This window comes from Anomaloglossus baeobatrachus, chromosome 9 (assembly GCF_048569485.1).
Source record: "Anomaloglossus baeobatrachus isolate aAnoBae1 chromosome 9, aAnoBae1.hap1, whole genome shotgun sequence".
Taxonomy (NCBI): Eukaryota; Metazoa; Chordata; class Amphibia; order Anura; family Aromobatidae; genus Anomaloglossus; species Anomaloglossus baeobatrachus.
The window spans coordinates 225,335,722-225,407,810 of NC_134361.1; the positions used below are offsets into that span (position 1 = coordinate 225,335,722).

General features: G+C 47.4%; 1 protein-coding gene and 1 pseudogene across 1 annotated transcript; both read left to right on the forward strand.

The window, feature by feature from the left end:
* The first annotated feature begins 2,531 nt into the window (after positions 1 to 2,531).
* On the forward strand, positions 2,532 to 38,028 carry LOC142251917 (uncharacterized; annotated as a pseudogene).
* A 29,923-nt stretch (positions 38,029 to 67,951) lies between these two features.
* Positions 67,952 to 69,208, forward strand: LOC142251918 (glycosyltransferase family 92 protein F13G3.3-like). Its single transcript, XM_075324967.1, has one exon. It carries the CDS (start codon positions 67,952 to 67,954, stop codon positions 69,206 to 69,208), a length of 1,257 nt encoding a protein of 418 aa, XP_075181082.1.
* The last annotated feature ends 2,881 nt before the right edge of the window (positions 69,209 to 72,089 follow it).

Genomic DNA, 72,089 nt, shown 5'->3' on the forward strand with positions numbered 1-72,089 from the left:
CATGGTATATCCTTTATAAGGTCAATGAGATGGGCTGAATCCCTAAGGTGGCTATTTAAACTAGAGACATGTGGTTGCATGATTTGGTCAATATAATTTGCTAAATTAGCCGTCAGGGAATCTATACCAGATATTATGGGCCTCCCCGGGGGATTTACCAGACTTTTATGGATTTTGGGAAGGTGGTAGAAAAATGCCATACTGGGGTCCTTTACTTGTAGAAATCTCTTTTCAGATGAGTTTAAAATATTTAGATCCACTGCTTTTTGTATCAAGATCTTATAGGCTGAAATAGCTGATTCATAGCAATTTTTATCTACTGTCTCATAGTACAAGGGATCAGATAATATTCTGGACGCCTCTTTAAGGTAATCAGTTCTATTTTGGATTACAATCCCCCCCCCTTTGTCAGCCGCCCGTATGACTATATCAGGATTTTTCTTGAGATCATTCAGGGCTGTTCTTTCAGCATTTGAGAGGTTATATTTGAGTTTCCTTCTACTGTTCGTTACCTCCTTTAGATCTGCTAATATTAAATCGCTGAAGGTTTTGATAAAATGCCCCTTACTTTCTGTGGGATAAAATCTGGATTTTGGTTTAACCATAGTGTGACAAAAGGGGTCTGGTTCTTCTAGAGGGGCGGGGGTAGCATCCCCTTTCAATAAAAAGTGCCTCTTTAGGGTGAGCTTTCTTATATAGCTCTGTACGTCCAGAAATATATCAAAATCCTTGGATTTATAGGATGGGCAAAATGAAAGACCTTTATTAAGTACCCTTAATTCTCCTTCGTTTAAAACATAATCCGAAAAGTTAAAAATATTAGTGGTGGACCTATTGATACCAGATTCATTGGTTAGGCAACCCTTTTTTCTTTTTTGTTTGTGCCTGTGCCCTGCTCGGACTCCTCTATTGTATTTTTTCGCTTTTTGGTGGATCTTGGTATCAGAAAATCCGTAATTGTCCCCCCTCTCTGGCTCTTGGCTGGGGGCAAAAAGGGTACCAAAGGTGTTACTTTATTGGAATTATCTATGGTTATTTTGTCGTTACCCATAGGCCTGTCAGGTGCAGCGACCGTATCCTGTACTGCACTCTGTACTGCAATCTGTGCTGTAGGAAGGGGAATGTAGTCGTCATGGGTGGACAGGTCCAGTAGATCAATGAAATCTTGGTCTTGTGTGATATCCTTTTCTCCTAATGTATCATTTAAACCAGGTGACAATAATGCCCTTTCATTCCTGATTTTTTCTATTTGTAACCTGATCTTGGCAAGGTGTTCCCTAGTCTCCTCAAGAGTTTTAGGGCCAGAGGGGTCAGTACGGCTCCTAGAGGTGGAGGGAGGGGTGGTCCCTTTGGTGCAAGATGGTCTGTCTATGTTGGATTGCAGGAAGACCTCATCCACCAAAAGGTCAATCTTGTCTGGGGGTCTATTGATACCATTAGTATCGGTTGTTTTTATGGTGTTTTTTGTGGTTACAGGGATAGTATCATTGGTTTTTAGATTTTTGTCATTATTATTCTGCTTATGAAACCTGCTATTAACAAAGCTCCTTTTACTGCTGTGATTATTATTAGTTGAGCTGTGTCTCCTAAAGCTCATTTTTCTAACAGGGAGATCTCCTGCGGGGGGGGCTACATTTGCCCGAGTTTTCTCTTGCCTGTCCCTTTGGAGCTTTCTAGATTTTCTAATGATTGTATCGTGTTCTAATTGCAGCAGACGTGTATTTATACTAGAATTTAAATTCCTATACTCAGGATGTAGCATATAGAGAGTAAGTTTACTATACAAATCAGAAATTTTTGCAGCAGATGCTACAGCAATGCTGGATCTTTTCTCATGAAGGCATAACAACATACCTTGCATGCAGTTCATAAAGAGTCCATCCCATTTAGCCGTGAAGGTAGGGTCCTGTGGAAACGGAGAACTGCGATGGATTTGCAGCCCCCTAGGGCAGAGTTTTTCTTCCATGTAAATGGACAAAAACCTTGCATCAAGACTATAGTGCAGTTCCTCTTTCAAAAGGTCCTCAAGAGAGTGAAAGAGTTTCTTCATATTGGAGGTTTCCTCCTCTGTGAAGGATAATCCTGCATCCATAACGGTGTCCTCAACGAAATCCTCTGGAGATCCGACCGTTTGTAGTATGAGCCTTTCTCTGGAGGATAGGCGGTTTTCAAAGTAATCCATGATGTCTGCGTACAATGTAGTCAAGGACCCTCTGCAGCCGGTTTTCCCACAAAGAAGGATGAGGTCAGAGAGCCAAATCCTGGTGTCCAGAGACCTTGTAAAACTGTAAAGGGGAAAAAAGCGCAATAGGGTCTTACCCGGTATGAGGGTGGACAAACAAGACAAAGAAGCACTCACCTGGTGAGGTTGTGCCAGTCACAACCCCTTATGATAGCCTGTGAGTGCCCGGTGGTTTAGCTGCAGCCCCGGGAGAGGAATTTTGTATCACACAGGTAGAAGAAAAGACCGGGTTTATGCCGCGCTGAAAACCGGCTGCAGAGGGTCCTTGACTACATTGTACGCAGACATCATGGATTACTTTGAAAACCGCCTATCCTCCAGAGAAAGGCTCATACTACAAACGGTCGGATCTCCAGAGGATTTCGTTGAGGACACCGTTATGGATGCAGGATTATCCTTCACAGAGGAGGAAACCTCCAATATGAAGAAACTCTTTCACTCTCTTGAGGACCTTTTGAAAGAGGAACTGCACTATAGTCTTGATGCAAGGTTTTTGTCCATTTACATGGAAGAAAAACTCTGCCCTAGGGGGCTGCAAATCCATCGCAGTTCTCCGTTTCCACAGGACCCTACCTTCACGGCTAAATGGGATGGACTCTTTATGAACTGCATGCAAGGTATGTTGTTATGCCTTCATGAGAAAAGATCCAGCATTGCTGTAGCATCTGCTGCAAAAATTTCTGATTTGTATAGTAAACTTACTCTCTATATGCTACATCCTGAGTATAGGAATTTAAATTCTAGTATAAATACACGTCTGCTGCAATTAGAACACGATACAATCATTAGAAAATCTAGAAAGCTCCAAAGGGACAGGCAAGAGAAAACTCGGGCAAATGTAGCCCCCCCCGCAGGAGATCTCCCTGTTAGAAAAATGAGCTTTAGGAGACACAGCTCAACTAATAATAATCACAGCAGTAAAAGGAGCTTTGTTAATAGCAGGTTTCATAAGCAGAATAATAATGACAAAAATCTAAAAACCAATGATACTATCCCTGTAACCACAAAAAACACCATAAAAACAACCGATACTAATGGTATCAAAAAAATTGTTTAAAAGAACAGAGAGTCCTCAGTGGTTGATACCTTTTAATGGCTAACTGAAAAGATGGTAATAATTGCAAGCTTTCGAGACTACTCAGGTCTCTTCATCAGGCATGGTATAACACAAAATCTGAAGAGTCACGTATTTATACACAACAGGACTTAGAATAGTGCAGTAAAAAAAAAAAAAAAAAAAAAGAACAAGTTATATGAAACAGAACTATCTCTATGGCAGGGGGACAAGCTGTTCTAGCCATAAATACTGCTGCAGTTCAGTGTGAAAGTTTTATTGTCCTTTGATAAGGGTCTGGTCCGGGCTGTGACACGCTCGGATGGTCAGAGGAGCACATCTTTTAACTGATGTAAAAAGACATGAATCCATGAGACACATTCATTCCTTCTCTGAATGTGTCAAAGGTCATCATAAGTTTGTACTCCCGTAGTCTCCTATCTCTCTGGGACTTGAAGTTTCCTTTCAATACCAGCAATTTCATGTCCATGATGCTGTGGTCTGGGTTACAGAAATGTTCGGCCACAGGTAGATCCATCCTTTTTTCTCTAATTGTGTGGCGCCACACAATTAGAGAAAAAAGGATGGATCTACCTGTGGCCAAACATTTTTGTAACCCAGACCACAGCATCATGGACATGAAATTGCTGGTATTGAAAGGAAACTTCAAGTCCCAGAGAGATAGGAGACTACGGGAGTACAAACTTATGATGACCTTTGACACATTCAGAGAAGGAATGAATGTGTCTCATGGATTCATGTCTTTTTACATCAGTTAAAAGATGTGCTCCTCTGACCATCCGAGCATGTCACAGCCCTGGACCAGACCCTTATCAAAGGACAATAAAACTTTCACACTGAACTGCAGCAGTATTTATGGCTAGAACAGCTTGTCCCCCTGCCATAGAGATAGTTCTGTTTCATATAACTTGTTCTTTTTTTTTTTTTTTTTTTTTACTGCACTATTCTAAGTCCTGTTGTGTATAAATACGTGACTCTTCAGATTTTGTGTTATACCATGCCTGATGAAGAGACCTGAGTAGTCTCGAAAGCTTGCAATTATTACCATCTTTTCAGTTAGCCATTAAAAGGTATCAACCACTGAGGACTCTCTGTTCTTTTAAACAATTTTTTTATCTCTACTGGCTAACACGGTACAAAGATATATTTTACTTGTATCATAATGGTATCAATAGACCCCCAGACAAGATTGACCTTTTGGTGGATGAGGTCTTCCTGCAATCCAACATAGACAGACCATCTTGCACCAAAGGGACCACCCCTCCCTCCACCTCTAGGAGCCGTACTGACCCCTCTGGCCCTAAAACTCTTGAGGAGACTAGGGAACACCTTGCCAAGATCAGGTTACAAATAGAAAAAATCAGGAATGAAAGGGTATTATTGTCACCTGGTTTAAATGATACATTAGGAGAAAAGGATATCACACAAGACCAAGATTTCATTGATCTACTGGACCTGTCCACCCATGACGACTACATTCCCCTTCCTACAGCACAGATTGCAGTACAGAGTGCAGTACAGGATACGGTCGCTGCACCTGACAGGCCTATGGGTAACGACAAAATAACCATAGATAATTCCAATAAAGTAACACCTTTGGTACCCTTTTTGCCCCCAGCCAAGAGCCAGAGAGGGGGGACAATTACAGATTTTCTGATACCAAGATCCACCAAAAAGCGAAAAAATACAATAGAGGAGTCCGAGCAGGGCACAGGCACAAACAAAAAAGAAAAAAGGGTTGCCTAACCAATGAATCTGGTATCAATAGGTCCACCACTAATATTTTTAACTTTTCGGATTATGTTTTAAACGAAGGAGAATTAAGGGTACTTAATAAAGGTCTTTCATTTTGCCCATCCTATAAATCCAAGGATTTTGATATATTTCTGGACGTACAGAGCTATATAAGAAAGCTCACCCTAAAGAGGCACTTTTTATTGAAAGGGGATGCTACCCCCGCCCCTATAGAAGAACCAGACCCCTTTTGTCACACTATGGTTAAACCAAAATCCAGATTTTATCCCACAGAAAGTAAGGGGCATTTTATCAAAACCTTCAGCGATTTAATATTAGCAGATCTAAAGGAGGTAACGAACAGTAGAAGGAAACTCAAATATAACCTCTCAAATGCTGAAAGAACAGCCCTGAATGATCTCAAGAAAAATCCTGATATAGTCATACGGGCGGCTGACAAAGGGGGGGGGATTGTAATCCAAAATAGAACTGATTACCTTAAAGAGGCGTCCAGAATATTATCTGATCCCTTGTACTATGAGACAGTAGATAAAAATTGCTATGAATCAGCTATTTCAGCCTATAAGATCTTGATACAAAAAGCAGTGGATCTAAATATTTTAAACTCATCTGAAAAGAGATTTCTACAAGTAAAGGACCCCAGTATGGCATTTTTCTACCACCTTCCCAAAATCCATAAAAGTCTGGTAAATCCCCCGGGGAGGCCCATAATATCTGGTATAGATTCCCTGACGGCTAATTTAGCAAATTATATTGACCAAATCATGCAACCACATGTCTCTAGTTTAAATAGCCACCTTAGGGATTCAGCCCATCTCATTGACCTTATAAAGGATATACCATGGAAGGATTCCTACACATTTCTTACTATTGATGTAGCATCCCTGTATTCTAATATTCACCATCACCTAGGACTTTTTTGTTTCTCATATTTTCTTGAGAACGACAGCAGAATCCCACAACCCCAAAAAGATTTTTTAGTGGAGGGAATGAGCTTCATTCTCAATAATAATTTTTTCACTTTTGATGGCAAACTGTATCACCAGTGCCTTGGCACAGCCATGGGCTCGAAAGCAGCTTGTTCATACGCAAATTTATTTATGGGGTCTTTGAATTATTACACATCGAAAATGGGATTTTTGATAGCAGCATCATAGTCTACAAAAGATTTATAGATGATCTGTTCATCATCTGGGACAGTAAACATAATAATTTAGAATCCTTCCTCAGCACCCTAAATAATAATGATTGGGGCTTGCAATTTGCCCCCACTGTGCATGAAAAGGAGACACACTTCCTGGACCTCACCATATTTCATCAAGACCACAAAATTCTTACAAAAACTTTCTTTAAGAAAGTAGATGCGAACAGTTACATTCACAATCACAGTGAACACTATGCTAAGTGGTTGCACAACATCCCCATAAATCAGTATAAACGGATTAGAAGGAATTGTACCTTAGATGCTGATTTTAAAGAACAGGTTGGGATTTTGAGGGATCGCTTCATTGAGAAGGACTTCCCCAGGTCTTTGATGAAAAAAGCTTACCTAGAAACAGCCAAGTTGAAACAAACAGACATGCTGAAACCCAAAAAGACCGCATCTATCTCGGGTACAAGAGGGATTTTTAATGCTGCTGGAAAGGGCGATTTTTCTGCTAACTTTATCACTACTTACAGCAGTGACAATGTAACCATTAGAAATATTTTTTCCAGACACTGGGGGATATTACTAAGTGACCCCATTCTTAGAAATATGTTACCTGCTCGCCCAGGGGTTACCTTTAGAAGGGCGCCGACCATCAAGAATATTATAGCTCCCAGCAGGTTAAAAGCACCTCTGCTGATGAAAAAAATAGCTACCATAATTGGCTCCTATAGATGCGGTCTCAAAAATTGTCTCTGTTGTAAAAGTATTTGCCACAAAAGGACCACTTTCTGCTCTCAGGGGGGCTCAGAAAATTTCCCCATCAGAAGTCGTTTAACATGCCAGTCGGACTTTGTTATATATTTAGTAGACTGTGTGTGCGGAAAACAATATGTAGGAAGGACGAGTCAGGCCCTCCACAATAGGCTAAATTCACATAGGCACAATGTGAAGATAGGCTATATGCTCCACGGACTCTCTAAGCATTGCGCTCTGAAACACAATAAGGGGATGGTTTTTAATATTACACCAATAGAGCAGATAGCCCCAAATGCCCCCAATAGAATGGAAACCCTGAGCAGAAAGGAGACCTTTTGGATCAACAAACTAAATACATTAAAACCCTTTGGTCTAAATGAGGTCACTGACTTGTTTTATTAATTCGCTTTTTATCCCCTATCAGTTATGAAGTACCCTTTTATCTGGTTTTATATAGTGGCTTGGCCGTTGTTTTTATATCTAGTGCTAACAAACTTTTTACCCATTTATTCTGTTTTATTGTATGTACTTTTATATTGACACTGTCCTATATATATCTACAATAAGTATAGTCTTATTGTTTTACCATTTATTATTTATTTCTATTGCGTTTCTGTATTAGTCCCCTATGTTCCTCCATCTCTCGTTAATACTCTTACTCTTCATGCAAATGACTGCTACATGCATTTGGTAAACTTTTTTTTTTTTTTTTTTGCTGTCTCTCTGCACTCTTTGCACTCATTGCCGCTAGATTGACAAAACCTCCCTGTCTGCTTGTCTAGCGCAAGCGCATTGTATCTGGCTTGCACTGTAGTGAACTCTGGTGTCACCCCTCGTTTCCTTGAACTTGTATCACCTCTATTGTGCAAGTGCCCTAGTTTTTTTTTTTTTTTTTTTTTTTTTCCACTCACTCACTTATTACCGGAGCATGTCTCCTTTTCAAAAATAGAATGCATACTAAGCATTAGAAAGTAAAAATCCCTGGACGTCATTTTTATATAAATGTCTCCAACCCCCTCTTTTTTAGTGGTTTCCTCACTGAGCCCGCTCTTTTTGTCATTGTCGGACATTATAAACATTTTTAATCAAAATAATTTTCAATCGCAGTGCCCTTGCAGTTCCTCATTCTTTATAGTTTTATTTATAAATAAATAAATTTAAAAAGATTTTTTTCACGTCCCTCTGGATATTCACTCACGATCGCTGTATCCCCATATATAGTTCAATATATATATATATACTTTTTTACACATTGTTTTGATTTTTCACTCTAAATCTCTGTATCCCCATGTAGAGTAGAGGACTAAACACTAATAAATTCACCTATACTTCATAGGTTCGCACACCATCTTGAACACATCCCTCACATTTCTTCCCCCCCTGACTTTATTAAATAACACGAGGAACAAGTGTTTTCATGTCTTTATTCATTCATTTATTTATTTATTTTTTATTTCTCCAGTACTCCCTTTGTTGGAATTATCCATGTTTCTTGGGATCATGCTCTATCAGACACTTTTTTCTGTTATTCACGATCGTTCCATCTCCCCCTTTTTTTTTTTTTTTTTTTCTTTTTTTTTTTTCTTCTTCTTCTTCTCCCTTTTTTTTTTTTTTTTTTTTTTTTTTTTTTACCATGTGGCTCTGAGTCATCAGCTCTGAGTCATACAGGCAGTCCTTAATGCATACATGGCTGTTTGCTCCTTATATATAGGTCCAAGCGGCCTTGCTGTAATATGATTTCTTTTCCTGAGGAAGGAGACGGATGTCTCTGAAACGCGTAGGAACTATCCAATAAAAAGGAAATCTTTTAATTTACACGCATCAGTGGTTTTCAGCGCGGCATAAACCCGGTCTTTTCTTCTACCTGTGTTATCCCAGTCCTAACCTGTTTGTCCTCCTCTCTTGTTTGCAGTTGGGCTTCCCGGCATCTGACCCATATCCACATTCCTGGCCCCGACCTCCGTCTCTCCCTTCGACTGTATCTGTGACTTCTCGGCTTCTGACACTCGCCTATCACCTGACCACGATTTGTCTATCCCTGTGCTATTGACGAGACCTCCTGCTGCTGACCTGGTGTTCTGACTACTCTATTGCCCTCTGGTGGTGGACCTGCTAACTGCACTCTGAAGTTACATTGCTTGTAACTTCAGCTTCTTCTAGTGTACCGTGACAGGTTGCCTGTAGTGAACAACCCCTTTAAAGGGTATTATATATTTATGTCATATCCATGCATATTACATAATGGATAGTACATGCAGATCTCACCAATGGGACTCTTATTATCTCTAGAATTAGATACTGTTGCATTGCTTGGAGTATCCATGAATGGGAATTCTAGCCATCTCTTGGCTGTCATGGCCCCATTGGGGAGATCCGAATCTACTATACATTTTTGGCAAATCCTGTGGATGATGCACAATGTGGCTGGCGGTCCTACTCTGCATTTACTCAAAGCCAAAAAGGAAAAAACATACAGATGTTAAAGGGAATTTTACAAAATTAGAAAAAAATCTGTTTTCCTGCAAAATAAAGTGTCCTCAAGGTTATATGTGGTGCTTCCTCCCAACTCCATTGATCTGAATAGGGTGAGGTGCAGCACCATGTACTCAACATGAGGACAGGGGGGCGCTGTTTATGGAAGAACAACAACATGGTTTTCCTGAATAACTTCTATGTGTGGGCTTTTGAACAAGAAATCACTTAAAAAATAAACAAATAGATAAATTCCAAAATTACTTAAAAAACAAATATATATATATGTATATGTATATCTATATATTTATTTAATGTATTTCTTTATGACCATATTCCCATAACGTTTTCAAAATAAAAACAAAACAATTCTGAGGGTCGATATGATCACAACAATATAAAATGTATTTAGTTTTTTTATGTATTGTCACTTTTGCACAAGAAATTACTTAAAAAAAAAAATAAATAAATTGCAAGGATCATAACAATATAAACATTATTTCATTTTTTTTGTTTTGTCACTTTTGCACAAGAAATTACTTAAAACAGTAATGAATTAAAAAATTGTGTTATATAGTCATAATATATTTTTCGAACAAGAAATTACTTAAAAAATAAATAATTTAATAAAAACAAAATTCTGAGGGTCGATATGATGATCACAACAATATAAAATGTATTTATTTTTATGTTTTGTCACTTTTACACAAATTACTTAAAAAATAAATAAATTTTAAAATTTAAAATTCCGAAGGTCGATATGATCACAACAATATAAACTGTATATATTTATTTATTTTTATGTTTAGTCACTTTTACACAAATTACTTAAAAAATAAATACATTTTAAAAATTCTGAAGGTCGATATGATCACAATATAAACTGTATATATTTATTTATTTTTATGTTTAGTCAGTTTTGCACAAGAAATTGCTTAAATAAATATATAATATTTTTTTTTATATATATATACCATATATGTGGTATATACAGTACAAACCAAAAGTTTGGACACACCTTATTCAAAGAGTCTTCTTTATTTTCATGACTCTGAAAATTGTAGATTCACATTGAAGACATCAAAACTATGAATTAACCCATGTGAAGTGAAATACTTAACAAAAAAGTGTGAAACAACTGAAAATATGTCTTATATTCTAGGTTCTTCAAAAGTAGCCACCTTTTGCTTTGATTACTGCTTTGCACACTCTTGGCGTTCTCTTGATGAGCTTCAAGAGGTAGTCACCGGAAATGGTTCTCACTTCACAGGTGTGCCCTGTCAGGTTTAATAAGTGGGATTTCTTGCCTTATAAATGGGGTTGGGACCATCAGTCGTGTTGTGCAGACGTCTTGTGGATACACAGCTGATAGTCCTACTGAATAGACTGTTAGAATTTGTATTATGGCAAGAAAAAAGCAGCTAAGTAAAGAAAAACGAGTGGCCATCATTACTTTAAGAAATGAAGGTCAGTCAGTCCGAAAAATTGGAAAAACTTTGAAAGTGTCCCCAAGTGCAGTGGCAAAAAACATCAAACGCTACAAAAAAACTGGATCACATGAGGACCTCCCCATGAAAAGGAAGACAAAGAGTCACCTCTGCTGCGGAGGATAAGTTTATCCGAGTCACCAACCTCAGAAATCGCAGGTTAACAGCAACTCAGATTAGAGACCAGGTCAATGCCACACAGAGTTCTATCAGCAGACACATCTCTAGAACAACTGTTAAGAGGAGACTTTGTGCAGCAGCCTTCATGGTAAAATAGCTGCTGGGAAACCACTGCTAAGGACAGGCAACAAGCAGAAGAGACTTGTTTTGGCTAAAGAACACAAGGAATGGACATTAGACCAGTGGAAATCTGTGCTTTGCTCTGATGAGTCCAAATTTGAGATCTTTGGATCCAACCACCGTGTCTTTGTGCGACGCAGAAAAAGTGAACGGATGGACTCTACATGGCTGGTTCCCACCGTGAGGCATGGAGGAGGAGGGGTGATGGTGTGGGGGTGCTTTGCTGGTGACACTGTTGGGGATTTGTTCAAAATCGAAGGCATACTGAACCAGCATGGCTACCACAGCATATTGCAGCGGCATGCTATTCCATCCGGTTTGCGTTTAGTTGGACCATCATTTATTTTTCAACAGGACAATGACCCCAAACACACCGCCAGACTGTGTAAGGGCTATGTGACTAAGAAGGAGAGTGATGGGGTGCTATTCCAGATAACCTGGTCTCCACAGTCACCAGACCTGAACCCAATCGAGATGGTTTGGGGTGAGCTGGACTGCAGAGTGAAAGCAAAAGGGCCAACAAGTGCTAAGCATCTCTGGCAACTCCTTCAAGACTGTTGGAAGACCATTTCCGGTGACTATCTCTTGAAGCTCATCAAGAGAATGCCAAGAGTGTGCAAAGCAGTAATCAAAGCAAAAGATGGCTACTTTGAAGAACCTAGAATATAAGACATATTTTCAGTTGTTTCACACTTTAAGTATTTCATTCCACATGTGTTAATTTATAGTTTTGATGCCTTCAATGTGAATCTACAATTTTCAGAGTCATGAAAATAAAGAAAACTCTTTGAATGAGAAGGTGTGTCCAAACATTTGGTCTGTACTGTATATATATTTTTGCAGGATCCGTTTTTTTTAACACTGGAGTCTATGGAAAACGTATCCGTTACCTGATTGTTATTTAGCCATTCGTTTTTCTTGCATTTGTACAGGATCTACTGTTTTTGTACTGTATCTGTTTCAAATGGAAGATAAATTGCGATCAGGTAAGGCGCCGCTCACATCAGCGGAATTTTGCCGCAGGGCCGGATCCGTTGCAGATGCGCTCCAGCTCAATTCACCTCCAATGGAATCGCGACAAGATGCGGCCACATGCGGCCGCGTGTGACGCACGCAACCGCATGTGACCGCATTCCGCCGTGACTCCATTGGAAATGAACCGAACCGAAACGCAACTGCAACGGATCTGGCCTAACGGATCTGTTTCCATTTGCATTTCGTGAATTGCGCATAAAGTGAAATCGACTCTTCAGGGATCATTTCAATAGGGGCTAAGTCCCTTATATCACTGTATAAGTAGTTTAAATTGAGTTTTGGGGGGGTAACAGGGGGGGTCACACTCTTTAAATTACTTATAGATCTGTGACTGATCCCTGCTAACCAAACCCTTGTTCTCTACACTGTTCCCGTTTGCTTTTTTGTTTGATGTTTGGGCAAAACGTCTATTTTTTTCTCAGATATTTTACTAAAATAATAAAGGACATGGCCAGCCTTTGATTGACAGCAGGGAGGGTGCGGCCAGTCAGATGAGTGACAGGGGTCGGGGCGGCAGTCAGCTGTGAGGAGACGACGTCATGAGGTAAAGCGGCCATGACAGGAGAAATTACACAAAACTGTAGCAATTCTGGGGTAAAAAGTGTCAGGAAACGAGAGGGGGAGATAAGGAACCACAAGACGGGACCCCAACGTCCACAAATATATATAAATATTTCAGTCAGTGAGTGATAGGAATGGAGTCATCTGCGAGGAGACGTCGTGAGGTAAAGCCAGTGCGTCCATGACAGTAAAGGTGACACAAAACGTGAGCGATTCTGAGGTAAAAAGTGTCAGAAAATGAGAGAGGGAGATAAGGAATCACAAGACGGAACCCCAACGTCCACAAATATAAAAATATTTCAGCCAGTGAGTGATAGGAATGGAGTCCGCTGTCAGGAGACGTCGTCATGAAGTAAAGCCAGTGCGGCCATGACGGTAGAGGTAACACAAAACTCCAGCGATCCTGAGGTAAAAAGTGTCAGGAAATGAGAGGGAGATAAGGAACTGCAAGACCAGACCCCAACGTCCACAAATATATAAATATTTCAGCCAGTGAGTGATAGGAATGGAGTCAGGTATGTGGAGACGATGTTTTGAGGTATAGCCGAAGCGTCGTGGCCATGACAGGAGAAGTGACACCAAACTGGAGCGATTCTGAGGTAAAAAATGTCAGGAAACTAGAGGGGGAGATAAGGAACCGCAAGACAGGACCCTAACATCCACAAATATATAGTGACCCAACCAAGCAGGTATACAAATATACTGTCTACGATCTATTGCAGATATACAATGTATACATGCAGGCACAAATACTATATATAAATGCAGGCACATGGACTATATATACATGCAGATACATAGACTATATATACATGCAGATACATAGACTATATATACATGCAGGCACATAGACTATATATACATGCAGATACATGGACTATATATACATGCAGATACATAGACTATATATACATGCAGGCACATAGGCTATATATACATGCAGATACATAGACTATATATACATGCAGGCACATAGGCTATATATACATGCAGATACATAGACTATATATACATGCAGATACATAGACTATATATACATGCAGGCACATAGACTATATATACATGCAGATACATGGACTATATATACATGCAGATACATAGACTATATATACATGCAGGCACAAATACTATATATAAATGCAGGCACATGGACTATATATACATGCAGGCACATAGGCTATATATACATGCAGGCACATAGACTATATATACATGCAGATACATAGACTATATATACATGCAGATACATGGACTATATATACATGCAGATACATAGACTATATATACATGCAGGCACATAGGCTATATATACATGCAGATACATAGACTATATATACATGCAGATACATAGACTATATATACATGCAGGCACATAGACTATATATACATGCAGATACATGGACTATATATACATGCAGATACATAGACTATATATACATGCAGGCACAAATACTATATATAAATGCAGGCACATGGACTATATATACATGCAGGCACATAGGCTATATATACATGCAGGCACATAGACTATATATACATGCAGATACATAGACTATATATACATGCAGGCACATAGACTATATATACATGCAGGCACATAGACTATATATACATGCAGGCACATAGACTATATATACATGCAGGCACATAGACTATAAATACATGCAGGCACATAGACTATATATACATGCAGGCACATAGACTATATATACATGCAGGCACATAGACTATATATACATGCAGACACATAGACTATATATACATGCAGGCACATAGACTATATATACATGCAGACACATAGACTATATATACATGCAGACACATAGACTATATATACATGCAGACACATAGACTATATATACATGCAGGCACATAGACTATATATACATGCAGGCACATAGACTATATATACATGCAGGCACATAGACTATATATACATGCAGACACATAGACTATATATACATGCAGGCACATAGACTATATATACATGCAGGCACATAGACTATATATACATGCAGGCACATAGGCTATATATACATGCAGGCACATAGACTATATATACATGCAGATACATAGACTATATATACATGCAGGCACATAGACTATATATACATGCAGGCACATAGACTATATATACATGCAGGCACATAGACTATATATACATGCAGGCACATAGACTATATACATGCAGGCACATAGACTATATATACATGCAGGCACATAGACTATATATACATGCAGACACATAGACTATATATACATGCAGGCACATAGACTATATATACATGCAGACACATAGACTATATATACATGCAGGCACATAGACTATATATACATGCAGGCACATAGACTATATATACATGCAGGCACATGGACTATATATACATGCAGGCACATGGACTATATATACATGCAGGCACATGGACTATATATACATGCAGGCACATAGACTATATATACATGCAGACACATAGACTATATATACATGCAGATACATAGACTATATATACATGCAGGCACATAGACTATATATACATGCAGACACATAGACTATATATACATGCAGATACATAGACTATATATAGATGCAGATAAATAGACTATATATACATGCAGGCACATGGACTATATAGATGCAGATACATAGACTATATATACATGCAGACACATAGACTATATATACATGCAGGCACATGGACTATATATACATGCAGGCACATAGACTATATATACATGCAGGCACATAGACTATATATACATGCAGGCACATAGACTATATATACATGCAGACACATAGACTATATATACATGCAGGCACATAGACTATATATACATGCAGACACATAGACTATATATACATGCAGGCACATAGACTATATATACATGCAGGCACATAGACTATATATACATGCAGGCACATGGACTATATATACATGCAGGCACATGGACTATATATACATGCAGGCACATGGACTATATATACATGCAGGCACATAGACTATATATACATGCAGACACATAGACTATATATACATGCAGACACATAGACTATATATACATGCAGATACATAGACTATATATACATGCAGATACATAGACTATATATACATGCAGGTACATGGACTATATAGATGCAGATACATAGACTATATATACATGCAGACACATAGACTATATATACATGCAGGCACATGGACTATATATACATGCAGGCACATGGACTATATATACATGCAGATACATAGACTATATATACATGCAGGCACATAGACTATATATACATGCAGACACATAGACTATATATACATGCAGACACATAGACTATATATACATGCAGATACATAGACTATATATACATGCAGATACATAGACTATATATACATGCAGGTACATAGACTATATATACATGCAGGCACATAGACTATATATACATGCAGACACTTAGACTATATATACATGCAGACACATAGACTATATATACATGCAGATACATAGACTATATATACATGCAGATACATAGACTATATATACATGCAGACACATAGACTATATATGCATGTAGACACATAGACTATATATACATGCAGATACATAGACTATATATACATGCAGATACATAGACTATATATACATGCAGGCACATAGACTATATTTACATGCAGGCACATGGACTATATATACATGCAGATACATGGACTATATATACATGCAGGCACATAGACTATATATACATGCAGACACATAGACTATATATACATGCAGATACATAGACTATATATACATGCAGGCACATGGACTATATACATGCAGGCACATGGACTATATATACATGCAGGCACATGGACTATATATACATGCAGATACATAGACTATATATACATGCAGGCACATGGACTATATATACATGCAGATACATGGACTATATATACATGCAGGCACATGGACTATATATACATGCAGGCACATAGACTATATATACATGCAGATACATAGACTATATATACATGCAGGCACATAGACTATATATACATGCAGGCACATAGACTATATATACATGCAGATACATAGACTATATATACATGCAGACACATAGACTATATATACATGCAGGCACATGGACTATATATACATGCAGATACATAGACTATATATACATGCAGACACATAGACTATATATACATGCAGGCACATGGACTATATATACATGCAGATACATAGACTATATATACATGCAGACACATAGACTATATATACATGCAGATACATGGACTATATATACATGCAGATACATAGACTATATATACATGCAGACACATAGACTATATATACATGCAGATACATGGACTATATATACATGCAGGCACATGGACTATATATACATGCAGGCACATAGACTATATATACATGCAGGCACATGGACTATATATACATGCAGGCACATAGACTATATATACATGCAGACACATAGACTATATATACATGCAGATACATAGACTATATATACATGCAGGCACATGGACTATATATACATGCAGATACATAGACTATATATACATGCAGGCACATGGACTATATATACATGCAGGCACATAGACTATATATACATGCAGATACATGGACTATATATACATGCAGATACATAGACTATATATACATGCAGACACATAGACTATATATACATGCAGATACATGGACTATATATACATGCAGGCACATGGACTATATATACATGCAGGCACATAGACTATATATACATGCAGATACATAGACTATATATACATGCAGGCACATGGACTATATATACATGCAGATACATAGACTATATATACATGCAGGCACATGGACTATATATACATGCAGGCACATAGACTATATATACATGCAGATACATAGACTATATATACATGCAGACACATAGACTATATATACATGCAGACACATGGACTATATATACATGCAGGCACATAGACTATATATACATGCAGACACATAGACTATATATACATGCAGATACATAGACTATATATACATGCAGGCACATGGACTATATATACATGCAGGCACATAGACTATATATACATGCAGATACATAGACTATATATACATGCAGACACATAGACTATATATACATGCAGACACATGGACTATATATACATGCAGGCACATAGACTATATATACATGCAGACACATAGACTATATATACATTCAGATACATAGACTATATATACATGCAGGCACATGGACTATATATACATGCAGATACATAGACTATATATACATGCAGGCACATGGACTATATATACATGCAGGCACATAGACTATATATACATGCAGATACATAGACTATATATACATGCAGGCACATGGACTATATACATGCAGGCACATGGACTATATATACATGCAGATACATAGACTATATATACATGCAGGCACATGGACTATATACATGCAGGCACATGGACTATATATACATGCAGATACATAGACTATATATACATGCAGACACATAGACTATATATACATGCAGACACATGGACTATATATACATGCAGGCACATAGACTATATATACATGCAGACACATAGACTATATATACATGCAGACACATGGACTATATATACATGCAGGCACATAGACTATATATATATGCAGACACATAGACTATATATACATGCAGATACATAGACTATATATACATGCAGGCACATGGACTATATACATGCAGGCACATGGACTATATATACATGCAGATACATAGACTATATATACATGAAGGCACATAGACTATATATAGATGCAGGCACATGGACTACATATACATGCAGGCACATGGACTACATATACATGCAGGCACGTGGACTATATACATGCAGGCACATGGACTATATATACATGCAGGCACGTGGACTATATACATGCAGGCACATGGACTATATATACATGCAGACACATAGACTATATATACATGCAGGCACATGGACTATATACATGCAGGCACATGGACTATATATACATGCAGATACATAGACTATATATACATGCAGGCACATGGACTATATATACATGCAGGCACATAGACTATATATACATGCAGGCACATGGACTATATATACATGCAGATACATAGACTACATATACATGCAGACACATAGACTATATATACATGCAGGCACATGGACTATATACATGAAGGCACATGGACTATATATACATGCAGATACACAGACTGTATATACATGAAGGCACATGGACTATATATACATGAAGGCACATAGACTATATATACATGCAGGCACATAGACTATATATGTCACGCTCCCCGGGTCCTCGGCTCCCCTCCCCGGGTCCTCTGCCCCGCTCCCCGGGTCCTCAGCCCCGCTCCCCGGCTCACCTGCCACGCTCCCCGCTCTCCAGCCTCCGGTGCCCGTCCTTCCCAGGTTCCCTGGCCTCCGATCCCGGCGTCTGACGGCTTCCCAGGCCCTGGCCGGCTCCCCTGCGTCCTCCCCTCAGCTTCCTTCCCTGGCTTCTGGCACCCGGGCGGCGCGCATGCGCATTAGGGCGCGCGCGCGGTCACTGACCCTTTCTTAAAGGGCCAGCGTCCATTAACAGGAAATGAAGCTAAACAGGTACAGGGTATATAAGGGTTTATTGTCCAAGGGGGCGGGGCCTGATCTTCGTGTTTTCCAAGCTAGGAGTCAGGTCTCCTTGTGTCTCCTTGCCATACTCACGTATCTCTCTTCTAGAGCTGATCCTGCCTCGGCATCCGGTCCTGCTGAATCCCGAACCCCGCACGCTGTCCGTCTGCCATCTGACAGTCCGTACCATCTCGGATCCCTGCGGTGACCCGTCATCTCGCTCCAAAGGTTCCGGACCCCGCCTGACCTCATCTCGGCTTCCGAACCTGAGCTACGTCACCCGGACTACCATCTGTGACTCCGTGGTCCCAGGGACTTCTCCGTTACACTCACTTGCACGGACTGTTCTGCTGCCCATAGTGCTTCAGCTACCGGACTCCTTACCACCATCTTAGAGTTCGGACCAGTGGATCCACCTCCTGGGTCTGCCCGACCGCCTGGCCCTGACAGTAAGATCAGGCCATGGATCCCGCTGCAGCACTAGCGGCCTTGCAAGAGGAACTCCAACGCCAGCGTGAAGTCCAGACCCGCATGTTGGACTTTATGACTTCCGTGGACACCCGCCTGTACACGTTACAAGCGGCAGTTACGCCTTCAACATTCCGGGCCTCCACTAGTCAATCCACGGCTCCCGCACCCGTGGCAGCCTCTTCGGATGCTTCCCGACTCCGTTTGGCTTCACCACCTCGTTATGCCGGAGATCCCAAGACCTGCAGGGGCTTCATAAACCAATGCTCCCTTCATTTCACGCAGCTGCCACATTTGTTTGCCTCCGACCAAGCCAAGGTCGCCTTCATCATGTCTCACCTAGAGGGCGAGGCACTGGCGTGGATGAACCCCTTGTGGGAGAAGGAGGACCCTATGACCAAGGACCTTCAAGAGTTCCTGCAGGCCTTTCGCAGCACCTTTGACGAGCCGGGACGCGCCTCTGCGTCTGCTTCATCCCTTCTCCGCTTACGTCAAGGAACACTGACGGTAGGCCAATATGCCATCCGTTTCCGCACTTTGGCTTCAGAACTCGGGTGGAATAATGAGGCCCTAACAGCCGCCTTCTGGGAAGGACTCTCGAGTCGCATCAAAGACAAGTTGGCGGGTCGTGACGTGCCCTCCACCCTAGATGCCCTGATTGCCCTAGCAACTCGAGTGGACATTCGTTTTCAGGAGCGCTCCAAAGAGCTATCTCGTGAGAGACGTCCGGTACGGCATTCCTCTCCTCCACGGAAGCCCTCCGTACCTCAGTCATCAACAGCTGGGATTCCCGTCCACGAGCCCATGCAGATTGACCGAGTACGGCGGTCTGAACAACGTCGAGCAGAGCGGCTCGCCAAGGGTCTCTGTTTTTACTGCGGAGAGGACACACACCTGCTACGCTCCTGTCCAGAGAGGCCGGGAAACTCCAAAGCCTAGGGTTGGTAGGAGAGGCCACCCTAGGTGCTGGGACTCTCTCAGACCCGGTTATGTGGACCGTGCAAGTGTCAGCGGGAGAGACGCGCTTCACGGCTGAGGCATACCTCGACTCTGGAGCAGCAGGCAATTTCATCCAGCAGGCCACGGTGGACAAGTACCAGTTGCCTGTTACTCTACTCGATAAGCCCCTAGTGATTGCCTCTGTGGATGGGAGACCCCTCGCTGATACCATCTCCTGGGTCACCAGGCCGGTCGAACTGCGTATCGGTGCCCTGCACACCGAGAACATCGCTCTCTACGTCCTTCCACACATGTCCCATCAAATCCTGCTGGGACTTCCCTGGTTGCGGACACACGAACCATCAGTCAGCTGGGGCACTGGCGAAATCACCCGATGGGGCTCCGCCTGTCATGAGAGGTGTCTGAAGTCTATACAACCCATCCGACGACCTCCGGTTCCAGAGAACCTACCGGAACTGCCCTCGGCCTATTGGTCCTTCGCAGACGTTTTTGACAAGAAGGAGTCTGAGGTACTTCCGCCACACCGTCCCTACGATTGCGCCATCGACCTGCTCCCAGGAACAACACCACCTCGAGGACGGATATATCCGTTGTCTCCAGCCGAAACCAGGGCCATGTCTACCTACATCACAGAAAGCCTGGCAAAGGGATTCATCCGGAGATCCTCCTCTCCTGCGGGAGCAGGCTTCTTCTTCGTTAAGAAGAAAGAGGGTGACCTACGCCCATGCATTGACTACCGGGGTTTGAATCAGATCACCATAAAAAACAAGTACCCCCTGCCGCTCATCCCCGAATTGTTCGACCGGCTCAGAGGAGCCCGTGTGTTCACCAAACTGGATCTTCGGGGTGCCTACAACCTAGTTCGTATCCGCTCTGGGGACGAATGGAAGACCGCGTTTAATACTCGCGATGGGCACTATGAATACTGCGTAATGCCCTTCGGTCTGTGTAACGCTCCTGCCGTATTCCAAGAATTGGTGAACGACATTTTCCGGGACCTCCTCTACATCTGTGTAGTAGTTTATCTGGATGACATCCTTGTCTTCTCTCCGGACCTCCAGACCCACAGAGAGAACGTACGGCTGGTTCTACAGAGACTGAGAGAGAATCGTCTCTACGCCAAATATGAGAAGTGTGTCTTTGAGCAGTCTTCTCTCCCTTTCCTGGGATACATCATCTCGGGTACAGGGCTGCAGATGGATCCAAAGAAGGTCTCCTCCATTCTCAACTGGCCTCCCCCTTCTGGACTGAAGGCAATCCAACGGTTCCTGGGATTCGCCAACTACTACCGCCAGTTTATCCCTCACTTCTCTGCCCTGACTGCTCCTCTCTCCGCCTTGACCAAGAAGGAGGCTAATCCAAAGGACTGGTCACCTGCGGCCGACGCCGCGTTTTGCTCTCTGAAGCGAGCATTTGCCTCCTCTCCTGTACTCCACCGACCGGAGTTAAACCGCCAGTTCACCTTGGAGGTGGATGCCTCCTCCTCAGGAGCCGGAGCAGTGCTCATGCAGAAGTCCTCCTCCGGGAAGATGGTGACTTGCGGTTTTTTCTCCAAGAGCTTCTCAGCGCCTGAACGCAACTACACCATCGGTGACCGAGAACTATTGGCGGTCAAACTGGCTCTGGAGGAGTGGCGCTACCTCCTGGAAGGAGCAGTGTACCCCGTGATTATCTACACGGACCACAAGAACCTGGAATACCTTCGGTCCGCTCAGCGACTGAACCCACGGCAAGCCAGGTGGTCCTTATTCTTTGCCAGGTTTGATTTCCAGCTCCATTTCCGACCCGCGGACAAGAATGTACGCGCTGATGCCCTGTCTAGGTCTCTCATGCCCATGGAGCAGGAGGAAGAGAGTACCCAACCTATCATCTCTCCTAGCAAGATTATTCCGGTGGCTCCTGTCACCCTGGCCCAGATACCGCCCGGGAAGACCTATGTCTCTGAGACCGACAGGAAAAAAGTCTTACACTGGGGTCATGCTTCAAAAACAGCCGGTCATGCAGGTCAGAAGAGAACATGGGGTGCGATTGTACGCCATTACTGGTGGCCATCCCTTCGCACGGACGTCGCTGCTTTCGTCTCTGCCTGCTCCTCTTGTGCCAGGAACAAGACGCTCAAGCACCTGCCATATGGCCGTCTTCTGCCTCTGCCTATACCCTCAGTTCCATGGCAACACATAGCGATGGACTTTATTACGGACTTGCCATTATCCTCCGGGCACACAGTCATATGGGTCGTGGTGGACCGGTTCTCCAAAATGGCTCACTTCGTCCCTATGGCCGGACTGCCCTCTGCTCAGGAACTCGCGGAAGCCTATATACATCACATCTTCCGCTTGCATGGCTTTCCATCCCACATCGTGTCCGACAGGGGAACCCAGTTCACCTCCCGCTTCTGGAGGGCGCTCTGCAAACATCTGGGAGTGACTCTGGACTTTTCTTCTGCTTACCATCCTCAGTCTAATGGCCAAGTGGAGAGGGTCAATCAAATCTTGACCTCCTTCTTACGTCACTATGTCAACGCCCATCACGACGACTGGTCCACGCTTCTGCCTTGGGCTGAATTCTCCCATAACCACCACATCAGTGAGTCGTCCTCCAAGTCTCCCTTCCATGTCGTTTACGGACTTCAGCCCTCCATCCCGTTGCCTATATCCCCTTCTTCGGATGTCCCTGCTGCTGATACTGTAGCCCGTGACTTCGCTACCATTTGGGACTCTGTCAAGGCGTCCCTTGGGCGCGCTTCCCAGCGGATGAAGAAACACGCCGACAAGAGGCGCCTGGACCCTCCGTGTTTCTCTCCTGGTGACCTGGTCTGGCTTGCTTCCCAGTACATCCGATTGAAGATACCTTCCTACAAGCTGGGTCCTCGCTACATCGGGCCGTTTAAGGTCCTCAGCAAGATCAATGAGGTCTCCTACAAACTGAGGCTTCCGGCCACGATGCGGATTCCCAACTCCTTCCACGTCTCTCTGCTCAAGCCGGTTTTCCTTGGTCCCTTCTCCTCTGCTGCCAGTCCGGCTCCTCCTCCTATTGCCGAGGACGACATCTATGCGGTAAGGGATATCGTGGCCATGAAGACTGTTCGAGGCCGACAGTTCTTCCTGGTGGACTGGGAGGGGTATGGTCCTGAGGATAGGTCCTGGGAGCCCAGGGAGAACGTGGGCACTCCTCTGATCCGTGCCTTCATGTCCCGGTTGCGGGGAAGGGGGCGTGGGGGGGGGGTACTGTCACGCTCCCCGGGTCCTCGGCTCCCCTCCCCGGGTCCTCTGCCCCGCTCCCCGGGTCCTCAGCCCCGCTCCCCGGCTCACCTGCCACGCTCCCCGCTCTCCAGCCTCCGGTGCCCGTCCTTCCCAGGTTCCCTGGCCTCCGATCCCGGCGTCTGACGGCTTCCCAGGCCCTGGCCGGCTCCCCTGCGTCCTCCCCTCAGCTTCCTTCCCTGGCTTCTGGCACCCGGGCGGCGCGCATGCGCATTAGGGCGCGCGCGCGGTCACTGACCCTTTCTTAAAGGGCCAGCGTCCATTAACAGGAAATGAAGCTAAACAGGTACAGGGTATATAAGGGTTTATTGTCCAAGGGGGCGGGGCCTGATCTTCGTGTTTTCCAAGCTAGGAGTCAGGTCTCCTTGTGTCTCCTTGCCATACTCACGTATCTCTCTTCTAGAGCTGATCCTGCCTCGGCATCCGGTCCTGCTGAATCCCGAACCCCGCACGCTGTCCGTCTGCCATCTGACAGTCCGTACCATCTCGGATCCCTGCGGTGACCCGTCATCTCGCTCCAAAGGTTCCGGACCCCGCCTGACCTCATCTCGGCTTCCGAACCTGAGCTACGTCACCCGGACTACCATCTGTGACTCCGTGGTCCCAGGGACTTCTCCGTTACACTCACTTGCACGGACTGTTCTGCTGCCCATAGTGCTTCAGCTACCGGACTCCTTACCACCATCTTAGAGTTCGGACCAGTGGATCCACCTCCTGGGTCTGCCCGACCGCCTGGCCCTGACAGTAAGATCAGGCCATGGATCCCGCTGCAGCACTAGCGGCCTTGCAAGAGGAACTCCAACGCCAGCGTGAAGTCCAGACCCGCATGTTGGACTTTATGACTTCCGTGGACACCCGCCTGTACACGTTACAAGCGGCAGTTACGCCTTCAACATTCCGGGCCTCCACTAGTCAATCCACGGCTCCCGCACCCGTGGCAGCCTCTTCGGATGCTTCCCGACTCCGTTTGGCTTCACCACCTCGTTATGCCGGAGATCCCAAGACCTGCAGGGGCTTCATAAACCAATGCTCCCTTCATTTCACGCAGCTGCCACATTTGTTTGCCTCCGACCAAGCCAAGGTCGCCTTCATCATGTCTCACCTAGAGGGCGAGGCACTGGCGTGGATGAACCCCTTGTGGGAGAAGGAGGACCCTATGACCAAGGACCTTCAAGAGTTCCTGCAGGCCTTTCGCAGCACCTTTGACGAGCCGGGACGCGCCTCTGCGTCTGCTTCATCCCTTCTCCGCTTACGTCAAGGAACACTGACGGTAGGCCAATATGCCATCCGTTTCCGCACTTTGGCTTCAGAACTCGGGTGGAATAATGAGGCCCTAACAGCCGCCTTCTGGGAAGGACTCTCGAGTCGCATCAAAGACGAGTTGGCGGGTCGTGACGTGCCCTCCACCCTAGATGCCCTGATTGCCCTAGCAACTCGAGTGGACATTCGTTTTCAGGAGCGCTCCAAAGAGCTATCTCGTGAGAGACGTCCGGTACGGCATGCCTCTCCTCCACGGAAGCCCTCCGTACCTCAGTCATCAACAGCTGGGATTCCCGTCCACGAGCCCATGCAGATTGACCGAGTACGGCGGTCTGAACAACGTCGAGCAGAGCGGCTCGCCAAGGGTCTCTGTTTTTACTGCGGAGAGGACACACACCTGCTACGCTCCTGTCCAGAGAGGCCGGGAAACTCCAAAGCCTAGGGTTGGTAGGAGAGGCCACCCTAGGTGCTGGGACTCTCTCAGACCCGGTTATGTGGACCGTGCAAGTGTCAGCGGGAGAGACGCGCTTCACGGCTGAGGCATACCTCGACTCTGGAGCAGCAGGCAATTTCATCCAGCAGGCCACGGTGGACAAGTACCAGTTGCCTGTTACTCTACTCGATAAGCCCCTAGTGATTGCCTCTGTGGATGGGAGACCCCTCGCTGATACCATCTCCTGGGTCACCAGGCCGGTCGAACTGCGTATCGGTGCCCTGCACACCGAGAACATCGCTCTCTACGTCCTTCCACACATGTCCCATCAAATCCTGCTGGGACTTCCCTGGTTGCGGACACACGAACTGTAATACTTATTATATGTTCTGAGGATTTCGATAGCGTAGGGCAATGTTCAGCAGAGACGAGTTTTTGATACAAGATGTTTTATAATCTGTAACCACGGTAGATAACAACGGAACAAACACAGCAATACAAATACACACAATACCTTCCCGAAACGGAGCGGAGGGAATTCCCGGGGCCACGCACCGGACTCCCCCAGGGAGACCACCAGAGCGAACCCCTATACAGGGACTGTCCGGCAATCACCCCGGAAGGCCTAAATGCGCAGCAGCCGGGACACAAGGGGCAAGCGGTAAAAGTCCAGGAGTGTCCGTACGGGATGATTGTCCAGAGTGGTTACGAACCAGAGAGAACCGGGCAGAGTGCTGACCTAAGATGGCAGACGGAATCCGGGCACAGCTTGAGAAACCGGGTAAGGTCCAGAGTCGGTCGGTCGGTAGTCTTTAGGAGGATCCAAAAGCAATCAGGATTAGCAGCAGCAAAGCAGGAGCACACAGCAAGCAGTATACTCAGGCACTGGACTGGGCTGAGAGGCGGCCTTTTAAGCAGCTGGACAGGAAGTAGGGCAACAGAACCTTAAAACTCCATGTTAACTGAGGGCAAGCTCATTCAAAAGAGAACTGGAAAACCTGGAAACCTGACACGAACCATCAGTCAGCTGGGGCACTGGCGAAATCACCCGATGGGGCTCCGCCTGTCATGAGAGGTGTCTGAAGTCTATACAACCCATCCGACGACCTCCGGTTCCAGAGAACCTACCGGAACTGCCCTCGGCCTATTGGTCCTTCGCAGACGTTTTTGACAAGAAGGAGTCTGAGGTACTTCCGCCACACCGTCCCTACGATTGCGCCATCGACCTGCTCCCAGGAACAACACCACCTCGAGGACGGATATATCCGTTGTCTCCAGCCGAAACCAGGGCCATGTCTACCTACATCACAGAAAGCCTGGCAAAGGGATTCATCCGGAGATCCTCCTCTCCTGCGGGAGCAGGCTTCTTCTTCGTTAAGAAGAAAGGGGGTGACCTACGCCCATGCATTGACTACCGGGGTTTGAATCAGATCACCATAAAAAACAAGTACCCCCTGCCGCTCATCCCCGAATTGTTCGACCGGCTCAGAGGAGCCCGTGTGTTCACCAAACTGGATCTTCGGGGTGCCTACAACCTAGTTCGTATCCGCTCTGGGGACGAATGGAAGACCGCGTTTAATACTCGCGATGGGCACTATGAATACTGCGTAATGCCCTTCGGTCTGTGTAACGCTCCTGCCGTATTCCAAGAATTGGTGAACGACATTTTCCGGGACCTCCTCTACATCTGTGTAGTAGTTTATCTGGATGACATCCTTGTCTTCTCTCCGGACCTCCAGACCCACAGAGAGAACGTACGGCTGGTTCTACAGAGACTGAGAGAGAATCGTCTCTACGCCAAATATGAGAAGTGTGTCTTTGAGCAGTCTTCTCTCCCTTTCCTGGGATACATCATCTCGGGTACAGGGCTGCAGATGGATCCAAAGAAGGTCTCCTCCATTCTCAACTGGCCTCCCCCTTCTGGACTGAAGGCAATCCAACGGTTCCTGGGATTCGCCAACTACTACCGCCAGTTTATCCCTCACTTCTCTGCCCTGACTGCTCCTCTCTCCGCCTTGACCAAGAAGGAGGCTAATCCAAAGGACTGGTCACCTGCGGCCGACGCCGCGTTTTGCTCTCTGAAGCGAGCATTTGCCTCCTCTCCTGTACTCCACCGACCGGAGTTAAACCGCCAGTTCACCTTGGAGGTGGATGCCTCCTCCTCAGGAGCCGGAGCAGTGCTCATGCAGAAGTCCTCCTCCGGGAAGATGGTGACTTGCGGTTTTTTCTCCAAGAGCTTCTCAGCGCCTGAACGCAACTACACCATCGGTGACCGAGAACTATTGGCGGTCAAACTGGCTCTGGAGGAGTGGCGCTACCTCCTGGAAGGAGCAGTGTACCCCGTGATTATCTACACGGACCACAAGAACCTGGAATACCTTCGGTCCGCTCAGCGACTGAACCCACGGCAAGCCAGGTGGTCCTTATTCTTTGCCAGGTTTGATTTCCAGCTCCATTTCCGACCCGCGGACAAGAATGTACGCGCTGATGCCCTGTCTAGGTCTCTCATGCCCATGGAGCAGGAGGAAGAGAGTACCCAACCTATCATCTCTCCTAGCAAGATTATTCCGGTGGCTCCTGTCACCCTGGCCCAGATACCGCCCGGGAAGACCTATGTCTCTGAGACCGACAGGAAAAAAGTCTTACACTGGGGTCATGCTTCAAAAACAGCCGGTCATGCAGGTCAGAAGAGAACATGGGGTGCGATTGTACGCCATTACTGGTGGCCATCCCTTCGCACGGACGTCGCTGCTTTCGTCTCTGCCTGCTCCTCTTGTGCCAGGAACAAGACGCCCAAGCACCTGCCATATGGCCGTCTTCTGCCTCTGCCTATACCCTCAGTTCCATGGCAACACATAGCGATGGACTTTATTACGGACTTGCCATTATCCTCCGGGCACACAGTCATATGGGTCGTGGTGGACCGGTTCTCCAAAATGGCTCACTTCGTCCCTATGGCCGGACTGCCCTCTGCTCAGGAACTCGCGGAAGCCTATATACATCACATCTTCCGCTTGCATGGCTTTCCATCCCACATCGTGTCCGACAGGGGAACCCAGTTCACCTCCCGCTTCTGGAGGGCGCTCTGCAAACATCTGGGAGTGACTCTGGACTTTTCTTCTGCTTACCATCCTCAGTCTAATGGCCAAGTGGAGAGGGTCAATCAAATCTTGACCTCCTTCTTACGTCACTATGTCAACGCCCATCACGACGACTGGTCCACGCTTCTGCCTTGGGCTGAATTCTCCCATAACCACCACATCAGTGAGTCGTCCTCCAAGTCTCCCTTCCATGTCGTTTACGGACTTCAGCCCTCCATCCCGTTGCCTATATCCCCTTCTTCGGATGTCCCTGCTGCTGATACTGTAGCCCGTGACTTCGCTACCATTTGGGACTCTGTCAAGGCGTCCCTTGGGCGCGCTTCCCAGCGGATGAAGAAACACGCCGACAAGAGGCGCCTGGACCCTCCGTGTTTCTCTCCTGGTGACCTGGTCTGGCTTGCTTCCCAGTACATCCGATTGAAGATACCTTCCTACAAGCTGGGTCCTCGCTACATCGGGCCGTTTAAGGTCCTCAGCAAGATCAATGAGGTCTCCTACAAACTGAGGCTTCCGGCCACGATGCGGATTCCCAACTCCTTCCACGTCTCTCTGCTCAAGCCGGTTTTCCTTGGTCCCTTCTCCTCTGCTGCCAGTCCGGCTCCTCCTCCTATTGCCGAGGACGACATCTATGCGGTAAGGGATATCGTGGCCATGAAGACTGTTCGAGGCCGACAGTTCTTCCTGGTGGACTGGGAGGGGTATGGTCCTGAGGATAGGTCCTGGGAGCCCAGGGAGAACGTGGGCACTCCTCTGATCCGTGCCTTCATGTCCCGGTTGCGGGGAGGGGGGCGTGGGGGGGGGGGTACTGTCACGCTCCCCGGGTCCTCGGCTCCCCTCCCCGGGTCCTCTGCCCCGCTCCCCGGGTCCTCAGCCCCGCTCCCCGGCTCACCTGCCACGCTCCCCGCTCTCCAGCCTCCGGTGCCCGTCCTTCCCAGGTTCCCTGGCCTCCGATCCCGGCGTCTGACGGCTTCCCAGGCCCTGGCCGGCTCCCCTGCGTCCTCCCCTCAGCTTCCTTCCCTGGCTTCTGGCACCCGGGCGGCGCGCATGCGCATTAGGGCGCGCGCGCGGTCACTGACCCTTTCTTAAAGGGCCAGCGTCCATTAACAGGAAATGAAGCTAAACAGGTACAGGGTATATAAGGGTTTATTGTCCAAGGGGGCGGGGCCTGATCTTCGTGTTTTCCAAGCTAGGAGTCAGGTCTCCTTGTGTCTCCTTGCCATACTCACGTATCTCTCTTCTAGAGCTGATCCTGCCTCGGCATCCGGTCCTGCTGAATCCCGAACCCCGCACGCTGTCCGTCTGCCATCTGACAGTCCGTACCATCTCGGATCCCTGCGGTGACCCGTCATCTCGCTCCAAAGGTTCCGGACCCCGCCTGACCTCATCTCGGCTTCCGAACCTGAGCTACGTCACCCGGACTACCATCTGTGACTCCGTGGTCCCAGGGACTTCTCCGTTACACTCACTTGCACGGACTGTTCTGCTGCCCATAGTGCTTCAGCTACCGGACTCCTTACCACCATCTTAGAGTTCGGACCAGTGGATCCACCTCCTGGGTCTGCCCGACCGCCTGGCCCTGACAATATATACATGAAGGCACATAGACTATATATACATGAAGGCACATGGACTATATACATGCAGGCACATGGACTATATATACATGCAGATACACAGACTGTATATACATGAAGGCACATGGACTATATATACATGAAGGCACATAGACTATATATACATGCAGGCACATAGACTATATATACATGCAGATACATAGACTATATATACATGCAGACACATAGACTATATATACATGCAGACACATGGACTATATATACATGCAGGCACATAGACTATATATACATGCAGACACATAGACTATATATACATGCAGATACATAGACTATATATACATGCAGGCACATGGACTATATACATGCAGGCACATGGACTATATATACATGCAGATACATAGACTATATATACATGAAGGCACATAGACTATATATAGATGCAGGCACATGGACTACATATACATGCAGGCACATGGACTACATATACATGCAGGCACGTGGACTATATACATGCAGGCACATGGACTATATATACATGCAGGCACGTGGACTATATACATGCAGGCACATGGACTATATATACATGCAGACACATAGACTATATATACATGCAGGCACATGGACTATATACATGCAGGCACATGGACTATATATACATGCAGATACATAGACTATATATACATGCAGGCACATGGACTATATATACATGCAGGCACATAGACTATATATACATGCAGGCACATGGACTATATATACATGCAGGCACATAGACTATATATACATGCAGGCACATGGACTATATATACATGCAGATACATAGACTATATATACATGCAGGCACATGGACTATATATACATGCAGGCACATAGACTATATATACATGCAGGCACATGGACTATATATACATGCAGGCACATAGACTATATATACATGCAGGCACATGGACTATATATACATGCAGGCACATAGACTATATATACATGCAGGCACATGGACTATATATACATGCAGATACATAGACTATATATACATGCAGACACATAGACTATATATACATGCAGACACATGGACTATATATACATGCAGGCACATAGACTATATATACATGCAGACACATAGACTATATATACATGCAGATACATAGACTATATATACATGCAGGCACATGGACTATATACATGCAGGCACATGGACTATATATACATGCAGATACATAGACTATATATACATGAAGGCACATAGACTATATATAGATGCAGGCACATGGACTACATATACATGCAGGCACATGGACTACATATACATGCAGGCACGTGGACTATATACATGCAGGCACATGGACTATATATACATGCAGGCACGTGGACTATATACATGCAAGCACATGGACTATATATACATGCAGACACATAGACTATATATACATGCAGGCACATGGACTATATACATGCAGGCACATGGACTATATATACATGCAGGCACATAGACTATATATATATGCAGGCACATGGACTATATATACATGCAGGCACATAGACTATATATACATGCAGGCACATGGACTATATATACATGCAGGCACATAGACTATATATACATGCAGGCACATGGACTATATATACATGCAGATACATAGACTATATATACATGCAGACACATAGACTATATATACATGCAGACACATAGACTATATATACATTCAGATACATAGACTATATATACATGCAGATACATAGACTATATATACATGCAGATACATAGACTATATATACATGCAGATACATGGACTATATATACATGCAGGCACATGGACTATATATACATGCAGACACATAGACTATATATACATTCAGATACATAGACTATATATACATGCAGATACATAGACTATATATACATGCAGATACATAGACTATATATACATGCAGATACATGGACTATATATACATGCAGGCACATGGACTATATATACATGCAGACACATAGACTATATATACATGCAGATACATAGACTATATATACATGCAGGCACATGGACTATATACATGCAGGCACATGGACTATATATACATGCAGACACATAGACTATATATATATGCAGGCACATGGACTATATATACATGCAGATACATAGACTATATATACATGCAGACACATAGACTATATATACATGCAGGCACATGGACTATATATACATGCAGATACATAGACTATATATACATGCAGGCACATGGACTATATATACATGCAGATACATAGACTATATATACATGCAGGCACATGGACTATATATAGATGCAGGCACATGTACTATATATACACATACTATATAAACACACCGGCACATATACTATTTATGCACAGAGATGCATTACATATACTATAAATACACATAGACACATCATATATACATTCACATACACTATACAGTATATGCACAGACACATGTACAATTATATACAGTACAAGAAACATAGGTATGTAAAAACAAACAGACAGATCCAAGAAGTATATACTCACCTCTGTTTCTTCATAGGTTGCTGATGACCCTCTGATGTTCTTCCTGCACTTCCTCTCCCGCTGTGGAGCTGTGCGGCCTCCATCTTCCAGCTGTCTGGTATCAGCTCCTCTTTGGCTGCGGCCTCCATCCTCTCCTGAGTGGTGAGCCCCGGCATCTTCTCCCCCGCGCTCTCAGTCAGGGGAGGGGCAGAGTGTCCTGCAGAGCTGCGGGGGAGCGGAGGAAGGGCCTCTTACTGGTTTTGGGGCCCATCAGCATTCACCAGTTTCCTGGTGAGTCAGTCGGACCACGGAAATATGCAGTAATTATTACAGTGCATGGCTCTCCTTTAGCTGTGAGGGGCCCCCCTCTCCTCTGGGCCCCGGAGCAGTTGCATCGGCTATATGTCCACCACTGGAGAGGCTGATGGTTACACTCCCCCAAAAGCAGGTGGTGATCACCTTTATTATAGAGAGGGCTGAATGCATGTGTAATGTCCTGGTGGGGTGGTGCATATTCAGGGTTCACAGATTATAGCTGCTCCTTCCAAACAGCTGCACGGACAGTATCTGAACAAACCAGAAAAAAGACCGAGATGTGGTTCAAAACATAATTTTATTAACAAATATTTATTTATTTGATATTCTAAGGAACAGAATAAGGGATAATGACACCAAAAAAAAGTAATCCAGAAAGGGCGTGCATGGAAATTTAATACTCACAAAAAATCAAGCTGCAAAATCTGTGCAAAAAATAACAAAAATTAAAAAAAAACTGTGAAAAAGCACATACAAAGTGCAATAATCTTCAATATTATCAGTTTGATATAATAAATAGATACAAAAATATTTTTTATAAATTAATTTAAATTATTGCACTAAGTCACTGATATAAAAATATTGCACCCACATTTTTTTTTACATATAACATGCACCAAAAAATCTAATGCAGCAGATAGAGGGCCTTATACATATATAAATATAGCACCAATAAGAATAAATAACAGTATAGTTATGGCAAATTGCACATTAAAAATATATATCAATATTGCACCATTGGAAAATATTGCACAGATCCTATTGCACTTATAAGATACTATTGCACAGAGGGAGGTATATAGCAGCAAGATCAGGGCTATATTGCACAGTCAAGGGGCCTATAACATCTCAGTGACCCAATATAATACAGGGTAATACACCATAGAGCCACCTTACGTGCAATTAACTAATCCGTATGCAAAAGAAAGGCCATAAATATAATAAGTGAGCAAAGAATTATACCTGAATTAGAATCACATATGTTCACCATGCTGAATGCCAACCCCTACGTACGTTTCGGTCTTCCTTCGTCATCCCCTTATTCTGTTCCTTAGAATATCAAATAAATATTTAACAAAATTATATTTTGAACCACATCGCGGTCCTTTTTCTGGTTTGTTTGGTGTTGCTATGATGGACTGAACCAACATAGTTACAATTACATCGAAACTAGGAATGTTGTAAACTCCCTACAAACGCTCGTCTTACATTATAACCATACATAAAATTTATGGCATCTGCAAAACTTTTTTTTTTTTTACCTTTACCTCAGTTTGCTCATTCTTCTTTTATATTATAATGGCACTATAATATACTATATATATGATTTTGCAGATTACAATGATGCATACATCCAGCAATAATATGTATGAGTGTTATATACTACCTATACAGTATAACTGTGGGTTTTATGCTATTACAGTGTATATATACATATATTGTCAAACACATGAGTGTGGACCCTCTGTGCCATGGGCCAGGCTTAACTCAGAGGAGCGTAGCGAAGTGCTTACCGGGTATTCACCAGTGCCTCTGTTGATGAAGTTGGGCTTGGCTGCTGTTAGACACCAGGTACCACTCCAAGGCAGTCTCTGGAAGTATTAGCTGTCCCAAGGGGTCAGGAGCGGGGGAACCGACAAATATGGGGACAGGCCACGAGAGACAGGCAGAATGGGTGCGGGCACAGGAGCACTGGCAGGTAACAGGTCGGGTGCGCAACAAAAGCTGGACACCGGACAGGATTCGGGTTCACAGGAAGGACACTGGACAGGGTTCTAGTTCACAGGAAGGACACCAGACGGGGTTCGAGATCACAGGAAGGACACCGGACGGGGTTCGGATTCACAGGAAGGACACCGGACGGGGTTCAGATTCACAGGGAGGACACCGGGCGGGGTTCGGATTCACAGGAAGGACACCGGACAGGGTTCGGGTTCACAGGAAGGACACTGGACAGGGTTCTAGTTCACAGGAAGGACACCAGACGGGGTTCGAGATCACATGAAGGACACCGGACGGGGTTCGGATTCACAGGAAGGACACCGGACGGGGTTCGGATTCACAGGAAGGACACCGGATGGGGTTCGGATTCACAGGAAGGACACCGTACAGGGTTCGGTTTCACAGGAAGGACACTGGACAGGGTTCTAGTTCACAGGAAGGACACCAGACGGGGTTCGAGATCACAAGAAGGACACCGGACGGGGTTCGGATTCACAGGAAGGACACCGGACGGGGTTCGGATTCACAGGAAGGACACCGGACGGGGTTCGGATTCACAGGAAGGACACCGGACGGGGTTCGGATTCACAGGAAGGACACCGGACGGGGTTCGGATTCACAGGAAGGACACCGGACGGGGTTCAAGTTCACAGGAAGGACACCGGACGGGGTTCGGATTCACAGGAAGGACACCTGACGGGGTTCGGATTCACAGGAAGGACACCTGACGGGGTTCGGGTTCACAGGAAGGACAGGGTTCGAGTTCACAGGACAATGGACAGGGTTCGGATTCACAGGAAGGACACCAGACGGGGTTCGAGATCACAGGACAATGGACGGGGTTTGGGTTCACAGGAAGGACACTGGACGGGGTTCGAGTTCTACAAAGTAATGACACAGGGCTGCTGGATACAAATGCATGTCCCAATATTTAGATTTTAAATAAAAATGTATATAAAAAAATGTATGATTTCCTTTACAAGTCACAAATACTTGCTTCTTGGTCTTGGTATGTGACATAAAAATCCCAATAAAATACATTTACGTTTATAGGTATAATTTACTGTGGAAAAGTTCACAGAGTATGAATAGTTTTACAAGGCATTGTATGTGGAGGTGTTTTGACTCTCCCTTGATGATGCTTGGTGATATCGAAAAGAAAAAAAATGATCACACTCACCCTTCCTCCTTGGTATACGTGTTCACTTTCTTTTGCAGATTTCCACCAGTTATGTTACGTTTGGACAGATATCCTTGGTGAATATGAAGCTACATATAATATTCTTGAGACTTGTTTTTTAATTTATACCTATTATCTGTCACGCTTCCTGGGTCCCGACACCATTCCTCACACACCGCTCTGGTCCCCGGATCACCTGCCCTCAGCCACAAGACCTCCTCGGCACCACCCAGGCTCCCAGTCTCCCGCTCCTGGCACTCCCCTGCGACCTTGGACACCTTGCCTGGCTCCCCTGCCTCCTCGACACTGCTCCCTGCTCTGGCCTCCGGCACTCGGGCATCGCGCATGCGCATTAGGGTGCGCGCGCGGTCATTGACCTCCTCTTAAAGAGCCAGCACTCCTGAAACAGGATATTGCCTAAATCAGGACTAGAGTATTTAAGGAGCTTCCTGCCTTGAGGGCGTCGCCTGTTCTACAAGTTCTCTAGCTAGGAGTTCAGGTCCCTCTTGCTGTGTCTCATTCTAACATTGTGTCTTCCACAGAATCAGTCTTACCAAAGCTACACCTGGTCCTGTCTAAAACCTGTCCGAGAGCTCCTGCGGGAACCAGTCTTACCAAAGCTACACCTGGTCCTGTCTACAACATGTCCGAGAGGTCCTGCGGGAACCAGTCTTATCAAAGCTACACCTGGACCTGCTAACAACCTGTCCAAGAGGTTCTGCGGGGACTGTCCTGTCAAGCATACCAGGTCCTGATCGCAACCTCTCCGAGTGGTCCCCCGGGGATTGTCTGCTGGGACACTACCATCTGCTCCAGTCTGAACCCATCTCCTGACCTCGGCTTTACCCGGCAACCTCTACCTCCTCTACCGGTTGGACTCTGCTCTTGTACCGCTTCGTGCTCCGGCAACCGTGCATCCAGGCCCTCTGGTGGGGTGACCGGACAGTCCCTGTATAGGGGTTAGCTCTGAGTTGCTTCACTGGGGGAGTCTGGTGCACGGCCCAGAGGATCCACCACCCGGGTGTAACATTATCATAGATTATCCTAGAAAAGAGTAAAACCAAAATGTCTGAATATTTCCAGGGACGCATTCACAACTCTAGAAAACAATAACTTTTGTCATATCGGCATATTATGATGGCAGAGAGTCCAGCAGAGTGCGAGTGTTGACCATAATCCATGGTAGAGAGATGAAGGAGCTATATTGCTGGTTTTCCTGTACAAACGACTGTGAATATGTTTCCGCAAAAGCCACAATAGAATTTCACACAAAATGGTTTAGCTTTAATTATGGTGTGTCCTGAGCCTCAGAACTGCTTTGCCCATCACATCTCCATCCACTGGTCAAACACAAGTAAGACAAGTCAAGTTCCGAAGTTTGATATACAGAACCGCGATCCTCAACCTTTCTCTGCTAACTTCACAGTTTGCATCTTTACAATGTTCGGAAACCAGGAAAACATCTTACAATTTGTCCAGGATATTGAGATGTATCGTCTTCTAGGAGCCCAGAAGGTGGTGGTCTACAATAATGGCTGCAGAAAAGCCATTGGGCAAGTTCTCGATTACTAGGTCTCGAAGGGTGATCTAGAAATGATACCTTTGCTAATAGACAAATATTTAAGAACATCCAATGTTTAGCACCAAAATATGAACAAATAAATCCAAATTGGTTATTACGACCAGCTCTCAGCTGTGTACAGAAACGCACAAAAGTCGATATGTGACCCTCAATGATATGGGTGAAATTATTCTCCTGAGAAATTTGTGTCACGGGATGTGAAGGGATAACAGGGGCCTAGACTAGCTCTCAAGCTAGGGGGGCCCTAGCTGTCCTTCCTCCTAGAGACACAGCTAATGGTGATGATGCCTGGGCCAGATTCCTTACCCTGCTCCTGGCCAGCCTTGATCTAATACTCCCTCTCCCCCTCCCTAAGGGAGATCTGGGACAGGTTGAACCTACAGATATGGACAAACAGGGGAAACCAAAACTTTATCACGTGTCACGCTCACACAAAGTTATCAGACAACAAACAATAAGAAGAAAAATAAAGAGCAGGGAGGAAATAACCAGACGACAGGAGGAATTTCACAGCACGCCAAGCAATACACAGTAAATCACCAGTTGCTGAAACACAACAGCACACAGACTAGATAATCAAAAGCTGTAGTCGGCATGAGAAGACAGGTTCCTCCATCCTAAAAAGGCGGGGAGTAACTGTGATAGGTCTCCCACAACATGTGATCAAAAGGTAATCAGCAGGCTAGCAGAAATTGATTCCTGCTAGCCCGATCACTAATGAGCACACAGCTGATCGATGCCCGAGCCTGTCTATGTAACTCAGAAACACCAGAGAAAGCATAGTGAAGTGTCAGAGTCTGTGGTCTTAACAGCGTTTCATGCCACCATGACACTCGTTGAGTTAAGAGCCAAACATCGTGTGACACCCGGACTTGCGTGCTTAGAGAATCCACCGCCACCGCGTCAGCCGCCTCATGTAACAGTGACCAAGCTAGCTTAGAAAAGCCTGAATACAGAGGACCTACAGTTTGTGACAGAGAGAATGGAGACAGTTGAATAGAGCGCTGCTTGATCATGAACATTCATTCTTAATGGGACTGCTGGTGATAGCTATTTGCCATGTTCGGGGTGGTCTTCGGCATTCCCTTAAGAATGAATGGAATGGCAGTTCGCATTATCGGGAACCGCTCAGTTTCCATGCGTTTTTTTATAGCCCAGCTATCGGTGGAGGTCCAAGCAATATGAAATGTATCCCCTATTCTGTAGATGGAGGACCCCTTTAAGATAAAATACAACCTTTGTACTTTCCATGGATAATTATCTACTTCTATCTAATAGGTATAGTAGGTATAGCCCATCAGAGGTTTGGGACTGTTAGAAGCTGTTTCCGTCCTTCCACTATGCTTTACTTCCGTTCTTCCACTATGCTTTACTTCCGTCCTTCCACTATACTTTACTGTATATTGCAGCACTGCTTGCTCAGATTGACATATAAAAGAAAATGGCTGTCACAAACCGACCAGAAAATTATGGCATCAATAGCTGATATAATCACTATCACGAAACTTGCAAAGACATCTGGCATTGTTAACATAGAAATATCCCTTGATTTAACAAAAGTGTAGTCGAGGAGAAAAAAAATCTGTAAAAGCAAAAAAAATATATTGTATAAGTATAAAAGATGTACAAATTTATAAAAAAAACCAAAACCAAAAATTTCACTTCTAGATCCAACAATAACAGAGTCATAATAACCGGTTGAAGTCAAGGGGCACATCATGCAAAAATGTGCCGTGACGGCGAAGCTTCTTGGAACTTCTTTTGTAAACAGCAAGATAAAAATCATGGGGGCTGAAGAGTGATTGGTATTTATTGAGAGGACTCATTGATTTAAAATTTTGGTTACGATTAATCAAGATTGCCGTTTTTCTATCTAGTATTGATGAAGAATATTCAAAAATTTCAGGCTGCGGCAAAAACTGGAAGTTCCCGGAAACAATGAGATTTGAATTGTTTTCGTAGTAGAATTTATTTTATTTTTTGTGCATTTTTCACTAGTGCACAGGTTTGTTGACAACTAGCGATTTTGCGGCATTTTCCGTAAATTGTTTTGGGCGGAAAAAAACCCCAGCATTTTACTGTAGCAGCAAAGTAAAGATGATTTCTACATTTGTTAAATTTGCGTTTTTTGCGACTTTTTTGAGCAGAGGTGTGTTAGGTTTTTTCGTTTTAAATTTGCAGCTTGTCAATTCTTTATGTGTTTTTCAGGGTTTTTTTTACCTATTCAATAAAATGCATCAAAAACACATTAAAAAAATAAAAAAATGTATCATAAACTCATAAAAGGTGCATTAACAATGTATAAAAAGCCTTATATTGTTCATGATTATTGTTCTTGTCTATGTATGCCCACCCTTTTTCACATGTGAAGCGCCATGGAATGAATGGCCCTATAATACATAATAATAATAATAATAATAATAATAATAATAATAATAAAACAAATCAAAACATACATAATGAGTGCAGTGTCTTTCTTGCCAAAACTTTGTGTATTTGCGTGGAAAAAAAAAGCTGCAAAAAAGCACTGCATGGACATATCATTCATGTGACCCTGGGACCCAAGAGGTTGGAGGGCCCATTTCTACCTCCAAAGTAGGTGGTATTGTGCATTTTGATGAGTTCTTGGACTGCAAAGGGCCCATATATTGTTCTTGCACAGAGGCCCTTTTCTGTCTGTGGGTATGTCCACACGATGTCTTTTTAAGGCAGGTTCCGTCCAGAAACCACCTGACAAAGCACCATAAGAGAGCCCCGTAAAATGAGATTGCTGTGCACATGTTCCGTCTTATATCATGACTAGGGTATTGTAAAGTGTCCCACAAGCCGCACGGCAAGTCGCATGGCGATTTTGGATGATTTGTGACCCTTCCTTTATTTTTAAACTTCTCAAATAAAGCTTGAAGATTTTTATTCATCTATATTGGTGCTGAGTCCCACTCATTTTCTATTACCGTTTACTCTGAAGCCGGACCTGCCTGTCCGCAGGACTACGTGCATCAACTGCAGACTGGAGGACCTTATATGGGTGAGCTGAATACCTTTTTTTCTCTACCTTCCGTCCAGAAACCACCTGACAAAGCACCATAAGAGAGCCCCGTAAAATGAGATTGCTGTGCACATGTTCCGTCTTATGTCATGACTAGGGTATTGTAAAGTGTCCCACACACAATAACTACACAAAACGCTGAGTGACGATGGAAATATACCTTTATTAATTATAATTAAGAACATACTCAAAACTGGTAAGCATCATAACCGTAACCTTTGCTCTGAGGAGATCCTGGATGGCCTGAACCACTGAACAGCACCAGAAACCATCCCTAGTCGCACCGTTCTGACTCGGGGCTGACCATGTCACAGTGCAGTCCCCTCCAAATTTTAACCTGTTCCCCGGGAACTGTCCCAGCCGGAACTTAACCATAACCAAGTATGAAGGGTCAGCATACCTCCGATGTGACCCCTTACTCCATTAACCAAGGTCATCCCTGACCTCCTCACCTCAGCTGCCATGACATTACTGCAACATAGGAATCAAACCAACATCTCACCACCATATAATTTTAAAATGTAATTTTTTTTTAATTTTCCTTTACCAACATTAAATAAGGGCGGGTCGTTCACCGCTCCTGGAGCCACGAGACAGGATGTCCCAACGGCTCCTCCTCTTCTTATCAAGGTAATCCTCCTTCTTTTCCACACTCCTTCCTACAAACCTCCCACCAATCCCATAGCAGGCCCTAACCATGAGACCATTCGAATCCCTATAACTCCCCCCATATTCTGCCGAGCGAATGCGCCAAAACCCCTGTAAACCCTTTCCTGCCCAAACTCCCTATTAACCCTATATGAGCCTGTCGTTACACACTCTTGTCATGTCCGTTCTTCCGCTATGGCTGCACCCCTACTTCAGCCCCTTCTATTGTCTTTTAACCAATTCATGATTTGGAAAGTCTGAAGAGGTTAAAATACAGTGCCTTGCGAAAGTATTCGGCCCCCTTGAATTTTTCAACCTTTTCCCACATTTCTGGCTTCAAACATAAAGATAAAAAATGTTAATGTTCTGGTAAAGAATCAACAACAAGTGACACAATTGTGAAGGTGAACAATATTTATTGCTTATTTTATACTTTTGTAAAAAAAGAATAAACTGAAAATTGTGGCGTGCAATATTATTCATCCCCTTTACTTTCAGTGCAGCAAACTCCCTCCAGAAGGTGATTGAGGATCTCTGAATGATCCAATGTTGTCCTAAATGACTGATGATGATAAATATAAGCCCCTGTGTGTAAGCAAGTCTCGTATAAATGCCCCTGCTCTGTGATAGTCTCAGGTTTCTGTGTAAAGCGCAGAGAGCATCATGAAGACCAAGGAACACAACAGCCAGGTCCGTGATACTGTTGTGGAGAAGTTTAAAGCCGGATTTGGTTACAAAAAGATTTCCACAACTTTAAACATCCCAAGAAGCACTGTGCAAGCGATCATATTGAAATGGAAGGAGGATCATACCACTGCAAATCTACCAAGACCCGGCCGTCCATCCAAACTGTCATCTCACACAAGGAGAAGACTGATCAGAGATGCAGCCAAGAGGCCCATGATCCCTCTGGATGATCTGCAGAGATCTACAGCTGAGGTGGGAGACTCTGTCCATAGGACAACAATCAGTCTACACTGCACAAATCTGGCCTTTATGGAAGAGTGGCAAGAAGAAAGCCATTTCTCAAAGATATCCATAAAAAGTGTCGTTTAAAGTTTGCCACAAGCCACCTGGAGACACCAAACATGTGGAAGAAGGGGCTCTGCTCAGATTAAACCAAAATCCAACTATTGTTGCTTTTACAATATGTTTGGCATAAAAGCAACACAGCTCATCACCCTGAACACACCATCCCCACTGTCAAACATGATGGTGGCAGCATCATGGTTTGGACCTGCTTTTCTTCAGCAGTGACAGGGAAGATGGTTAAAATTGATGGGAAGATGGATGGAGCCAAATACAGGACCATTCTTGAAGAAAACCTGTTGGAGTCTGCAAAAGACCTGAGATTGGGACGGAGATTTGTTTTTCAACAAGATAATAATCCCAAACATAAAGCAAAATCTACAATGGAATGGTTCACAAATAACCGTATCCAGGTGTTAGAATGGCCAAGTCACAGTCCAGACCTGAACCCAATAGAGAATCTGTGGAAAGAGCTGAAAACTGCTGTTCACAAACGCCTCCATCCAACCTCACTCAGCTCCAGCTGTTTGCAAAGGAAGAATGACGAGAATTTCAGCCTCTCCATGTGCAAAACTGATAGGCACATACCCCAAGCGACTTGTGCTGTAATCACAGCAAAAGGTGGTGTGCCGCCCCCCGTGCCAGCAGCCGCCGCTGCTCGGATCCGGGCCTTCTGGGGTGGTGAATCGAAGGTCTCCGGACCCGGGGGTCTCGCGGACACGCCGAATAAAAAGGGGAACATAGATGTATGGGCTGGGCCGTATTAAGTTCATGACGCCACCCACACGGTGTGTGATGATGTAGGACATCACCGCTGCTGTTATGGGCACCCGGGAGAGATGTTGTGGTAGCTAGATGTTAACCCCTCCGTGGGTAGGCATGGTTGCCCGGGACCCAGTGTCTTAGTGCAGGCAAGGGGATGTTTGATTACTCGCAGTCAATGAATCACACGAGTCTTTGGTAAACCAAGGTGCTGGTGGCCGGCGCCGCGGCTGGTTGCATTCGGATCCCCCATCCGGGCTGGTGGTCTCTATCCTTTTCCTCTGCACTGACTTTGTGTAAGGTGGACTTCCTAGTCTGGAACTCAGGAGTCCGCTCCCGGCTGGATGTGGTCTAAGGAGCCTTGCCCGTAGACGCTGGCCCGTGGGATCTATGGGCCCTGGCGGTGACCTCCTATCCCTATTGGTGGGCTGTTGTCTTCTATGAGGGACTTTGGGTGGGACAGGACCTCTAGTCCTGGCCTTAATTGGTTAATTAACCAGGACGCTGGTTTCCGGTCCTGGCTTCAGGGTCCGAGTACCCCCCTGTGTGCTCCGGTTTCCGGGTCGGTTCCCCGTGTCGGTACCGGCGGGCTACAACCCTGTTCCAATCCACCTCGGTTCTGTCGAGCTGTCTTCCCGTCTCCTGCTGACGGAGACCATCATCTGCCACCTAGCCAAAGGCACCAGGGCTCCTACCCTGGCACCGTTCAACTTGAACTTCCTCTGCTGGAGCTACCCCTAGCTCCAGCCCACACTCCTCTCAACTTGAACTACAAACTTCATCTGCTTGTTTTCCCGCCCCGGGCTGTCTAGACCCTTGGGTGGGTGGTCCAACTGCCTGGTCCCGCCCACTGGTGTGTCTATCTTTCCCTAAGGGGGGGGTGACTAGGGTTTCAGGTTGGCTGTGTATTTCCTAAGTGAGGGAAGGTGTTATGCGGGGGCCTAACTGTGACTACCTGGTTTTCCCAGGGCGTCACAGTGGCGCTACAAAGTATTAACTTACAGGGCATGAATAATATTGCACGCCCCAATTTTCAGTTTATTATTTTTTTTTATAAAAGTGTAAAATAAGCAATACATCTGTTCAACTTCACAATTGTGTCCCACTTGTTGTTGATTCTTCATTCTTCACCATAAAATTTTTGCACTGTAAGTAACATATTCATTCCTTAGGTGAGTTCCACTGGGAATCGCCTGGTCTCAATACGTCACAATATAGACAGAGATACCATAGGTATGGTGGTAAATCTGCTTGTGAATCGTCGTCAGGAAAACTGGTATTTTCTTCAATCAACTTTGCCTTAGAGAACTTAAAAGAGGTCATGACTGTGATCTTATCTTTAGGGTGAAAAGATTTAGTTCTGGAAACTGATTTTTAAGAATCCGAGAGTCGTTCACAGATAACGCACCCCTGACAAAGCGGAAATCCAAAACAGGTTGTGGACCGTCTGCAGAGCAAGCTCTGAGTTACGGTATACAGAGCAGACGTCTTGTAAATATAACTATAGACACGGGGAGGATTCCGAGTTTTATAGTTTTGAATTCCAGCTTCTCTTCTCATTCTGAGATTTACCTCGAGCTGCGAACATCAGCCCTGGAGTAATTTGACTTTGGAGGAAGTTTTGGCGGAAGCTTGAGCCCTCCTACCACTGGGGGAGCTAGAGGTCCGCCATGAGCTGATGGAGATACGGAGCGGTGGAAGAATGATATCCCATAAAAAGACATTGAAGTAGGGTCTGAGATCCCCATAATATATTAACAAGGTACTGGAAATATACTCCATTGAAGATCGCTCCAGACTTCACTGGTGGGGGTCCTACGGATGCTGTGACCATGTTTCCTTGATGTTGGACGCACTATAAAAAGTAAGTCAAGCTTCAAAATTGCTTATATATATATATATATACACACACATATATATTATATATATATATATATATATATATATATATACACACATACATACACACACACACATATATATATGTATATATACACATATTTATATATATATACATACACACACACGTATATATCACTTTTTTATTTTATATAAATATATATATATATATACATATTTTTATTTTTTTTTCATTGTGGTTGTGTGGTTGGGTAAAGTGAATATTTAGATGTTAGCACCAGCAATGCTAGATGTTAGGATTCGGCTAGTTGTTTTTCCAAGGTTGTACTGTGTAAGGTAAGGCGGGCTTTGCACGTTGCGACATCGCAAGCCGATGCTGCGATGTCGCATGCGATAGTCCCCGCCCCCATCGCAGGTGCGATATCTTGTGATAGCTGGCATAGCGAAAATTATCGCTACGCCAGCTTCACATGCACTTACCTGCCCTGCGACCGTCGCTGTGGCCGGCGTCCCACCTCCTTCCTAAGGGGGCGGGTCGTACAACGTCACAGCGACATCACGCGGCAGGCGGCCAATCAAAGCGGAGGGGCAGAGATGAGCAGGATGTAAACATCCCGCCCACCTCCTTCCTTCCGTAGAGCCGCCGGCGGCAGGTAAAGAGATGTTCCTCGCTCCTGCGACTTCATACACAGCGATGTGTGCTGCCGCAGGAACGAGGAAGTGCATCGTACCTGTCGCTGTACCGGAATTATGGAAATGTCGGAGGCTGCAGCGATGATACGATAACGACGCTTTTGCGCTCGGTCATCGTATCATCTAGCATTTATACACTATGATGTCGAAAGTGACGCCTGATGTGCGTCACTTTCGATTTGACCCCACCGACATCGCACGCGCAAAGCCGCCCTAACACAGAGAAAGAGATCTCATGTCATTGAAGCTGGATGTGGACTGCGGAGTTTGGAAACAGAGTAAACATACCTAGAAGAGTCAGCCGGGGACTATATGTCTTTGGTGACTAGTCCAGTACAAGGTCAGGCCCCAGTGGTTTCTGCCCAGTCCAATTCCTTTGCTGGTCTCTCTTTATGTGTCTGTATAGGGAGAAAGCTTTTAATTAGATCACATCGGGGAGGGGAGAAGTAGTGAAGGACCTCCTTTGGACTAGTTGTCCTAGACACGTAGTCACCCGCCGGCTTTTCAAGGTATGTTTTCTCTAAAATGACAAATTTCAGAGTAAAATATGCATCTCTGTACTGACTCTGATCCTAGCTTCAGTAGCACGAATCTGATCACAGGATCCCTCGAAAGTTAACATTCACTAAAGTAAAGACAGCAAAATCTTCCCTATGTGAATTGTAATATCTGCTGTGATAATGGTTCCGATAAGCTCATGGGCTTTAAGGATCTGGGTAGCAAGGAATAGTTTGTCTGGTTTTTAGCAAATTTTAGGGAAGTAGCTCCTAGGTACAGTACTTACTCGTATATATGTTGGAAATCCTCTTGTTCCCACCAATTTGAGTGGGAAAAGTTGACTTATAGGGGGTTATCCCACAAAGAAGGTTAATATTAATCAATAGATCTTGGAAGAATAATAAATTCCACAATTGGATGTGTTTTATAAAAATGTTCCTGTGTTGAAATAATCTTACGAGATAATCTTATTGTGTCGCCCGGGGACCAGGGGGTACTCAGATCCGGGCCACGGAGTCACTTCTGTGGGTATCACGGTGGCATGACCCAATCTGTGATCCCAGGCTCCACAGTAAAAGGGGATTTGGTAAGGGAGATTGTCCGTGACGTCACCCACGGTTGTGGTGAGATTGGTGACACCACCGCTGCTCTGGACGGGGATCCCGGGAGTGATGGTATGGAGCAGCTAGATGTTAGTTCTCCCCTCCGTGGGTACGGGGTTGGTTGTCCCGGGGCCCGGTGAGGTAGGTGAATGGGTACCAGGCGGGTTACAGGGCCTGGTGAGGTGCAGGGTCGCGGGGGCAGTGCAGTGCCGCACGGCACGGTGGTACTCAACCGGTAATGATGACACAGTTCTCAGTAAAACACACGGCTGGATGGACGGGTCCCACAGACGGCTGCGGTTGCTGTTTCTCCCCTGACCCAGTTTGGTGGTGTAAGTCCTTTCTTGCACCCTCTGTACGCTCCTCCTGCGCTCCGGTTTCCAGCTGGCTCCCCGATTCAGTACCGGTGGGCCACCGCCCAGCCCCGGCTACCTACGGTTCCACCAACTGTCTGCCCGGCTCCCTGCAGATGGCCACTACCGCCTGCCTCACTCTCTGCACGGGGGCCTTAGGCTCCAACCTAAGCCCCTGTCTGCGTCTGCCTCACTGCAGACCTCCTCTCTCTTCCTCTGCCTGAACTTGACTGGGCTGTTTCCTGCCTCAGGCCAGCTAAACTCCTGGGTGGGCGTCTCCATCTCCTGACTCCGCCCACCTGGTGTGTCTGTCTGAGCCCGAGGAAAGGAATCAGGTTTCACTGGGGATGTCTGCTGTGAACTGCTGGGGGTGGGGGTGTGTGTGTGTGTTGTTACCTGTGGCCCCTGGCTTGTCCAGGGCGCCACATTATAATCTGGTATACAGTGTGTCCACCCATATCCTGTATACACCGCACCTATATACAGTGTGTCCACCCATATCCTGTATACACCGCACCTATATACAGTGTGTCCACCCATATCCTGTATACACCGCACCTATATACAGTGTGTCCACCCATATCCTGCCCATCGCCATTAACTTGAGAACGGCGGCAGCTATAGGCATAGAAGTGGTGTCTAGGTAAAGCAGCCATGCGCTATGCAATGAAACCACCTATAGCGCCACCTGGTGGAAAACAACGGAGTTAGCATTTTTATCTCGAAAACAGAACGAGATACAGAAAAAAAATGAATTACAAAGTTGTAGGGCATCATCAATTCAATACGAATCCACACCTTGTATACAGAAATGCTATGATATGAAACCCATGACACCCCCAAAACATTGAATGTTGGTAACGCATATGGCGCTCATTAGTGGCCCCCGTCAGCTACAATGCACATCTGGCCTCTGCACAGCATACTGTATCTTGCTGCAATGCACATCTGGCCTCTGCACAGCATACTGTATCTGGCTGCACGTTGTGCAATATGGTAGGTGACATGTTTGCACAAGCATCTGTGATATGTGGTCGTAGGTCCTGCAATGTTGGTGGAGGGGTTGCATACACCTGCTTTTTGATGTGACCTCACAGAAAGAAGTCCAATGGGGTCCGGTCAGGTGAGCGGAGGCCACTCCACACAGCCACCATACCCAATGACTTGTAGGAAGGTCTCCATGAGGTATCGCTTCACGTCCGCAGTCTTGGGAGTTTTACACGTTCTAATCTGATGCCCTACAACTTTGTAGTTCACTTTTTTTCTCTATCTCGTTCCGTTTTCAAGATAAAAGTGCTAACTCCGTTGTTTTCCACCAGGTGGCGCTATAGGTGGTTTCATTGCGTAGCGCATGGCTACTTTACTATACCTAGACACCACTTCTATAACTATAGCTGCCGCCGTTCTCATGTTAGTGGCAGTGGACAGGATATGGGTAGACACACTGTATATGTGCCCCTTCTGTGTACTGTGTAATGGCCGTGTCTGACTGTACAGGGATATGTTCTGATCATACCACATCTCCTAGGCAGGGGAGGACGTAAAACATAGCCCTTAAAACATGCGGATTGAATCTCTTATAAACAAATGATATATTTCCGTATATCAAGCTGTAGTCCAAAGATATTATATCAACTAATACACATACTAAACAAGACGTTGACACAAATGGGTGGGGGAAGGGATGGGTAGGTAGAACACCAAGAAGCTGTAATCAAACCTAATGGTCTCTGTCAGCCCAATATGTATCCCCCAGAGTCCAAATACTATCAAAACGGTCCATCGTATTGTTAAATAAGGTTGATAGGTACTCCATTCTTCTTACTTCCTAAATCCGAGATTGAAGGTCACTCAGGGACGGGGGTGGGCCGATCTCCACCTACAAGCTATCAAACATCTAACGGCTTTTGTAATATGCCGTAAAAGTTGTTTTATTGAAAAGGTGGAACATTAAGTAAGTACAATTGTGGGTCTAATGTTAACTGGAGGTTAGTAACTATATGAATAAGGGACTTAACAGTCACCCAGAAGCTATATATTGTAACGCCTGCCTGGATCCACAGACTCAGATGGGCTGTAATGGACAGGCTAGAGGGAAGCCACTCACCAAGCAGGACCCCCAGAACCCTGAAACCCTTTAACCCCTATACAGGGATTTGGAATTACACAGGGCCCTGGAGATCACTACCTGTGGAAGGCTGCAGTCCGATGAGAGTAGTCGTCAGGCAGGGTCAAACCGGGAATAGCAGAACAGGGACAGAATCGGCAGGCAAGGACGTAATCAGAAAACGTAGCAGAGGTCAAATCCGGATCGGGCAGCGAGGTACAAAAACAGCAGGCAGAAGGGTAGTCAGAAACACGCAGAAGTCAGCACACAGGAATCACAAAACAGAATAGGGCGGATCAGGAGCCAGGAAATCAGAACTATCTCTGGCAGAGGTCATGTGACAGGAGGGGGAATAAGAAGGGTGTGGTGTCTTCCCATTGGCTGTAGCTGAACGCTGGTAACTTCAGCTGAAAGACACATGCCACCCACAGTCAGCCAGCGGTACTGCAGACCCCAAGATAACCCAGCCCAGTGGATGATCGGAGCCTGCGCCCACCGGTGCCGCTGGCATCGACTCCTCTCCCATCACCAGCACCATCTACGGTAGGAACACGGCGTCGCCTGGCGATCGGAGCAGAAGTCGCTGGAGCAGACTCCGGCGGTGACGTAACATATATATTGGGGCAAGTCCAAAATAAGTGTGGCACGTGTGCTCCAATTTCCCTACAACTCCAACAACTGCCAGGAATAGCCGCCGAGTTATGTTTGTGCAAGAGAGAGGGGGTATGATACCAATACATGAGGAGCTTATATTGGTTTTCCTTGTACACATAGCACGAAGACGTTTTAGATGCACTATTCCATATCTGTTGCCAAATGCAAAAAGGTAGACTCTCCCCCCACATTTTAGTCATATTATCCATACATATAGCTGGGATGAAGTAGGAGAACCTGCACTTGCGGGGGGTTGGACCCGATGACCCTTGAGGTCCTTTCCAACTCTACCATTCTCATGGGAGGTAGTGAGCTCTCCATCGATGGAAATCTTCAAGCGGTAAGTCGATAAACATATCCTTTAGACCATCAGACAACCGAGGATTAAAGAGAAATTAAGTTAGAGGAGAATGTTCAGAACTAAGCAGACATTTTTTGGAGCAGGACCCCCAAATTTTCTTAATAAAAGCTATGGGACCTAGCGTATGTGCGCCTAGTTTATTAGAAGAGGTCCCTGTCACGGTCGTCTCTCTGTTGTAGAGACTAGTGGCAAGTGTTCTAGGCCAGAGCCTCTTTGCCTTGTGACCCTGCAGTTTTTATGTATTCCCTTTGCTTTGGGGAGGAGAGGGTTAATGTCTGTATTAACTGCCACCAAGCAATCTCATCACCTTCTCAGGTGTTTACAGTTGGTTTGGACCACTCCCATTCCCTATATATACCGTCTGCTGTCACTAGGGGGTGCTGGTTATTCACTGATCTCATTTGGATGCTTGGCCTGGAGGTGGAAGGAGCTGGTGTAGCCCTCTCTGCAAGTAGCTGTGTTGGCTGCAGTCTTGGTGCTGACTACAGCAGTCTGTGGTGTGCTTATTGTGTGGTGTGGAAGTTGCCTGGTTGTCTGTTTACTTCCTCCTTTTTATGTTCCTTTCCGCTGTGCATGTATAGTTGCTCCTTTGTGTTTGTTTGCCATGTTTATGAGTTTTGTTTTTTCCCCTGTCTATGCTTAGTTGTGAGGTTTGTGACTACAGTCCCGGCTCACCCCTTGGGTGGCAGAGAGGATGAGGAGTTACATCAGGGCTTGGACAGGAGGTAGGGTCACGCTGGGGACTCAGACCTTTCTACAATCAAGTGTACCTCTGAGCTAAGGGATAGCGCAAGGTCTCCAGTTTGAGGGTCAGCCTAGGTGTCCCGGTCCTGCCATCCGGTCCCCATGACAGTCGTCCAGAGATAGGTATTAGGGCTAGACACAGCTTCTCCACTTCCATCCACCTTGAAAAAGCTCTACGATCGGACCACATCGGAATATGAGGCAAGTGTGCCACCCAATAGTATTTAACTATCTCGGCCACCCCCAATCCACCCCTCAACTTATTGGCAAGAAGAATCTGTTTCTTAATCCTGTGTCTCTTGTAGGCCCAAATAAATTGAAGTATAGCTGTCACGCTCCCCGGGTCCTCGGCTCCCCTTCCCGGGTCCTCACCCCCGCTCCCCGGCTCACCTGCCACGCTCCCCGCTCTCCAGCCTCCGGTGTCCGTCCTTCCTAGGCCCCCTGGTCCCCGATCCCGGCGCCCGACGGCTTCCCAGGACCTGGCCGGCTCCCCTGCGTCCTCCTCTCAGCCTCCTTCCCTGGCTTCTGGCACCCGGGCGGCGCGCATGCGCATTAGGGCGCGAGCGCGGTCACTGACCCTTTCTTAAAGGGCCAGCGTCCATTAACAGGAAATGAGGCTAATCAGGTACAGGGTATAAAGGGGTTTATTGTCCAAGGGGGCGGGGCCTGATCTTCGTGTTTTCCAAGCTAGGAGTCAGGTCTCCTTGTGTCTTCGTGCCATACTCATGTATCTCTCTTCTAGAGCTGATCCTGCCTCGCCATCCGGTTCTGCTGAATCCCGAACCCCGCACGCTGTCCGTCTGCCATCTGACAGTCCGTACCATCTCGGATCCCTGCGGTGACCTGTCATCTCGCTCCACAAGGTTCCGGACCCTGCCTGACATCATCTCGGCTTCCGAACCTGAGCTACGTCACCCGGACTACCATCTGTGACTCCGTGGTCCCAGGGACTTCTCCGTTACCTTCACGTGCACGGACTGTTCTGCTATCCATAGTGCTTCAGCTACCGGACTCCTACCACCATCTTAGAGTTCGGCCCAGTGGATCCACCTCCTGGGTCTGCCCGACCGCCTGGCCCTGACAGTAAGATCAGGCCATGGATCCCGCTGCAGCACTAGCGGCCTTGCAAGAGGAACTCCAACGCCAGCGTGAAGTCCAGACCCGCATGCTGAACTTTATGTCTTCCGTGGACGCCCGCCTGAATACGTTACAAGCGGCAGTTACGCCTTCAGCATCCCGGGCCTCCACTAGTCAATCCACGGCTCCCGCACCCGTGGCCGTCTCTTCGGATGCTTCCCGACTCCGTTTGGCTTCACCACCTCGTTATGCCGGAGATCCCAAGACCTGCAGGGGCTTCATAAACCAATGTTCCCTTCATTTCACGCAGCTGCCACATTTGTTCACCTCCGACCAAGCCAAGGTCGCCTTCATAATGTCCCACCTAGAGGGCGAGGCACTGGCGTGGATGAACCCCTTGTGGGAGAAGGAGGACCCTATGACCAAGGATCTTCAAGAGTTCCTGCAGGCCTTCCGCAGCACCTTTGACGAGCCGGGACGCGCCTCTGTGTCTGCTTCATCCCTTCTCCGCTTACGTCAAGGAACACTGACGGTGGGCCAATACGCCATCCGTTTCCGCACGTTGGCTTCAGAACTCGGGTGGAATAATGAGGCCCTAACAGCCGCCTTCTGGGAAGGACTCTCGAGTCGCATCAAAGATGAGTTGGCGGGTCGTGACGTGCCCTCCACCCTAGATGCCCTGATTGCCCTAGCAACTCGAGTGGACATTCGTTTTCAGGAGCGCTCCAAGGAGCTGTCTCGTGAGAGACGTCCGGTACGGCATTCTTCTCCTCCACAGAAACCCTCCACACCTCAGTCATCATCAGCTGGGATTCCCGTCCACGAGCCCATGCAGATCGACCGAGTACGGCAGTCTGAACAACGTCGAGCAGAGCGACTCGCCAAGGGTCTCTGCTTTTACTGCGGAGAGGGCACTCACCTCCTACGCTCCTGTCCGGAAAGGCCGGGAAACTCCAAAGCCTAGGGTTGGTAGGAGAGGCCACCCTAGGTGCTGGGACTCTCTCAGACCCGGTTACGTGGACTGTGCAAGTAACAACGGGAGAGACGCGTTTCACGGCTGAGGCATACCTCGATTCCGGGGCAGCAGGCAACTTCATCCAGCAAGCCACGGTGGACAAGTACCAGCTGCCTGTTACTCCACTTGACAAACCCCTCGTGATAGCCTCTGTGGATGGGAGACCCCTCTCTGATACCATCTCCTGGGTCACCAGGCCGGTCACACTGCGTATCGGTGCCCTTCACACCGAGAACATCGCGCTCTACGTCCTCCCACACATGTCCCATCAACTCCTGCTGGGACTTCCCTGGTTGCGGACACACGAACCATCAGTCAGCTGGGGCACTGGCGAAATCACCCGATGGGGCTCTGCCTGTCATGAGAAGTGTCTGAAGTCCATACAACCCATCCGACGACCTCCGGTTCCAGAGAACCTACCGGAACTGCCCTCGGCCTATTGGTCCTTCGCAGACGTTTTTGACAAAAAGGAGTCTGAAGTACTTCCGCCACTCCGTCCCTACGATTGCGCCATCGACCTGCTCCCCGGAACAACACCACCTCGAGGACGGATATATCCGTTGTCTCCAGCCGAAACCAGAGCCATGTCTACCTACATCACAGAGAGCCTGGCAAGGGGATTCATCCGGAGATCCTCCTCTCCTGCGGGAGCAGGCTTCTTCTTCGTTAAGAAGAAAGAGGGTGACCTACGCCCATGCATTGACTACCGGGGTTTGAATCAGATCACCGTAAAAAACAAGTACCCTCTGCCGCTCATCCCCGAATTGTTCGACCGGCTCAGAGGAGCCCGTGTGTTCACCAAACTGGATCTTCGGGGTGCCTACAACCTAGTTCGTATTCGCTCTGGGGACGAATGGAAGACTGCGTTTAATACTCGCGATGGGCACTATGAATACTGCGTGATGCCCTTCGGCCTGTGTAACGCTCCTGCCGTCTTCCAAGAATTGGTGAACGACATTTTCCGGGACCTCCTCTACGTCTGTGTAGTAGTTTATCTGGATGACATCCTTGTCTTCTCTCCGGACCTCCAGACCCACAGAGAGAACGTACAGCTGGTTCTACAAAGACTGAGAGAGAATCGTCTCTACGCCAAATATGAGAAGTGTGTCTTTGAGCAGTCTTCTCTCCCCTTTCTGGGGTACATCATCTCTGACACTGGACTGCAGATGGATCCCAAGAAGGTCTCCGCCATTCTCAACTGGCCTCCTCCTTCTGGACTGAAGGCAATCCAACGCTTCCTGGGATTCGCCAACTACTACCGCCAGTTTATCCCTCACTTCTCTGCCCTGACTGCTCCTCTCTCCGCTTTGACCAAAAAGGAGGCTAATCCAAAGGACTGGTCACCTGCGGCCGACGCCGCGTTTTGCTCTCTGAAGCGAGCATTTGCCTCCTCTCCTGTACTCCACCGACCGGAATTAAACCGCCAGTTCACCTTGGAGGTGGATGCCTCCTCCTCGGGAGCCGGAGCAGTGCTCATGCAGAAGTCCTCCTCCGGTAAGATGGTGACTTGCGGCTTCTTCTCCAAGAGCTTCTCAGCGCCTGAACGTAATTACACCATCGGTGACCGAGAACTATTGGCGGTCAAACTGGCTCTGGAGGAGTGGCGCTACCTCCTGGAAGGAGCAGTATACCCCGTGATTATCTACACGGACCATAAGAACCTGGAATACCTGCGGTCCGCTCAGCGACTGAACCCACGGCAAGCCAGGTGGTCCTTATTCTTTGCCAGATTTGATTTCCAGCTCCATTTCAGACCCGCGGACAAGAATGTACGCGCTGATGCCTTGTCTAGGTCTCTCATGCCCATGGAGCAGGAGGAAGAGACTACCCAACCTATCATCTCTCCTAGCAAGATTATTCCGGTGGCTCCTGTCACCCTGGCCCAGATACCGCCCGGGAAGACCTATGTCTCTGAGACTGACAGGCAAAAAGTGTTACACTGGGGTCATGCCTCAAAAACAGCCGGTCATGCAGGCCAGAAGAGAACATGGGGTGCGATTGTACGTCACTACTGGTGGCCATCCCTTCGCACGGACGTCGCTGCTTTTGTCTCTGCCTGCCCCTCATGTGCCAGGAACAAGACTCCCAAACACCTGCCCTATGGCCGTCTTCTGCCTCTGCCGATACCCTCAGTTCCGTGGCAACACATAGCGATGGACTTCATTACGGACTTGCCATTATCCTCCGGGCACACAGTCATATGGGTCGTGGTGGATCGGTTCTCCAAAATGGCTCACTTCGTCCCTATGGCCGGACTGCCCTCTGCTCAGGAACTCGCGGAAGCCTATATACATCACATCTTCCGCTTGCATGGCTTTCCATCCCACATCGTGTCCGACAGAGGAACTCAGTTCACCTCCCGCTTCTGGAGGGCGCTCTGCAAACATCTGGGAGTGACTCTGGACTTTTCTTCTGCTTACCATCCTCAGTCTAATGGCCAAGTGGAGAGGGTCAATCAAATCTTGACCTCCTTCTTACGTCACTATGTCAACGCCCATCACGACGACTGGTCCACGCTTCTGCCTTGGGCTGAATTCTCCCATAACCACCACATCAGTGAGTCGTCCTCCAAATCTCCTTTCCATGTCGTTTACGGACTTCAGCCCTCCGTCCCATTGCCTATATCCCCTTCTTCGGATGTCCCTGCTGCTGATACTGTAGCCCGTGACTTCGCTACCATTTGGGACTCTGTCAAGGCGTCCCTTGGGCGCGCTTCCCAGCGGATGAAGAAACACGCTGACAAGAGGCGTCTGGACCCTCCGTGTTTCTCTCCTGGTGACCTGGTCTGGCTTGCTTCCCAGTACATCCGATTGAAGATACCTTCCTACAAGCTGGGTCCTCGCTACATCGGGCCGTTTAAGGTCCTCACCAAAATCAACGAGGTCTCCTACAAGTTACAGCTCCCGGCCACGATGAGAATACCCAACTCATTCCACGTCTCCCTGCTCAAGCCGGTGGTCCTTGGTCCATTCTCCGCTGCTGCCAGTCCGGCTCCTCCACCTATTGCCGATGACGACATCTATGCGGTAAGGGATATCGTGGCCATGAAGACCGTTCGAGGCCGGCAGTTCTTCCTGGTGGACTGGGAAGGGTATGGTCCTGAGGATAGGTCCTGGGAGCCCAGGGAGAACGTGGGCACTCCTCTGATCCGTGCCTTCATGTCCCGGTTGCGGGGAGGGGGGCGTGGGGGGGGGGTACTGTCACGCTCCCCGGGTCCTCGGCTCCCCTTCCCGGGTCCTCACCCCCGCTCCCCGGCTCACCTGCCACGCTCCCCGCTCTCCAGCCTCCGGTGTCCGTCCTTCCTAGGCCCCCTGGTCCCCGATCCCGTGCGCCCGACGGCTTCCCAGGACCTGGCCGGCTCCCCTGCGTCCTCCTCTCAGCCTCCTTCCCTGGCTTCTGGCACCCGGGCGGCGCGCATGCGCATTAGGGCGCGAGCGCGGTCACTGACCCTTTCTTAAAGGGCCAGCGTCCATTAACAGGAAATGAGGCTAATCAGGTACAGGGTATAAAGGGGTTTATTGTCCAAGGGGGCGGGGGCCTGATCTTCGTGTTTTCCAAGCTAGGAGTCAGGTCTCCTTGTGTCTTCGTGCCATACTCACGTATCTCTCTTCTAGAGCTGATCCTGCCTCGCCATCCGGTTCTGCTGAATCCCGAACCCCGCACGCTGTCCGTCTGCCATCTGACAGTCCGTACCATCTCGGATCCCTGCGGTGACCTGTCATCTCGCTCCACAAGGTTCCGGACCCTGCCTGACATCATCTCGGCTTCCGAACCTGAGCTACGTCACCCGGACTACCATCTGTGACTCCGTGGTCCCAGGGACTTCTCCGTTACCTTCACGTGCACGGACTGTTCTGCTATCCATAGTGCTTCAGCTACCGGACTCCTACCACCATCTTAGAGTTCGGCCCAGTGGATCCACCTCCTGGGTCTGCCCGACCGCCTGGCCCTGACAATAGCTTGCACATTTCGCAGTTCTTTATATGGGACACATACAGGGCGAGTCTCAGATAAAGAAGCCTTGGGAGCATGGTCATCTTGACTGCCGAAATTCCCAAATAAGTATAACGGAAGGTTATTCCATTCAGTAAGTAGCCTTTTTAATTCAATAAATAAGTGGGGGTAATTATGTGGGTACAACAATTTGTAACAAGGTGTCAGCCATATTCCCAAGTATGTTAAGAAAGCCTCTTTCCACCTGTAATTATAATTTTATTTTAATGGGTCTAGAAAGCCAGATGAATTATTGAGAGGAAGGGCTTCTTTTTTGGTTTGATTCACCTTGTAGCCTGAGAGTTGACCAAAACGGTTTAGCAGGGGGTGTAACTTTGGGGGGGTAGTGTGCAGTTGTGACAAAACAGGTAATACGTCCTCTACAAATAAGGATAATTTGAATTCTCTGTTCCTTGCCATCACCCCATGAATATTAGGATCACGGCCTATAGCTGCAGCTAATGGGTCTATACACAGAACGAAGAGAAGAGGGGACAGAGGGCACCCTTTACGTGTGCCATTATAAATGTGAAAAGGCTGGGATGTTGCGTGTGGGAGTTTGACCGACGCTGAGGGGTGGGAATACCGACTTCTCAAGGTGGTAATAAGTAGCCCCGAGATTCCGAAACGGTTCAAGGTTTCTAACATGAATGGCCACCCCAACCGGTCAAAGGCCTTTTTCTGCACCTAAACTAAAGAGGAGTGCCTCGTTTTCCCATTTTATTTACCACCTCTATAAAGTCTATTATCTTTCTTGAATTGTCACCCCCGTGCCTAAGGGGTACAAATCCCACTTGGTCACTTGTGAACAATGTGAGGGAGTAAGGTAGACAGACATAATGCTAATATTTTAGTGAAAATTTTAAGATCCGCATTAAGGCTATAGGTCTATAGTTGGTACAGTCTAGGCCAGTCATGGCGAGCCTTTCACAGGCCGAGTGCCCAAACTGTAGCCCTAAACCCAATTTTTTTTCCGAAGTGCCAACAAATCCTATCATGTAAATAATTGATTGTAACCTTACCTTTGCCGTCTTCTCTTCTCTTCAGCAGGGGGCATCACGCTCGTGCTTACCACACATTGAAGCTGAGCCCCTGCCCTTTCCAGACACAGCAGTTGGATTGATCTTTCTGGAAAAAATTGCAGCATATTAGACAGATTTTAGCCTGGAATGCAATCAGATGTCACCTGTAATCCACATCTACATTTCAAAGTCTGAACATCTTGAAATCCCATAAAGACGTACGAGTTGCTCCCCTCCCCTTTCATTGTGTAGTTATGTCCCCTTCCTGGCCACTTCCTGGTAAACATGTCCCCCATCCTGACATATATTTCCTACATTCTGGTATATTTGTCCCCATCATGGCCCCATCCTGGTAAATATACCTCATTCTGGTAAATGTTCTCCATCCTGGTAAATGTACCCCATTCTGGCATGTTCCCCCATGCTGGCAAATGTTCCCCCATCCCGGCATGTACCCCATTCCTGGTAAATGTCCTCCATCCTGGTAAGTGTTCCCAATCCTGGTTAATGTACCCCCATCCAGGTAAATGACCCCCTTCCTAGCATGTACCACCATCCTGGTAAATGTCCACCTTCCTGGTATGTTCCCCTTCCTGGTAAATGTTCCCCTTTCCTGGTAAATGTACCCTATCGTGGCATGTTTCCTCCATCCTGGCATGCATGTTTCCTCCATCCTGGCATGTATGTTTCCTCCATCCTGGCATGCATGTTTCCTCCATCCTGGCATGCATGTTCCCCCCATCCTGGCATGCATGTTTCCTCCATCCTGGCATGTATGTTTCCTCCATCCTAGCATGTATCTTTCCTCCATCCTGGCATGCATGTTCCCCCCCCATGCTGGCATGTATGTTCCTCCCCATGCTGGCATGTATGTTCTCCCCCATGCTGGCATGTATGTTCCCTCCCCCCATGCTGGCATGTATGTTCCTCCCCATGCTGGCATGTATGTTCCCTCCCCCCATGCTGGCATGTATGTTCCCTCCCCCCATGCTGGCATGTATGTTCCCTCCCCCCATGCTGGCATGTATGTTCCCTCCCCCCATGCTGGCATGTATGTTCCTCCCCATGCTGGCATGTATGTTCTCCCCCATGCTGGCATGTATGTTCCCTCCCCCCATGCTGGCATGTATGTTCCCTCCCCCCATGCTGGCATGTATGTTCCCTCCCCCCATGCTGGCATGTATGTTCCCTCCCCCCATGCTGGCATGTATGTTCCCTCCCCCCATGCTGGCATGTATGTTCCCTCCCCCCATGCTGGCATGTATGTTCCCTCCCCCCATGCTGGCATGTATGTTCCCTCCCCCCATGCTGGCATGTATGTTCCCTCCCCCCATGCTGGCATGTATGTTCCTCCCCATGCTGGCATGTATGTTCTCCCCCATGCTGGCATGTATGTTCCTCCCCATGCTGGCATGTATGTTCCTCCCCATGCTGGCATGTATGTCCCCCCCCCATGCTGGCATGTATGTTCCCTCCCCCCATGCTGGCATGTATGTTTTCTACCCCCATGCTGGCATGTGTGCCCCCCCATGCTGGCATGTGTTCCCCCCCCATGCTGGCATGTGTGTTTCCCCCCCCATGCTGGCATGTGTGTCCCCCCCCATGCTGGCATGTGTGCCCCCCCATGCTGGCATGTGTGCCAACCCATGCTGGCATGTGTGTTCCTCCCCCCATGCTGGCATGTGTATTCCCCCCTCATGCTGGCATGTGTGTTTCCCCCCCCCCCCATGCTGGCATGTTTGTTCTTTCCCCCCATCCTGGCATGTGTGTTCTCCCCCCCATGCTGGCATGTGTGTTCCCCCCCATACTGGCATGTGTGCCCCCCCATGCTGGCATGTGTGTTTCCCCCCCCCCATGCTGGCATGTGTGCCCCCCCATGCTGGCATGTGTGTTCCCCCCCCCCCCATGCTGGCATGTGTGTTCCCCCCCCCCATGCTGGCATGTGTGTTTCCCCCCCCATGCTGGCATGTGTGTTTCCCCCCCCCCCCATGCAGGCATGTGTGTTCCCCCCCCCATGCTGGCATGTGTGTTTCCCCCCCCATGCTGGCATGTGTGTTTCCCCCCCCCCCATGCAGGCATGTGTGTTTCCCCCCCCATGCAGGCATGTGTGTTCCCCCCCCCATGCTGGCATGTGTGTTTCCCCCCCCATGCTGGCATGTGTGTTTCCCCCCCCCCCCCATGCAGGCATGTGTGTTCCCCCCCCATGCTGGCATGTGTGTTCCCCCCCCCATGCTGGCATGTGTGTTCTCCCCCCCATGCTGGCACTGGCCCCCTCATCCCCACCTTGGCACAGCCGCACACAAGTTATATATATAAAAAAAAAAAGCAACACAACTCACCTTCCTGCACACGCTCCCCCGCTGCGCGCCGCTGAGTCCTCAGTTCCCATGCGGCCAGAAGACGTGATTACGCCAGCGCCGCTCACTGACGCTTCTCCGTCTCCTAGGCAACAGACCTGCGGCCTGGGAAAGGAGGAGCGTCAGAGCGAGGAGAAATGTCTCCTCCGCTCCAACACAGCTTTGATCTGCCGGCGCGACTGCACCAACAGATCAAAGATGCAGGATCAGGCGACAGCACGCGTGCCAGCAGAATGGGCTCTGTGTGCCCCTGGTGGCATGCGTGCCATAGGTTCGCCAGCACTGGTCTATGGGGTCTTTTCCTGGTTTTGGAATGAGAGGGATGTATGAGTGCAACATTGTCGTCGGTATTTGAGAGCCTGTGATAAAAATCATTAAATTGTCTATCCAAATGGGGGCTGAGAAGTGCCTATATGTCTTATAATATAAGTCAGACCGTCTGGGTCGGGTGATTTATCATTGGGCAGTAGTTTGAGCACTTCACTTTCTTTATTAAAGGGAACCTGTCACCAGATTTGGGGCCTATAAGCTGCGGCCACCACCAGCGGGCTCTTATATACAGTATTCTAACATCCTGTATATAAGAGCCCAGGCCGCTGTGTAGAACATAAAAAAACACTTTATAATACTCACTTAGGAGGTCGCTCCGGTGCAGACTGGACCAAATGGGTGGCGCCGTTCTCCGATGCCGGCGCCTCCTCTTTTGGCCATCTTGGTCTTCCTTCTTCTGAAGCCGGAGTGCATGACACGTCCTACATCATCCACACAGGCCAGCACTGAGGTCCTGCGCAGACGCACTTTGATCTGCCCTGCTCAAGGCAGATCAAAGTATTGTAATGCGCGTGCGCAAGACATCAATACTGGCCTGTGTGCATGATGTAGGATGCGGCCATTTAAATCGCACTGTCATATTTTGACAGTGAGATCTATGGGGTTAACAGGCGTGGGTGTATCACGGGTCCTCCTGCGCCTGTAAGCCACACATGTCTGCTGTTCAAATCAGCAGACACGTGCAGAGATAGCCGCTGGCTCACCGCAGCAGCCAGCAGTGATTACCTCTTCATGATTTAGAATGTACTGGTACGTCCTCGGTTGTGAAGGGGCTAATGCGGAAACTTAAAGCTATGTAATTCCCCCTAAACACTGCCTTATGTGCTTCCCAAACAGTAGAGAAGTTAGGCACTTAGCCCTTGTTATACTCAAAGTATTCCACAATCCCCTTTTCCAACTCATCTTTGTAAATTGCCTTCTTACGAAGAGTTTCATTTAGCCTCCAGTGACAGAGCCTAGTCCGAATCGATGCTTGGTTCAAAATGAGTGTGGCGCCCTGGACAAGCCAGGGGCCACAGGGCACAACACCCACACACCCCACACTCCCAGCAGGCACACCGAAGTCAGACACAAAACCCTTGTTGCCTTCCTCCAGGGGCTGATGTCCACACCAGGGGGTGGGCCAGGCGGTTGGCCCCGCCCACCGAGGAGTTCACAGTCCTGGAGGCGGGAAAAGTAAGGAGATCAGCTAGGGAAGTGAAAGTGGAAGGAAGAAAAGTGGTAGCTGAGCAGACTAAAGTTGGTCCGGGTGTGTGGCCCGGACGGAGCAGCAAGGTTGGCAGACGGTGGTGACCGTCTGCAGGAGTGGCCTATCGGAGTCTACCGTAAGGACCGTGGACGGGTGGTGGCCCGGCGGTACCGGACCGGTACACAAAGAGAAGCCAGCACCATCTGGCAGGGGCTTACGGACCCCGGCAAGGCTAGGAGTCGCCGTGAATTTGCCGAATTCGTTAGTGAAGGGAACCTCCTGGGTTTCCCAGCAGCCAAGTCCCGACAGAAGGCAACAGTCCAACCAAGAGAGGGAGACACCACCACCGCCAAGGCAACCGTTTCCCAGGGCCAGAGCCTGCGGGCAAAAGGGGCTCCTCCAGCCCATATCCAAGCTGGGGAGCGGGTTACCGGTGGGAACCCATTGGAACCATCTACCGTACATAGGTGCAGGGAAAGGCAGTCACCATCAACCTGCCGGGAGAAACAACACCGCAGCCGTCTGTGGGACCCGTCCATCCAGCCGTGTGTTTTACCGAGAACTGTGTCCTCATCATTGGCTGAGTGAGTACCACCGTGCCGTGTGGCACAGCGCTGCCCCCGCGACCCTGCACCTCACCAGGCCCCGTAACCCGCCTGTCATCCATCCCTACCCCCATCACCGGGCCCCGGGACAACCAACCCCCTACCCTTGGAGGGGAGAACAAACAACAAGGCTGCTCCCTGTCACCGCTCCCGGGATCCCCGTCTAGAGCAGCGGTGGTGTCACCAATATCACCACAACCGTGGGTGGTGTCACGGACAATAATCAAATCCCCACAATCAAAATCCCCTTTTCACTCACGGGCGAGGAGCAGCAGCAGCCGGACCCGAGCAGTGGGGAGAGCGCAGCGTCCCCTCCTCCGCCCGCGACATGAGCATTTCGGGTGCATGATCTGACCAGGAGATTACACCTATTTCTGCCTTTTTGGTCAAGCGCAGCGTCTGGATGTTCCCAAAAAAGTAGTCAATCCTGGTGTGTGTTCCATGTGGGGGAGAGAAAACAGTAAAAGAGTCATGACTATAGATTCCCTCTGACGGGGTTAAGTCAGGTGGAAGGGGTCTGTTCAGTCGTGCCTCGTTCTGGGACTCTCACCACTTTATTGTTGTGTGGATACCTCCGGAACGCCACTAGTAATAGCTCTGCTCTGCAGAGTGCGCTCGGGTTGCTGTGAGTTTTCTCTGATCTGTCCCGCTACCCAGCCTACCTCTTCCTGACCTCCGTTCCCCTAGTTCTGTCCTCCCATCCTGTGTACCTGACCCTGGTCCCGTTCTGTGTCTCGGCCGCCAACCCCTGCTCTGTACTTATCTGATCTCCCGGCTTCCGACCTCGGTTATGTGGTGCCCTGGGCAAGCCAGGTCGTCACAGAACAGCACCAACACACCCCACACCTCGGTTAGGCACACCAAAGCCAAACACAAAATCCTTGTTGCCTTCCCCCAGGGGCTGATGTCCACACCAGGGGGTGGGTCAGGCGGTTGGTCCCGGCCACCAAGGAGTTCACAGTCCTGGAGGCGGGAAAAGGAAGGAGTTCTGAGTTGAGTAGTGAAAGTGAGAGGACGTAAAGTGGTAGCGGAGCAGACAGAAAGCGGTCCGGGTGTGTGGCCCGGACGTTACAGCAAGGTTGGCAGACGGTGGTGACCGACTGCAGGAGAGGCCGATTGGAGTGAGCCGTAAGGACCGTGGACGGGCGGTGGCCCGGCGGTACCGGACCGGTGAACGAAGAGAAGCCAGCACCATCCGGCAGGGTTTACGGACCCCGACAAGGCTAGGAGTCGCCGTTGAAATTGTCAAATCCGTTAGCGAAGGGAACCTCCGGGGTTTCCCAGCAGTCAAGTCCCGATAGAAGGCGACAGCTCAAACCGTGAAGGGAAACACAGTCACCGCCAAGGCTAAAGTTCCCAGGGCCAGAGCCTGCGGGCAAAAGGGGCTCCTTCAGCACCCATCCAAGCTGGGGAGCGGGTTACCGGTGGGAACCCATTGGAACCGTACACACTACACAGGTGCAGGGAAAGGCAGTCACCATCAACCTGCTGGGAGGAGAAACACCGCAGCCATCTGTGGGACCCGTCCATCCAGCCGTTTGTTTTACCGGAGACTGTGTATTCGTTACTGGCTGAGTGAGTACCACCGTGCCGTGCGGCACAGCGCTGCCCCCGCGACCCTGCACCTCACCAGGCCCCGTAACCCGCCTGCCATCATCCCTACCCCATCACCGGGCCCCGGGACAACCAACCCCCTACCCACGGAGGGGAGAACCAACATCCAAGCTGCTCCCTGTCATCGCTCCCGGGATCCCCGTCCAGAGCAGCGGTGGTGTCACCAATCTCACCACAACCGTGGGTAGCGTCATGGACAATATCCCTAAACCCAAACCCCCCCTTTCACTCACGGGCGAGGAACGCCGCTCGAGTCCCCGGGATCCGGCCCACCGCTCGAGCCACCACCGAGCAGCATCAGCAGCCGGACCCGAGCAGTGGGTGAGTGCAGCGTCCCCTCCTCCGCCCGCGACAGTTACGTTCCCTGACTACGGCTCTGCTTCCCTTCGGCTCCTGAAGTGACTCATTGGTTTCAGACCCCCTTGCTTCCATTTGACTACGGATTGCTCACCCCCTTGGTTAGACGTGACATCCCGGTTGTGACTTTAATTTGTTTGACTATTCTGACGCTTGGGGAAACAGAAGACCTCTTTAAAACTTTTTATACCAAAACTCCCCACTGGGTGAAAAAGTGGCACTGTACAGTAAGGGGCACTTTGCACACTGCGACATCGCAGGTGCGATGTCGGTGGGGTCAAATTGAAAATGACGCACTTCCGGCATCGCATGCGACATCGCAGTGTGTAAAGGCTGGATGATACGATTAACGAGCGCAAAAGCGTCGTAATCGTATCATCGGTACAGCGTCGGCGTAATCCATAATTACGCTGACGCAATGGTCCGATGTTGTTCCTCGCTCCTGCGGCAGCACACATCGCTGTGTGTGAAGTCGCAGGAGCGAGGAACGTCTCCTACCGGCCTCACTGCGGCTTCCGTAGGATATGCGGAAGGAAGGAGGTGGGCGGGATGTTTACATCCTGCTCATCTCCGCCCCTCCGCTCTGATTGGCCGCCTGCCGTGTGACGTCGCAGTGACGCCGCACGACCCGCCCCCTTAACAAGGAGGCGGGTCGCCGGCCACAGGGACGTCGCACGGCAGGTGAGTGTGTGTGTGAAGCTGGCGTAGCGATAACTTTCGCTACGCCAGCTATCACCACATATCGCTGCTGCGACGGGGGCGGGCACTATCGCACTCGGCATCGCAGCATCGGCCTGCGATGTCGTAGTGTGCAAAGCCCGCCTAAGTGTGCCTTGCAAATCAGTCTGCAAGATATCTGTCTCTTTGCCGGATCGTGCGCTGTTAGTCCGGTTGTTTTATGAGAATACCAGGAATGCTACAACGGCACTGCGCCTTTCATCGTTTGAAAGACCTTCACACACGTAGCAGTCAAATGGCTGTTAATTCGCTGAGACAGATGATGACACGTTTTGAGGCAACAGGGTCACTGATTGTTCAGCCAGGGTGCAGGCAATAACTGGTAAACAGAGGTAACGGAGGACATTGCCACTACCGTCGTGGAACAGAGCATGAACAACCCTGCCGGGAACACCAGTGCACGCAGTGTTTCCAGGCAATTGGGGCTCAAGTACAGCACAGTGTGGAAAGTTCTCCGAAAGGTCTTACGGGCAGCCGTACAAAATTAGCCATCATCAACAACTTCTTCCTTGTGACAATGATACCCGCATGACATTTGCATTCATGTTTTTGGCGAGGGTGGAAGGGGATGGCAATTGGCCATGGAATGTTCTGTGGTGCGACGAATGGAACGGTGAACACACAAAACTGTCCCATATGGGATGCTGAAAATCCGCATGTGGTCAAGGGGGCTCCGCTGCATTAGTCAAAGGTAACCGTTTGGTGTGGCTTCACCTCATCATTCATCCTTGGACCGTTGTTTTACGAAGAAATGAGGCCAACTGCGGATCTACCTCTTCCGTCAAAGCAGCGAGATACCAGACAATGCTGGAAACAGTGGTTGTTCTTCAACTCCAACAGCGATAGTGTCTTCACCTTCATGCATGATGGAGACCTCCTCACATCGCAAATCATGTGAAGAACATTCTGCGTGCACATTTTCCCGATGACAGGATTGTGAGCCGCTCCTTCCCTAACGCATGGCCACCGGATTCACCCAATATCAATCCTTGTGATTTCTGGTTGTGGGGACACATGAAAGAGCGTGTTTATCGGGGAAATGTCAACACCCTGGCTGACCTCAAAGACCGCATCATTTTGCAAAGTGCGCAGCCTCTCACCAGACATGTTCTGCATAGGATGAACATGATCTCCATGCATGATGACGGCCATATTGAACAGTTATGCTAATCTGTGGAACAACTGTGACATCTCCAACTATCGGCACACGGTTTTTGGGCCGCTCGCTCACTGTTCAGCGCCACTTTTTCACCTGGTAGGGAGTATTGGTATAAATTTTTTTTAAAGATGCCTTCTGTTTCTCCATGCCTTGAATAGCATACATATAAATTTTAAGCCAATTCTGTCCACTAGGTCAGTCTGTACATGGCTCCAAACACCTTAAGGCCACTTTACACGCTGCGATATCAGTACCGATATCGCTAACGTAGGTACCTGCCCCCACCGGTTGTGCGACACGGGCAAATCGCTGCCCGTGGAGCACAACTTCGCCCAGACCCGTCACACTACTTACCTGCCTTAGCAACGTCGCTGTGATCGGCGATCCACCTCCTTTCTAAGGGGCCGGTCCGTGCGGCGTCACAGCGACGTCACTAAGCGGCCGGCCAATAGAAGCGGAGGGGCGTAGATGAGCGGGACGTAACATCCCGCCCACCTCCTTCCTTCCTCATTGCGGGCGGAACGCAGGTAAGGAGAGGTTCCTCGTTCCTGCGGTGTCACACGTAGCGATGTGTGCTGCCGCAGGAACGACAAACTGCATCGTTACTGCAGCAGCAACGATATTCGAGAATGGACCCCCATGTTACCGATGAGCGATTTTGACTGTTTTTGCGACGATTCAAAATCGCTCATAGGTGTCACACGCAAAGACATCGCTAAAGCGGCCGGATGTGCGTCACAAAATCCGTGACCTCAACGAGATCGCTTTAGCGATGTTGTAGCGTGTAAAGCGGCCTTTAGGTTATTTTATGGCCACCTTGTATATAAAATTATCTCAGCACAGGAACATTATTTTTATACTTACAGAATTGTGGAACTTATTAATATTCCAAGATCTATTGATTAAAATGAACTTTAAAATTAACTTTGTCTCTGGAAACCCCCTTTATCTTATATGTAGGGGTTTTGATTCTCCCTTGACGTCGGCAAGGAAGAAGGATTGGGCATATTAGACTTCAATGCCTGATCTTTTTGTCTTCAGGGAGAAGAAACCAGTGGTAAAAGTGTCTAACATTAGTTTCTCCTCCTTTTCCTTGGATAATGCATGCTCTGCTGGACTGAGCATGCATGTGAGTCTATAAGAAAAGCTGGTGGCTGAACAAATGTATGTGAGCGCCTTTGCTGTGACTAGGGAGTCAATTTCTTCACCTTTGACTTTCACTAGGTTTTCTCAAATCCCCCTTCCCCCATGTTACGCATGTTTTCTTTCCTTCGCAGATTTCCACCATTGATATTAATTTTGGACAATATGAAGCAGTATTTGGCTTTCTTGATACCATATGTCATTTTCCTAATGTCTACCTATTATCATAAACTACCAAGTACAAGCCCAGTACCAAAAGGTCTGAACATTTCCAGGGACACGATCACTCCTCTAGAAGACAGTACAACCTTTGTCATATCGGCCTATTACGATGGCAGAGTGTCCAGTAGAGTGCGAGTGTTGACCATAATCCATGGTAGAAAGATGAAGGAGCTATATTGCTGGTTTTACTGTACAAATTACCATGAACATGTTTCCGTAAAAGCCACAATAGAATTTCACATCCAATGGTTTGGGTTTGATTATGGTCCAGCCGACGTGGTCTGTCCTGAGCCTCAGGATTGCTTTTCCCATCACATCTCCATCCACTGGTCCAACACAAATAGAACAAGTCATGTTCCGAAGTTTCAGATTAAGAACCGAGATCCTCAACCTTTCTCTGCAAACTTCACAGTTTGCGTCTCTACAATGTTCGGAAACCAGGAAAACGTCTTACAATTTGTCCAGGCTATTGAGATGTATCGTCTTCTAGGAGCCCAGAAGGTGGTGGTCTACAAGACCGGCTGCAGCAAAGCCATTGGGCAAGTTCTTGATTACTATGTCTCGAAAGGAGTTCTAGAAATTATACCTTGGCCAATAGACAAATATTTAAGAACATCCGATGTCTGGCACCAAAATATGAACAAAGAAATCCAAATTGGTTATTACGGGCAGCTCTTGGCTCTGAACGACTGTGTGTACAGAAACATGTACAGAAGTCGATATGTGACCCTCAATGATATGGATGAAATAATTCTTCCGAGAATTCACAAAACTTGGGATGAAATGATGGTAGATCTGGAGAAAAAGTATCCAAATACAGCTGTATACCTCATAAAAAACTATTACTACCCAAGTAATATTACTGACCCTCATTTTCAGAGAGCTTTTCCCAACAATGTACCAGGAACCAACATTCTTCAGCTTATACACTATGAAAAGGAAAAGCCAAATGTCTTCAATGGCAAAAAGATGATGGTCAACCCTCGGGAAGTCGTTCAGGTTTCAGTTCACTCCGCATTAAGGGCTTATAAGGAGACGGTTTTCGTTCCCGATGATATTGTAAGCCTCCACCATGGACGGACATCACTGCAGAAAAATGCCACACAGGTATCTCTGATAAGAGACACAACCATATGGAAATATAATTCTTCTCTTGTTACAAACGTTAACGAGGTTTTGAGGCAACTGAACTATCACTAATATACAGGTTCTCGGGGCCAAGATGATTCTGTAGAAGGAAATTGAAATTATACTTGCCTTCTCCTAAAGTAACAACTCTAAAAATTTGGGAGGAAAATGAGGGGTACGTCTTAGAATTCGAATGTAGCTTACCGGGGGGTGGTGGACAATGGTGACAGGAGGCAGGGGAATGCTGCGGGCGCGGAGGCACTGTGAGGCAGAGAAAACATCCAGGAATGTAGCTTACCGGTGGGTAAGAATGGTGATAGGAGGCAGGAGCGATGCTGCGGGCTGTGTGCTGCTGCGGACTGGGTGCTGCAGGCGGCGAGGCAGGGAACATCCTATGAAGACAGCGACGGTGCGGTCTTCAAATAATGGCCCCCAGGAGTCAGCATCTGCGGAGATGGGGCTCTTAGCTCAAGATCTTATTTGCACATGCGCCGCCTCCGGCAGCCTTAACAAAAATGGCGCCCGTAGGTGGCGTGTGCGCAGATGCGATCTCGGCTTGTCAGTGAGCCGATAACTCAGTCTATGCACGTGCCGACTCCAGGCACCATTTCTTTGAAGCCCACACCACCAACGTCTTCTGGGATGTTCCCTGCCTCCCCGCCCGCAGCGCCCAACCCACAGTACAGAGCAGCATACAGCCCGCAGCATCACTCCTGCCTCCTGTCACCATTTTCCACCATCCTTACCCCCCCGGTAAGCCACATTCTTAGACGTTTTCTCTGCCTCACAGCGCCGCCGAGCATCTGTAACACTCTTCGCCCGCACCACCCGTAGCATTGCACTGCTCCACCATCACCCGTACCTCCTGTGACCCCCGCTCCACCACCACTGCCCCCTCCCCCCAGTAAGACACCACTAGATTAGAAGACGGAACACATTTTTTTATCTTTTTATTTTCTCTAAATTTGGGGTGCATCTTATAAAACGAAAAATATGCTATTATTACCAAAGTGCCGGGTTAATTACCTTCGGTATCTTCCTCATATGCCCTCACACCGTATGTTACCGCTACATTTCCCCTCCATAGATCACCATCCCCGTATTTATAGACTGCATACCTGATCCCCAGATTATTATTACCCTCCCCCCCAGTTTTGTAGTCTCACCTTAATATGTCATCTCCATCTTTTATATGTTATACACCCTCATCTATCTGTTGTACTATCTTCCTTAGTCTCATACACAGCAAATTCTATATAAACACATTTTCCTCTTATCGCTTACTATGTCATTCAGTGGCGTAACTTGATTATCATGCGCCCCCGTGCAAAAGCTGCAATGTGGCCACAATGATTGCAAGTCTTTAATCTCATTGGTCTGTTTATGTAGGAAAAAGCGACTTTTGGGACCCCCTAGTCTCCAGGGGACTTTTGGGACCCCCTAGTCTCCACGGGACTTTTGGGAACCCCTAGTCTCCAGGGGACTTTTGGGACCCTCTAGTCTCCAGGGGACTTTTGGAACCCCCTAGGCTCCAGGGGACTTTTGGGACCCCCTAGTCTCCAGGGGACTTTTGGGACCCCCTAGTCTCCAGGGGACTTTTGGGACCCCCTAGGGTCCAGGGGACTTTTGGAACCCCCTAGTCTCCAGAGAACTTTTGGAACCCCCTAGTCTCCAGGGGACATTTGGGACCTCCTAGTCTCCTGGGGACTTTTGGAACCCCCTAGTCTCCAGGGGACTTTTGGAACCCCCTAGCCTCCAGGGGACTTTTGGGACCCCCTAGGCTCCAGGGGACTTTTGGGACCACCTAGACTCCAGGGGACTTTTGGAACCCCCTAGTCTCCAGGGGACTTTTGGAACCCCATAGGCTCCAGGGGACTTTTGGGACCTCCTAGGCTCCAGGGGACTTTTGGAACCCCCCTAGGCTCCAGGGCCTGGGTGTGATTGCAACCCCTGCACCCACTGTAGTGAAACTTCCTCTCCTCCACCGCTGCCATAGTGTTACCATTCATTCCTCTATACTCAGGGCATACCTGTCCTCCATATAGCTCCCCACCCCCTCCCCTCTTCCCTGGCAACTAGTCTCCTATTGCCATGACTATAATTCCCTGGTTAACCTCTCTGCGTTACAGGACGCCTCTCCCTCCCCGGTACCTGGCTGTAAATCCCGGACTGTGCTTCCCCTCCCCACACAAGGTGCTGTACATCATCCTTAATACTTAGCTTAAATAATCCAGGTAAGTTCCCTGCATTTAAACATTGTTTCTTCCGCCTTAGTTTTTTACTGTATTTTAATTGTATTTCACATTACAGTATTCCTTTATCGACATTTTGAAAAAGATTCATAGATTCGAAACGTCAGTCCCTGGCCACAATCTAGAAGCAATTTTCTCTGTATGAATGCACTACCCATACCTTTGTAAATAAATATCACTTTTTGATTAAGCTTCTTGCAGTGAATAATTCCTTTGATTTACATTGAGATTCCGGTCCTTTTTCGAGGTCGCTTTAAACCTGCGTTCTATAGAACAGCAGGAGATGCAGTGACCAAGGCACCGGCGCATGCGCAGGACCGCATAGTCCAAGCGCGGTGACGTCATCGCACCGGGACTCTGACGAACTGTGCGTGTGTTGGCGCTATGACAGCCCGTTGTCTTGCCGGTGGACTCGTCAGGAACCTGGATTAGGGGAGTATATGATTTTTTTTTTATTTTAATTAAAACTTGTTGAGTGACTGTGGGAGTGTGGGAGCTATGGGGTAACCCTAATAATTTGTGGAGACTACTTTTAAGGCCTTTATAAAGAGTGGAGGCCATTATATAGTTTGGGACCTAATGTGGGGTGTTTATAGAGTTTGGGGACTACTGTGGGGGCCCTCATACAATGTGGGTGGGCCCCTTATATATTGTAGATACATCTGTGGAAGGTGTTCAAAGTGGGGGCCATTGTATAGTGT

What these genes read in the sequence shown, in the direction of transcription:
- LOC142251918 (XM_075324967.1), top strand. Translation starts at nt 67,952, where the DNA reads ATGAAGCAGTATTTGGCTTTCTTGATACCATATGTCATTTTCCTAATG.